The 72,089-nt window shown below is 40.0% G+C and overlaps 2 protein-coding genes across 2 annotated transcripts in view; both read left to right on the forward strand.

Moving 5' to 3' along the window:
• LOC127529955 (mucin-5AC-like) overlaps window positions 1–640 on the forward strand; it is a gene marked incomplete at its 5' end in the record, with an annotated part of 967 nt that extends 327 nt beyond the window's left edge. The window contains 2 exons of the mRNA XM_051935371.1: window positions 1–537; window positions 620–640. The exon at window positions 1–537 is cut by the window's left edge and continues 327 nt beyond it. Of these exons, the coding sequence (XP_051791331.1) occupies window positions 1–537; window positions 620–640 (558 nt within the window). The remainder of the gene's footprint in view (window positions 538–619) is intronic.
• Window positions 641–6,364: 5,724 nt separating this feature from the next.
• LOC114663080 (pneumococcal serine-rich repeat protein-like) lies at window positions 6,365–43,288 on the forward strand (the record flags this gene model as incomplete). The annotated part of the gene is made up of 20 exons (XM_028816846.2): window positions 6,365–22,190; window positions 24,552–24,652; window positions 25,460–25,527; window positions 26,697–26,866; window positions 27,318–27,350; window positions 27,578–27,678; window positions 27,842–27,909; window positions 28,546–28,715; window positions 29,164–29,196; window positions 29,423–29,523; window positions 29,682–29,749; window positions 30,386–30,555; window positions 31,244–31,386; window positions 32,784–32,842; window positions 33,204–33,379; window positions 33,885–34,081; window positions 36,430–36,497; window positions 37,129–37,292; window positions 37,578–37,690; window positions 42,468–43,288. Coding segments are annotated over 20 exons (17,916 nt in total), but the record flags the coding sequence as incomplete, so codon positions are not given.
• Between the last annotated feature and the right edge of the window lie 28,801 nt (window positions 43,289–72,089).

A 72,089-nucleotide genomic window follows, 5' to 3' on the forward strand; every position in this document is an offset into this window, starting at 1 on the left:
ACAACTGCACAAACCACTGTCACATCAACATCGGTGTCAACTGAATCAACGTCATCCCCATCTACTACCGTGGCAGGTGCTTCAACAACAACACTAACACAACCATCTTCATCAACCATTACGTCAGTAGGTACGTCACCATCTACAACAGCTTCAATTACAACTCCAACCCCTGTGCCGACAGAGAGCACACTGCAAAGTACAATCAGTTCGTCTACCACTGAATCCACTACAGTGCCAAGTACAAGTTCATCAGCTTCACCCAGTACATCTGCTTCTGTTGAAAGTACTGTCTCCTCTACAACAGTAACAACTGTTTTGATACCATCACCAAGCAGTACCAGTTCAAGCACTTTAATAGCAACTCCGACAACATCAACTTCATTAACCTCGACTGTTGCACCAAAGACATCTCTAGCACCATCAACCTCCACTTCAGCAACATCTTCTACAAACACAGCTGTACCAACTACAAGCTCTTCTTCTTTGCCAACAACGTCAACACCTACAACACCAATTTCAACAGCAAGCTCCAGTGTATCTACAACTGCACAAACCACTGTCACATCAACATCGGTGTCAACTGAATCAACGTCATCCCCATCTACTACCGTGGCAGGTGCTTCAACAACAACACTAACACAACCATCTTCATCAACCATTACGTCAGTAGGTACGTCACCATCTACAACAGCTTCAAGTACAACTCCAACCCCTGTGCCGACAGAGAGCACAGTGCAAAGTACAATCAGTTCGTCTACCACTGAATCCACTACAGTGCCAAGTACAAGTTCATCAGCTTCACCCAGTACATCTGCTTCTGTTGAAAGTACTGTCTCCTCTTCAACAGTAACAACTGTTTTGATACCATCACCAAGCAGTACCAGTTCAAGCACTTTAATAGCAACTCCGACAACATCAGCTTCATTAACCTCGACTGTTGCACCAAAGACATCTCTAGCACCATCAACCTCCACTTCAGCAACATCTTCTACAAACACAGCTGTACCAACTACAAGCTCTTCTTCTTTGCCAACAACGTCAACATCTACAACACCCATTTCAACAGCAAGCTCCAGTGTATCTACAACTGCACAAACCACTGTCACATCAACATCGGTGTCAACTGAATCAACGTCATCCCCATCTACTACCGTGGCAGGTGCTTCAACAACAACACTAACACAACCATCTTCATCAACCATTACGTCAGTAGGTACGTCACCATCTACAACAGCTTCAAGTACAACTCCAACCCCTGTGCCGACAGAGAGCACAGTGCAAAGTACAATCAGTTCGTCTACCACTGAATCCACTACAGTGCCAAGTACAAGTACATCAGCTTCACCCAGTACATCTGCTTCTGTTGAAAGTACTGTCTCCTCTTCAACAGTAACAACTGTTTTGATACCATCACCAAGCAGTACCAGTTCAAGCACTTTAATAGCAACTCCGACAACATCAACTTCATTAACCTCGACTGTTGCACCAAAGACATCTCTAGCACCATCAACCTCCACTTCAGCAACATCTTCTACAAACACAGCTGTACCAACTACAAGCTCTTCTTCTTTGCCAACAACGTCAACATCTACAACACCAATTTCAACAGCAAGCTCCAGTGTATCTACAACTGCACAAACCACTGTCACATCAACATCGGTGTCAACTGAATCAACGTCATCCCCATCTACTACCGTGGCAGGTGCTTCAACAACAACACTAACACAACCATCTTCATCAACCATTACGTCAGTAGGTACGTCACCATCTACAACAGCTTCAAGTACAACTCCAACCCCTGTGCCGACAGAGAGCACACTGCAAAGTACAATAAGTTCGTCTACCACTGAATCCACTACAGTGCCAAGTACAAGTTCATCAGCTTCACCCAGTACATCTGCTTCTGTTGAAAGTACTGTCTCCTCTTCAACAGTAACAACTGTTTTGATACCATCACCAAGCAGTACCAGTTCAAGCACTTTAATAGCAACTCCGACAACATCAACTTCATTAACCTCGACTGTTGCACCAAAGACATCTCTAGCACCATCAACCTCCACTTCAGCAACATCTTCTACAAACACAGCTGTACCAACTACAAGCTCTTCTTCTTTGCCAACAACGTCAACATCTACAACACCAATTTCAACAGCAAGCTCCAGTGTATCTACAACTGCACAAACCACTGTCACATCAACATCGGTGTCAACTGAATCAACGTCATCCCCATCTACTACCGTGGCAGGTGCTTCAACAACAACACTAACACAACCATCTTCATCAACCATTACGTCAGTAGGTACGTCACCATCTACAACAGCTTCAAGTACAACTCCAACCCCTGTGCCGACAGAGAGCACACTGCAAAGTACAATCAGTTCGTCTACCACTGAATCCACTACAGTGCCAAGTACAAGTTCATCAGCTTCACCCAGTACATCTGCTTCTGTTGAAAGTACTGTCTCCTCTTCAACAGTAACAACTGTTTTGATACCATCACCAAGCAGTACCAGTTCAAGCACTTTAATAGCAACTCCGACAACATCAGCTTCATTAACCTCGACTGTTGCACCAAAGACATCTCTAGCACCATCAACCTCCACTTCAGCAACATCTTCTACAAACACAGCTGTACCAACTACAAGCTCTTCTTCTTTGCCAACAACGTCAACACCTACAACACCAATTTCAACAGCAAGCTCCAGTGTATCTACAACTGCACAAACCACTGTCACATCAACATCGGTGTCAACTGAAACAACGTCATCCCCATCTACTACCGTGGCAGGTGCTTCAACAACAACACTAACACAACCATCTTCATCAACCATTACGTCAGTAGGTACGTCACCATCTACAACAGCTTCAAGTACAACTCCAACCCCTGTGCCGACAGAGAGCACACTGGAAAGTACAATAAGTTCGTCTACCACTGAATCCACTACAGTGCCAAGTACAAGTTCATCAGCTTCACCCAGTACATCTGCTTCTGTTGAAAGTACTGTCTCCTCTTCAACAGTAACAACTGTTTTGATACCATCACCAAGCAGTACCAGTTCAAGCACTTTAATAGCAACTCCGACAACATCAACTTCATTAACCTCGACTGTTGCACCAAAGACATCTCTAGCACCATCAACCTCCACTTCAGCAACATCTTCTACAAACACAGCTGTACCAACTACAAGCTCTTCTTCTTTGCCAACAACGTCAACATCTACAACACCAATTTCAACAGCAAGCTCCAGTGTATCTACAACTGCACAACCACTGTCACATCAACATCGGTGTCAACTGAATCAACGTCATCCCCATCTACTACCGTGGCAGGTGCTTCAACAACAACACTAACACAACCATCTTCATCAACCATTACGTCAGTAGGTACGTCACCATCTACAACAGCTTCAAGTACAACTCCAACCCCTGTGCCGACAGAGAGCACAGTGCAAAGTACAATTAGATCGTCTACCACTGAATCCACTACAGTGCCAAGTACAAGTACATCAGCTTCACCCAGTACATCTGCTTCTGTTGAAAGTACTGTCTCCTCTTCAACAGTAACAACTGTTTTGATACCATCACCAAGCAGTACCAGTTCAAGCACTTTAATAGCAACTCCGACAACATCAACTTCATTAACCTCGACTGTTGCACCAAAGACATCTCTAGCACCATCAACCTCCACTTCAGCAACATCTTCTACAAACACAGCTGTACCAACTACAAGCTCTTCTTCTTTGCTAACAACGTCAACATCTACAACACCCATTTCAACAGCAAGCTCCAGTGTATCTACAACTGCACAAACCACTGTCACATCAACATCGGTGTCAACTGAATCAACGTCATCCCCATCTACTACCGTGGCAGGTGCTTCAACAACAACACTAACACAACCACCTTCATCAACCATTACGTCAGTAGGTACGTCACCATCTACAACAGCTTCAAGTACAACTCCAACCCCTGTGCCGACAGAGAGCACAGTGCAAAGTACAATTAGTTCGTTTACCACTGAATCCACTACAGTGCCAAGTACAAGTTCATCAGCTTCACCCAGTACATCTGCTTCTGTTGAAAGTACTGTCTCCTCTTCAACAGTAACAACTGTTTTGATACCATCACCAAGCAGTAACAGTTCAAGCACTTTAATAGCAACTCCGACAACATCAACTTCATTAACCTCGACTGTTGCACCAAAGACATCTCTAGCACCATCAACCTCCACTTCAGCAACATCTTCTACAAACACAGCTGTACCAACTACAAGCTCTTCTTCTTTGCCAACAACGTCAACATCTACAACACCAATTTCAACAGCAAGCTCCAGTGTATCTACAACTGCACAAACCACTGTCACATCAACATCGGTGTCAACTGAATCAACGTCATCCCCATCTACTACCGTGGCAGGTGCTTCAACAACAACACTAACACAACCATCTTCATCAACCATTACGTCAGTAGGTACGTCACCATCTACAACAGCTTCAAGTACAACTCCAACCCCTGTGCCGACAGAGAGCACAGTGCAAAGTACAATTAGATCGTCTACCACTGAATCCACTACAGTGCCAAGTACAAGTACATCAGCTTCACCCAGTACATCTGCTTCTGTTGAAAGTACTGTCTCCTCTACAACAGTAACAACTGTTTTGATACCATCACCAAGCAGTACCAGTTCAAGCACTTTAATAGCAACTCCGACAACATCAACTTCATTAACCTCGACTGTTGCACCAAAGACATCTCTAGCACCATCAACCTCCACTTCAGCAACATCTTCTACAAACACAGCTGTACCAACTACAAGCTCTTCTTCTTTGCTAACAACGTCAACATCTACAACACCCATTTCAACAGCAAGCTCCAGTGCATCTACAACTGCACAAACCACTGTCACATCAACATCGGTGTCAACTGAATCAACGTCATCCCCATCTACTACCGTGGCAGGTGCTTCAACAACAACACTAACACAACCACCTTCATCAACCATTACGTCAGTAGGTACGTCACCATCTACAACAGCTTCAAGTACAACTCCAACCCCTGTGCCGACAGAGAGCACACTGCAAAGTACAATCAGTTCGTCTACCACTGAATCCACTACAGTGCCAAGTACAAGTTCATCAGCTTCACCCAGTACATCTGCTTCTGTTGAAAGTACTGTCTCCTCTTCAACAGTAACAACTGTTTTGATACCATCACCAAGCAGTACCAGTTCAAGCACTTTAATAGCAACTCCGACAACATCAGCTTCATTAATCTCGACTGTTGCACCAAAGACATCTCTAGCACCATCAACCTCCACTTCAGCAACATCTTCTACAAACACAGCTGTACCAACTACAAGCTCTTCTTCTTTGCTAACAACGTCAACATCTACAACACCCATTTCAACAGCAAGCTCCAGTGCATCTACAACTGCACAAACCACTGTCACATCAACATCGGTGTCAACTGAATCAACGTCATCCCCATCTACTACCGTGGCAGGTGCTTCAACAACAACACTAACACAACCACCTTCATCAACCATTACGTCAGTAGGTACGTCACCATCTACAACAGCTTCAAGTACAACTCCAACCCCTGTGCCGACAGAGAGCACAGTGCAAAGTACAATCAGTTCGTCTACCACTGAATCCACTACAGTGCCAAGTACAAGTACATCAGCTTCACCCAGTACATCTGCTTCTGTTGAAAGTACTGTCTCCTCTTCAACAGTAACAACTGTTTTGATACCATCACCAAGCAGTACCAGTTCAAGCACTTTAATAGCAACTCCGACAACATCAACTTCATTAACCTCGACTGTTGCACCAAAGACATCTCTAGCACCATCAACCTCCACTTCAGCAACATCTTCTACAAACACAGCTGTACCAACTACAAGCTCTTCTTCTTTGCCAACAACGTCAACATCTACAACACCAATTTCAACAGCAAGCTCCAGTGTATCTACAACTGCACAAACCACTGTCACATCAACATCGGTGTCAACTGAATCAACGTCATCCCATCTACTACCGTGGCAGGTGCTTCAATAACAACACTAACACAACCATCTTCATCAACCATTACGTCAGTAGGTACGTCACCATCTACATCAGCTTCAAGTACAACTCCAACCCCTGTGCCGACAGAGAGCACAGTGCAAAGTACAATTAGATCGTCTACCACTGAATCCACTACAGTGCCAAGTACAAGTACATCAGCGTCACCCAGTACATCTGCTTCTGTTGAAAGTACTGTCTCCTCTACAACAGTAACAACTGTTTTGATACCATCACCAAGCAGTACCAGTTCAAGCACTTTAATAGCATCTCCGACAACATCAACTTCATTAACCTCGACTGTTGCACCAAAGACATCTCTAGCACCATCAACCTCCACTTCAGCAATATTTTCTACAAACACAGCTGTACCAACTACAAGCTCTTCTTCTTTGCTAACAACGTCAACATCTACAACACCCATTTCAACAGCAAGCTCCAGTGCATCTACAACTGCACAAACCACTGTCTCATCAACATCGGTGTCAACTGAATCAACGTCATCCCCATCTACTACCGTGGCAGGTGCTTCAACAACAACACTAACACAACCACCTTCATCAACCATTACGTCAGTAGGTACGTCACCATCTACAACAGCTTCAAGTACAACTCCAACCCCTGTGCCGACAGAGAGCACAGTGCAAAGTACAATCAGTTCGTTTACCACTGAATCCACTACAGTGCCAAGTACAAGTTCATCAGCTTCACCCAGTACATCTGCTTCTGTTGAAAGTACTGTCTCCTCTTCAACAGTAACAACTGTTTTGATACCATCACCAAGCAGTACCAGTTCAAGCACTTTAATAGCAACTCCGACAACATCAACTTCATTAACCTCGACTGTTGCACCAAACACATCTCTAACACCATCAACCTCCACTTCAGCAACATCTTCTACAAACACAGCTGTACCAACTACAAGCTCTTCTTCTTTGCCAACAACGTCAACATCTACAACACCAATTTCAACAGCAAGCTCCAGTGTATCTACAACTGCACAAACCACTGTCACATCAACATCGGTGTCAACTGAATCAACGTCATCCCCATCTACTACCGTGGCAGGTGCTTCAATAACAACACTAACACAACCATCTTCATCAACCATTACGTCAGTAGGTACGTCACCATCTACAACAGCTTCAAGTACAACTCCAACCCCTGTGCCGACAGAGAGCACACTGGAAAGTACAATAAGTTCGTCTACCACTGAATCCACTACAGTGCCAAGTACAAGTTCATCAGCTTCACCCAGTACATCTGCTTCTGTTGAAAGTACTGTCTCCTCTTCAACAGTAACAACTGTTTTGATACCATCACCAAGCAGTACCAGTTCAAGCACTTTAATAGCAACTCCGACAACATCAGCTTCATTAATCTCGACTGTTGCACCAAAGACATCTCTAGCACCATCAACCTCCACTTCAGCAACATCTTCTGCAAACACAGCTGTACCAACTACAAGCTCTTCTTCTTTGCTAACAACGTCAACATCTACAACACCCATTTCAACAGCAAGCTCCAGTGCATCTACAACTGAACAAACCACTGTCATATCAACATCGGTGTCAACTGAATCAACGTCATCCCCATCTACTACCGTGGCAGGTGCTTCAACAACAACACTAACACAACCACCTTCATCAACCATTACGTCAGTAGGTACGTCACCATCTACAACAGCTTCAAGTACAACTCCAACCCCTGTGCCGACAGAGAGCACAGTGCAAAGTACAATCAGTTCGTTTACCACTGAATCCACTACAGTGCCAAGTACAAGTTCATCAGCTTCACCCAGTACATCTGCTTCTGTTGAAAGTACTGTCTCCTCTTCAACAGTAACAACTGTTTTGATACCATCACCAAGCAGTACCAGTTCAAGCACTTTAATAGCAACTCCGACAACATCAACTTCATTAACCTCGACTGTTGCACCAAAGACATCTCTAGCACCATCAACCTCCACTTCAGCAACATCTTCTACAAACACAGCTGTACCAACTACAAGCTCTTCTTCTTTGCCAACAACGTCAACATCTACAACACCAATTTCAACAGCAAGCTCCAGTGTATCTACAACTGCACAAACCACTGTCACATCAACATCGGTGTCAACTGAATCAACGTCATCCCCATCTACTACCGTGGCAGGTGCTTCAACAACAACACTAACACAACCATCTTCATCAACCATTACGTCAGTAGGTACGTCACCATCTACAACAGCTTCAAGTACAACTCCAACCCGTGTTCCGACAGAGAGCACAGTGCAAAGTACAATTAGATCGTCTACCACTGAATCCACTACAGTGCCAAGTACAAGTACAAGTACATCAGCTTCACCCAGTACATCTGCTTCTGTTGAAAGTACTGTCTCCTCTACAACAGTAACAACTGTTTTGATACCATCACCAAGCAGTACCAGTTCAAGCACTTTAATAGCAACTCCGACAACATCAACTTCATTAATCTCGACTGTTGCACCAAAGACATCTCTAGCACCATCAACCTCCACTTCAGCAACATCTTCTACAAACACAGCTGTACCAAGTACAAGCTCTTCTTCTTTGCTAACAACGTCAACATCTACAACACCCATTTCAACAGCAAGCTCCAGTGCATCTACAACTGCACAAACCACTGTCACATCAACATCGGTGTCAACTGAATCAACGTCATCCCCATCTACTACCGTGGCAGGTGCTTCAACAACAACACTAACACAACCACCTTCATCAACCATTACGTCAGTAGGTACGTCACCATCTACAACAGCTTCAAGTACAACTCCAACCCCTGTGCCGACAGAGAGCACAGTGCAAAGTACAATAAGTTCGTTTACCACTGAATCCACTACAGTGCCAAGTACAAGTTCATCAGCTTTACCCAGTACATCTGCTTCTGTTGAAAGTACTGTCTCCTCTTCAACAGTAACAACTGTTTTGATACCATCACCAAGCAGTACCAGTTCAAGCACTTTAATAGCAACTCTGACAACATCAACTTCATTAACCTCGACTGTTGCACCAAAGACATCTCTAGCACCATCAACCTCCACTTCAGCAACATCTTCTACAAACACAGCTGTACCAACTACAAGCTCTTCTTCTTTGCCAACAACGTCAACATCTACAACACCAATTTCAACAGCAAGCTCCAGTGTATCTACAACTGCACAAACCACTGTCACATCAACATCGGTGTCAACTGAATCAACGTCATCCCCATCTACTACCGTGGCAGGTGCTTCAATAACAACACTAACACAACCATCTTCATCAACCATTACGTCAGTAGGTACGTCACCATCTACAACAGCTTCAAGTACAACTCCAACCCCTGTGCCGACAGAGAGCACAGTGCAAAGTACAATTAGATCGTCTACCACTGAATCCACTACAGTGCCAAGTACAAGTACATCAGCTTCACCCAGTACATCTGCTTCTGTTGAAAGTACTGTCTCCTCTACAACAGTAACAACTGTTTTGATACCATCACCAAGCAGTACCAGTTCAAGCACTTTAATATCAACTCCGACAACATCAACTTCATTAACCTCGACTGTTGCACCAAAGACATCTCTAGCACCATCAACCTCCACTTCAGCAACATCTTCTACAAACACAGCTGTACCAACTACAAGCTCTTCTTCTTTGCCGACAACGTCAACATCTACAACACCGATTTCAACAGTAAGCTCCAGTGTATCTACAACTGCACAAACCACTGTCACATCAACATCGGTGTCAACTGAATCAACGTCATCCCCATCTAGTACCGTGGCAGGTGCTTCAACAACAACACTAACACAACCATCTTCATCAACCATTACGTCAGTAGGTACGTCACCATCTACAACAGCTTCAAGTACAACTCCAACCCCTGTGCCGACAGAGAGCACACTGCAAAGTACAATAAGTTCGTCTACCACTGAATCCACTACAGTGCCAAGTACAAGTTCATCAGCTTCACCCAGTACATCTGCTTCTGTTGAAAGTACTGTCTCCTCTTCAACAGTAACAACTGTTTTGATACCATCACCAAGCAGTACCAGTTCAAGCACTTTAATAGCAACTCCGACAACATCAGCTTCATTAATCTCGACTGTTGCACCAAAGACATCTCTAGCACCATCAACCTCCACTTCAGCAATATTTTCTACAAACACAGCTGTACCAACTACAAGCTCTTCTTCTTTGCTAACAACGTCAACATCTACAACACCCATTTCAACAGCAAGCTCCAGTGCATCTACAACTGCACAAACCACTGTCACATCAACATCGGTGTCAACTGAATCAACGTCATCCCCATCTACTACCGTGGCAGGTGCTTCAACAACAACACTAACACAACCACCTTCATCAACCATTACGTCAGTAGGTACGTCACCATCTACAACAGCTTCAAGTACAACTCCAACCCCTGTGCCGACAGAGAGCACAGTGCAAAGTACAATCAGTTCGTTTACCACTGAATCCACTACAGTGCCAAGTACAAGTTCATCAGCTTCACCCAGTACATCTGCTTCTGTTGAAAGTACTGTCTCCTCTTCAACAGTAACAACTGTTTTGATACCATCACCAAGCAGTACCAGTTCAAGCACTTTAATAGCAACTCCGACAACATCAACTTCATTAACCTCGACTGTTGCACCAAACACATCTCTAACACCATCAACCTCCACTTCAGCAACATCTTCTACAAACACAGCTGTACCAACTACAAGCTCTTCTTCTTTGCCAACAACGTCAACATCTACAACACCAATTTCAACAGCAAGCTCCAGTGTATCTACAACTGCACAAACCACTGTCACATCAACATCGGTGTCAACTGAATCAACGTCATCCCCATCTACTACCGTGGCAGGTGCTTCAATAACAACACTAACACAACCATCTTCATCAACCATTACGTCAGTAGGTACGTCACCATCTACAACAGCTTCAAGTACAACTCCAACCCCTGTGGCGACAGAGAGCACAGTGCAAAGTACAATTAGATCGTCTACCACTGAATCCACTACAGTGCCAAGTACAAGTACATCAGCTTCACCCAGTACATCTGCTTCTGTTGAAAGTACTGTCTCCTCTACAACAGTAACAACTGTTTTGATACCATCACCAAGCAGTACCAGTTCAAGCACTTTAATAGCAACTCCGACAACATCAACTTCATTAACCTCGACTGTTGCACCAAAGACATCTCTAGCACCATCAACCTCCACTTCAGAAATATCATCTACAAAGGCAGCTGTGCAAAGTACAAGCACTATTTCTCTGCCAACTACGTCAACATCTACAACACCCATTTCAATAGCAAGCTCCAGTGCATCTACAACTGCACAAACCACTGTCACATCAACATCGGTGTCAACTGAATCAACGTCATCCCCATCTACTACCGTGGCAGGTGCTTCAACAACAACACTAACACAACCATCTTCATCAACCATTACGTCAGTAGGTACGTCACCATCTACAACAGCTTCAAGTACAACTCCAACCCCTGTGCCGACAGAGAGCACACTGCAAAGTACAATCAGTTTGTCTACCACTGAATCCACTACAGTGCCAAGTACAAGTTCATCAGCTTCACCCAGTACATCTGCTTCTGTTGAAAGTACTGTCTCCTCTTCAACAGTAACAACTGTTTTGATACCATCACCAAGCAGTACCAGTTCAAGCACTTTAATAGCAACTCCGACAACAGCAGCTTCATTAATCTCGACTGTTGCACCAAAGACATCTCTAGCACCATCAACCTCCACTTCAGCAACATCTTCTACAAACACAGCTGTACCAACTACAAGCTCTTCTTCTTTCCTAACAACGTCAACATCTACAGCACCCATTTCAACAGCAAGCTCCAGTGCATCTACAACTGCACAAACCACTGTCACATCAACATCGGTGTCAACTGAATCAACGTCATCCCCATCTACTACCGTGGCAGGTGCTTCAACAACAACACTAACACAACCACCTTCATCAACCATTACATCAGTAGGTACGTCACCATCTATAACAGCTTCAAGTACAACTCCAACCCCTGTGCCGACAGAGAACACAGTGCAAAGTACAATCAGTTCGTCTACCACTGAGTCCACTACAGTGCCAAGTACAAGTTCATCAGCTTCACCCAGTACATCTGCTTCTGTTGAAAGTACTGTCTACTCTACAACAGTAACAACTGTTTTGATACCATCACCAAGCAGGACCAGTTCAAGCACTTTAATTGCAACTCCGACAACATCAGCTTCATTAACCTCGACTGTTGCACCAAAGGCATCTCTAGCACCATCAACCTCCACTTCAGCAACATCTTCTACAAACACAGCTGTACCAACTACAAGCTCTTCTTCTTTGCTAACAACGTCAACATCTACAACACCAATTTCAACAGCAAGCTCCAGTGTATCTACAACTGCACAAACCACTGTCACATCAACATCGGTGTCAACTGAATCAACGTCATCCCCATCTACTACCGTGGCAGGTGCTTCAGCAACACTAACACAACCATCTTCATCAACCATTACGTCAGTAGGTACGTCACCATCTACAACAGCTTCAAGTACAACTCTAACCCCTGTGCCGACAGAGACCACACTGCAAAGTACAATCAGTTCGTCTACCACTGAATCCACTACAGTGCCAAATACAAGTTCATCAGCTTCACCCAGTACATCTGCTTCTGTTGAAAGTACTGTCTCCTCTTCAACAGTAACAACTGTTTTGATACCATCACCAAGCAGTACCAGTTCAAGCACTTTAATAGCAACTCCGACAACATCAACTTCATTAACCTCGACTGTTGCACCAAAGACATCTCTAGCACCATCAACCTACACTTCAGCAACATCTTCTACAAACACAGCTGTACCAACTACAAGCTCTTCTTCTTTGCCAACAACGTCAACATCTACAACACCAATTTCAACAGCAAGCTCCAGTGTATCTACAACTGCACAAACCACTGTCACATCAACATCGGTGTCAACTGAATCAACGTCATCCCCATCTACTACCGTGGCAGGTGCTTCAACAACAACACTAACACAACCATCTTCATCAACCGTTACGTCAGTAGGTACGTCACCATCTACAACAGCTTCAAGTACAACTCCAACCCCTGTGCCGACAGAGAGCACAGTGCAAAGTACAATTAGATCGTCTACCACTGAATCCACTACAGTGCCAAGTACAAGTACATCAGCTTCACCCAGTACATCTGCTTCTGTTGAAAGTACTGTCTCCTCTACAACAGTAACAACTGTTTTGATAGCATCACCAAGCAGTACCAGTTCAAGCACTTTAATTGCAACTCCGACAACATCACCTTCATTAACCTCGACTGTTGCACCAAAGACATCTCTAGCACCATCAACCTCCACTTCAGCAACATCTTCTACAAACACAGCTGTACCAACTACAAGCTCTTCTTCTTTGCCAACAACGTCAACATCTACAACACCAATTTCAACAGCAAGCTCCAGTGTATCTACAACTGCACAAACCACTGTCACATCAACATCGGTGTCAACTGAATCAACGTCATCCCCATCTACTACCATGGCAGGTGCTTCAACAACAACACTAACACAACCATCTTCATCAACCATTACGTCAGTAGGTACGTCACCATCTACAACAGCTTCAAGTACAACTCCAACCCCTGTGCCGACAGAGAGCACAGTGCAAAGTACAATCAGTTCGTCTACCACTGAATCCACTACAGTGCCAAGTACAAGTTCATCAGCTTCACCCAGTACATCTGCTTCTGTTGAAAGTACTGTCTCCTCTTCAACAGTAACAACTGTTTTGATACCATCACCAAGCAGTACCAGTTCAAGCACTTTAATAGCAACTCCGACAACATCAACTTCATTAACCTCGACTGTTGCACCAAAGACATCTCTAGCACCATCAACCTCCACTTCAGCAACATCTTCTACAAACACAGCTGTGCAAAGTACAAGCTCTTCTTCTTTGCCAACAACGTCAACATCTACAACACCAATTTCAACAGCAAGCTCCAGTGTATCTACAACTGCACAAACCACTGTCACATCAACATCGGTGTCAACTGAATCAACGTCATCCCCATCTACTACCGTGGCAGGTGCTTCAACAACAACACTAACACAACCATCTTCATCAACCATTACGTCAGTAGGTACGTCACCATCTACAACAGCTTCAAGTACAACTCCAACCCCTGTGCCGACAGAGAGCACAGTGCAAAGTACAATCAGTTCGTCTACCACTGAATCCACTACAGTGCCAAGTACAAGTTCATCAGCTTCACCCAGTACATCTGCTTCTGTTGAAAGTACTGTCTCCTCTTCAACAGTAACAACTGTTTTGATACCATCACCAAGCAGTACCAGTTCAAGCACTTTAATTACAACTCCGACAACATCAGCTTCATTAATCTCGACTGTTGCACCAAAGACATCTCTAGCAAGATCAACCTCCACTTCGGCAATATCATCTACAAACACAGCTGTACCAAGTACAAGCTCTTCTTCTTTGCCAACAACGTCAACATCTACAACACCAATTTCAACAGCAAGCTCCAGTGTATCTACAACTGCACAAACCACTGTAACATCAACATCGGTGTCAACTGAATCAACGTCATCCCCATCTACTACCGTGGCAGGTGCTTCAACAACAGCACTAACACAACCACCTTCATCAACCATTACGTCAGTAGGTACGTCACCATCTACAACAGCTTCAAGTACAACTCCAACCCCTGTGCCGACAGAGAGCACAGTGCAAAGTACAATCAGTTCGTCTACCACTGAATCCACTACAGTGCCAAGTACAAGTACATCAGCTTCACCCAGTACATCTGCTTCTCTTGAAAGTACTGTCTCCTCTTCAACAGTTACAACTGTTTTGATACCATCACCAAGCAGTACCAGTTCAAGCACTTTAATAGCAACTCCGACAACATCAGCTTCATTAATCTCGACTGTTGCACCAAAGACATCTGTAGCACCATCAACCTCCACTTCAGCAATATCATCTACAAAGGCAGCTGTGCAAAGTACAAGCACTATTTCTCTGCCAACTACGTCAACATCTATAACACCCATTTCAATAGCAAGCTCCAGTGTATCTACAACTGCACAAACCACTGTCACATCAACATCGGTGTCAACTGAATCAACGTCATCCCCATCTACTACCGTGGCAGGTGCTTCAACAACAACACTAACACAACCACCTTCATTAACCATTACGTCAGTAGGTACGTCACCATCTGCAACAGCTTCAACTACTACTACAACCCCTGTGCTGACAGAGAGCACAGTGCAAAGTACAATCATTTTGTCTACCGCTGAATCCACTACAGTGCCAAGTACAAATTCATCAGCTTCACCCAGTACATCTGCTTCTGTTGAAAGTACTGTCTCCTCTTCAACAGTAACAACTGTTTTGATACCATCACCAAGCAGTACCAGTTCAAGCACTTTAATAGCAACTCCGACAACATCAGCTTCATTTATCTCGACTGTTGCACCAAAGACATCTCTAGCACCATCAATCTCCACTTCAGCAATATCGTCTACAAAGGCAGCTGTGCAAAGTACAAGCACTATTTCTCTGCCAACTACGTCAACATCTACAACACCCATTTCAATAGCAAGCTTCAGTGCATCTACAACTGCACAAACCACTGTCACCTCAACATCGGTGTCAACTGAATCAACATCATCCCCATCTACTACCGTGGCAGGTGCTTCAGCAACAACACTAACACAACCAGTTTCATCAACCATTACGTCAGTAGGTACGTCACCATCTACAACAGCTACAAGTACAAATCCAACCCCTGTGCTGACAGAGAGCACAGTGCAAAGTACAATCAGTTCGTCTACCACTGAATCCACTGCAGTGTCAAGTACGAGTACATCAGCTTCACCCAGTACTTCTGCTTCTGTTGAAAGTACTGTCTCCTCTACAACAGTAACAACTGTTTTGATACCATCACCAAGCAGTACAAGTTCAAGCACTTTAATAGCAACTCCGACAACATCAACTTCATTAACCTCGACTGTTGCACCAAAGACATCTCTAGCACCATCAACCTCCACTTCAGCAACATCTTCTACAAACACAGCTGTACCAAGTACCAGCTCTTCTTCTTTGCCAACTACGTCAACATCTACAACACCCATTTCAACAGCAAGCTCCAGTGCATCTACAACTGCACAAACCACTGTCACATCAACATCGGTGTCCACTGACTCAACGTCATCCCCATCTACTACCGTGGCAGGTGCTTCAACAACAACACTAACACAACCACCTTCATCAACCATTACGTCAGTAGGTACGTCACCATCTGCAACAGCTTCAACTACTACTACAACCCCTGTGCTGACAGAGAGCACAGTGCAAAGTACAATCATTTTGTCTACCGCTGAATCCACTACAGTGCCAAGTACAAGTTCATCAGCTTCACCCAGTACATCTGGTTCTGTTGAAAGTACTGTCTCCTCTTCAACAGTAACAACTGTTTTGATACCATCACCAAGCAGTACCAGTTCAAGCACTTTAATAGCAACTCCGACAACATCAACTTCATTAACCTCGACTGTTGCACCAAAGACATCTCTAGCACCATCAACCTCCACTTCAGCAACATCTTCTACAAACACAGCTGTACCAAGTACAAGCTCTTCTTCTTTGCCAACAACGTCAACATCTACAACACCCATTTCAACAGCAAGCTCCAGTGCATCTACAACTGCACAAACCACTGTCACATCAACATCGGTGTCAACTGAATCAACGTCATCCACATCTACTACCGTGGCAGGTGCTTCAACAACAACACTAACACAACCACCTTCATCAACCATTACGTCAGTAGGTACGTCACCATCTACAGCAGCTTCAAGTACAACTCCAACCCCTGTGCCGACAGAGAGCACAGTGCAAAGTACAATCAGTTCGTCTACCACTGAATCCACTACAGTGCCAAGTACAAGTTCATCAGCTTCACCCAGTACATCTGCTTTTTTTGAAAGTACTGTCTCCTCTTCAACAGTAACAACTGTTTTGATACCATCACCAAGCAGTACCAGTTCAAGCACTTTAATAGCAACTCCGACAACATCAACTTCATTAACCTCGACTGTTGCACCAAAGACATCTCTAGCACCATCAACCTCCACTTCAGCAACATCTTCTACAAACACAGCTGTACCAAGTACAAGCTCTTCTTCTTTTCCAACAACGTCAACATCAACAACACCCATTTCAACAGCAAGCTCCAGTGCATCTACAACTGCACAAACCACTGTCACATCAACATTGGTGTCAACTGAATCAACGTCATCCCCGTCTACTACCGTGGCAGGTGCTTCAACAACAACACTAACACAACCACCTTCATCAACCATTACGTCAGTAGGTACGTCACCATCTACAGCAGCTTCAAGTACAACTCCAACCCCTGTGCCGACAGAGAGCACAGTGCAAAGTACAATCAGTTCGTCTACCACTGAATCCACTACAGTGCCAAGTACAAGTTCATCAGCTTCACCCAGTACATCTGCTTCTGTTGAAAGTACTGTGTCCTCTACAACAGTAACAACTGTTTTGATACCTTCACCAAGCAGTACCAGTTCAAGCACTTTAATAGCAACTCCGACAACATCAACTTCATTAACCTCGACTGTTGCACCAAAGACATCTCTAGCACCATCAACCTCCACTTCAGCAATATCGCCTACAGAGGCAGCTGTGCAAAGTACAAGCACTATTTCTCTGCCAACTACGTCAATATCTACATCACCCATTTCAATAGCAAGCTCCAGTGCATCTACAACTGCACAAACCACTGTCACATCAACATCGGTGTCAACTGAATCAACGTCATCCCCATCTACTACCGTGGCAGGTGCTTCAACAACAACACTAACACAACCATCTTCATCAACCATTACGTCAGTAGGTACGTCACCATCTACAACAGCTTCAACTACTACTACAACCCTTGTGCTGACAGAGAGCACAGTGCAAAGTACAATCAGTTCGTCTACCACTGAATCCACTACAGTGCCAAGTACAAGTTCATCAGCTTCACCCAGTACTTCTGCTTCTGTTGAAAGTACTGTCTCCTCTACAACAGTAACAACTGTTTTGATACCATCACCAAGCAGTACCAGTTCAAGCACTTTAATAGCAACTCCGACAACATCAACTTCATTAACCTCGACTGTTGCACCAAAGACATCTCTAGCACCATCAACCTCCACTTCAGCAACATCTTCTACAAACACAGCTGTACCAAGTACAAGCTCTTCTTCTTTGCCAACTACGTCAACATCTACAACACCCATTTCAACATCAAGCTCCAGTGCATCTACAACTGCACAAACCACTGTCACATCAACATCGGTGTCCACTGACTCAACGTCATCCCCATCTACTACCGTGGCAGGTGCTTCAACATCAACACTAACACAACCACCTTCATCAACCATTACGTCAGTAGGTACGTCACCATCTGCAACAGCTTCAACTACTACTACAACCCCTGTGCTGACAGAGAGCACAGTGCAAAGTACAATCAGTTCGTCTACCACTGAATCCACTACAGTGCCAAGTACAAGTCCATCAGCTTCAACCAGTAGATCTGCTTCTGTTGAAAGTACTGTGTCCTCTACAACAGTAACAACTGTTTTGATACCTTCACCAAGCAGTACCAGTTCAAGCACTTTAATAGCAACTCCGACAACATCAGCTTCATTAATCTCAACTGTTGCACCAAGGACATCTCTAGCACCATCAACCTCCACTTCAGCAATATCGTCTACAAAGGCAGCTGTGCAAAGTACAAGCAGTATTTCACTGCCAACTACATCAATATCTACATCACCCATTTCAATAGCAAGCTCCAGTGCATCTACAACTGCACAAACCACTGTCACATCAACATCGGTGTCAACTGAATCAACGTCATCCCCATCTACTATCGTGGCAAGTGCTTCAACAACAACACTAACACAACCACCTTCATCAACCATTACGTCAGTAGGTACGTCACCATCTACAACAGCTTCAAGTACAACTCCCACCCCTGTGCCGACAGAGAGCACAGTGCAAAGTACAATCAGTTCGTCTACCATTGAATCCACTACAGTGCCAAGTACAAGTACATCAGCTTCACCCAGTACATCTGCTTCTTTTGAAAGTACTGTCTCCTCTTCAACAGTAACAACTGTTTTGATACCATCACCAAGCAGTACCAGTTCAAGCACTTTAATAGCAACTCCGACAACATCAACTTCATTAACCTCGACTGTTGCACCAAAGACATCTCTAGCACCATCAACCTCCACTTCAGCAACATCTTCTACAAACACAGCTGTACCAAGTACAAGCTCTTCTTCTTTGCCAACAACGTCAACATCTACAACACCCATTTCAACAGCAAGCTCCAGTGCATCTACAACTGCACAAACCACTGTCACATCAACATCGGTGTCAACTGAATCAACGTCATCCCCATCTACTACCGTGGCAGGTGCTTCAACAACAACACTAACACAACCACCTTCATCAACCATTACGTCAGTAGGTACGTCACCATCTACAGCAGCTTCAAGTACAACTCCAACCCCTGTGCCGACAGAGAGCACAGTGCAAAGTACAATCAGTTCGTCTACCACTGAATCCACTACAGTGCCAAGTACAAGTTCATCAGCTTCACCCAGTACATCTGCTTCTGTTGAAAGTACTGTGTCCTCTACAACAGTAACAACTGTTTTGATACCTTCACCAAGCAGTACCAGTTCAAGCACTTTAATATCAACTCCGACAACATCAACTTCATTAACCTCGACTGTTGCACCAAAGACATCTCTAGCACCATCAACCTCCACTTCAGCAATATCGCCTACAGAGGCAGCTGTGCAAAGTACAAGCACTATTTCTCTGCCAGCTACGTCAATAACTACAACACCCATTTCAATAGCAAGCTCCAGTGAATCTACAACTGCACAAACCACTGTCACATCAACATCGGTGTCAACTGAATCAACGTCATCCCTATCTACTACCGTGGCAGGTGCTTCAGCAACAACACTAACACAACCATCTTCATCAACCATTACGTCAGTAGGTACGTCACCATCTACAACAGCTTCAACTACTACTACAACCCCTGTGCTGACAGAGAGCACAGTGCAAAGTACAATCAGTTCGTCTACCACTGAATCCACTGCAGTGCCAAGTACAAGTACATCAGCTTCACCCAGTACTTCTGCTTCTGTTGAAAGTACTGTCTCCTCTACAACAGTAACAACTGTTTTGATACCATCACCAAGCAGTACCAGTTCCAGCACTTTAATAGCAACTCCGACAACATCAACTTCATTAACCTCGACTGTTGCACCAAAGACATCTCTAGCACCATCAACCTCCACTTCAGCAATATCGCCTACAGAGGCAGCTGTGCAAAGTACAAGCACTATTTCTCTGCCAACTACGTCAACATCTACAACACCCATTTCAATAGCAAGCTCCAGTGAATCTACAACTGCACAAGCCACTGTCACATCAACATCGGTGTCAACTGAATCAACGTCATCCCCATCTAGTACCGTGGCAGGTGCTTCAGCAACAACACTAACACAACCATCTTCATCAAACATTACGTCAGTAGGTGCGTCACCATCTACAACAGCTTCAACTACTACTACAACCCCTGTGCTGACAGAGAGCACAGTGCAAAGTACAATCAGTTCATCTACCACTGAATCCACTGCAGTGCCAAGTACAAGTACATCAGCTTCACCCAGTACTTCTGCTTCTGTTGAAAGTACTGTCTCCTCTACAACAGTAACAACTGTTTTGATACCATCACCAAGCAGTACCAGTTCAAGCACTTTAATAGCAACTCCGACAACATCAACTTCATTAACCTCGACTGTTGCACCGAAGACATCTCTAGCACCATCAACCTCCACTTCAGCAATATCGTCTACAGAATCAGCTGTGCAAAGTACAAGCACTATTTCTCTGCCAACTTCGTCAACATCTACAACACCCATTTCAATAGCAAGCTCCAGTGCATCTACAACTGCACAAACCACTGTCACATCATCATCGGTGTCAACTGAATCAACGTCATCCCGATCTACTACCGTGGCAGGTGGTTCAACAACAATATTAACACAACCACCTTCATCAACCATTACGTCAGTAGGTACATCACCATCTACAACAGCTTCAAGTGCAACTCCAACCTCTGTGCCGACTGAGAGCACAGTGCAAAGTACAATCAGTTCTTCTACCACTGAATCCACTATAGTGCCAAGTACAAATACATCAGCTTCACCCAGTACTTCTGCTTCTGTTGAAAGTACTGTCTCCTCTACAACAGTAACAACTGTTTTGATACCATCACCAAGTAGTTCCAGTTCAAGCACTTTAATTGCATCTCCGACAACATCAGCTTCATTAGCCTCGACTGTTGCACCAAAGACATCTCTAGCACCAGCAACCTCCACTTCAGCAATATCGTCTACAGAGGTAGCTGTGCAAAGTACAAGCACTATTTCTCGGCCAACTATTTCAACATCTACAACACCCATTTCAATAGCAAGCTCCAGTGTATCTACAACTGCACAAATCACTGTCTCGTCAACATCGGTGTCAACTGAATCAACGTCATCCCCATCTACTACCGTGGCAGTTGCTTCAACAACAACACTAACACAACCACCTTCATCAACCATTACGTCAGTAGGTACGTCACCATCTACAACATCTTCAAGTACAACTCCAACCCCTGTACTGACAGAGAGCACAGTGCAAAGTACAATCAGTCCGTCTACCACTGAATCCATTGCAGTGCCAAGTACAAGTACATCAGCTTCACCCAGTACTTCTGCTTCTGTTGAAACTACTGTCTCCTCTACAACAGTAACAACTGTTTTGATTCCATCACCAAGCAGTACCAGTTCAGGCACTTCAACATTAGCTCTGGTAACATCAGTTTCATCATCCTCGACTGCTGCAACACAGACATCTCAAGTACCATCAACCTCCACTTCAGGAACATCTTCTACAGATACAGCTGTGCTAAGTACAAGCTCTTATTCTTTTCCAACTGCCTTAACATCTGTCTTTTGTATGTATTTTGCTCAAGTATCTGGTTTCTCTAATGGGTCCTTTTTGTTGCCAGCTACGATTAATTGGTGAAATGCAATTCAGTCATTTTTGGGTTCCATTAATTACATGCACAAGAGTTTTGTTTACTATTAACAAGCTGGGTTAGGACCACAAATTGGGCTGTGCTAAATATAGAAATTTTTGAAGAGCTCATCTTCTACATGCAAGCCTTGGTCTAAGTTTTTTTACCATACCCATAAATATTCTCCAAGTGACACCTCAGAGAATAACTTTCACAGTGTATGGTTTTTGCCTTTCATGACATTAGGTGCTTCTTACAATACATTTTATGAGAGCAGTGTTACAAGAAATAGAGAAACAATGATATTAGTGGTTTAGTGGAACAGAGTATCCATTTAGCTTCGAATGATCAGTGGGTAGTCTTTCATTCCACTGAAGTGCTGAGGAGTGAGCAACTTGCAGTCAATTCAGCAGGGGTCTTTTAGAATATTGGAGAACAATATCGCAGAATGCAAGACGAGAGGGAGATATTCCCAGATTTCTGGTGATATAAGAGATAAAATTAGTATCAGAAATCACAATGTATTAATTCAAAACATACTTGATAAATATGAATATTCTGTTTTTGTTATTAATTAAAACAAATAGGTAGTCTTTGCTGCTGCCTCATCATTCCATGGCTTATTTATTGTTACAGTCATTGTCCATATGATGCTTACACAATTTTCTATGGCTCTAAAATGTTCCTTTGGATAATCAGTGTTTGTTTCTGATCCTGAAAATGTGCATGATATGTTAATGTCTCATTAAAAGATCGATGCTGCTGGGATATATTTTGGGATTGACAGGGATTGTATAATGTAAAAATCAGGTTATTAAAACAGAATAATGGATAGACTAATTTAAAAAATTATATCTTTGCAATTTTCCAACTTACTCATGATTTGTTGGGGTTACAGTGAATTTCAGACTCATTCTTATGGAAAATGGCTGCATTAAAGTGCATTAGTTTGTGTATATGTTACCGGCAATGTGTAGAAACCGGCATTCTATAGTATACCTAGGCAATGTATACAATGCCCGAAATAGGACGTCAAATTATGAAATACATCGCATTTCATACATTTCCAAGGCATTCTATACAATACAATACCTAAACGGCAAACCGGCAGAGTGTAGAATAAGCTTATTCTCGCCAGAACATTTCGTCAGTGGCGCCTGGATCTTTGTTCGTCCGTGTGGAAGCACGTGTGCTTGCTGTGCCGCAGCAGAGACTGTTCCATATATTGTGGTGGGTGAAGTACCACTACAGAAGCTGACCCATATTGTGCTGTGTGAAGATGGGAGAAGAGAATGTAGTGTACGGGCAAGAATCACGACATGCTGACATGTGACAACAGTTCTACAAAGAATTATCCCAAATGCGAGCCAACGCTGCTAAAATTTGTGTTTTTCTAACGGAAGCCACTTACGAGAAGTTAGTGAATGATGTAACAAAGGCTAAAACGGCTACTAAGAAGGAACCACGGGACTATTGGATGCTGAAATGCTACGATGTGATGATGGTTGAGAACAAAAGCAAGTTGATTTATCCTGTTAAAGAAGGCATCAGTGCTATCCAGTTTTACGTCAGAGATTCTGAATTATTTGACGTACTTCACGATGCTCATTTGGCCATTGGCCATGGAGGACGAGACAGAATGTTGAAAGAGCTTGCACCCAAATACAAGAACATTACCCGTCATGACATTGAACTGTATATTCACGTTTGTGAGCCATGCCAGAAGAAACAAAAAGGTGTAAAAAAAGGATTTGTGAGGTGTACGTGCGAGACTAAGTGCCAAAACAACAAATGCCTTTGCGTAAAAAAGAAAATTAAGTGCAATTCAAAATGCCATTCTAGCCTTCCTTGCTGCAACAAATACTAGGCTAAGTAATGACACTTCTGATTCTTTTGTTCTCCCAGTAAGCATATCCTGTAGTTCATTTTGTATTTCTTCTTTCATTTTTAGACATTTTGTTATTAAAGACCTTTCCAATCTGAACATTTCACACTTGGCGTAAAATAATACTTGTCATTCTTTATAATGCCTAGGCATTTTATGCAATGCCTAGGAAAAGTATGTAACAACGCAGATATTTCATACCTTGCCTAAAAACAACAGGCATTGTATACATTACCTAGGTATTCTATACAATACCTGCTTGTCATACATTGCCAGTAACATATATAATAAATAAAACAAAAGCAACCAAAAAGATAAAATAAGTGATTAGCATACCTTCTAATTGCAATTTTTTTTTCCTTTCCCAGGATTCTTGTACTTCACAATCAACTTTACCCTGGCCAATTTGACTTTTACTCCAGCTATGTCTTCATCAAACAACTCAATGTCTAACAATGTGACTTCTTTGGTAGGATGATAATATGTTTTATACATCTTGACATTCTGCCTCTGCTATCAGTAGTCATCTTATGTGAAACCCTATGATAGCAAACAACTTCTCCTGGTTTATTAAGTCCCCTGAAAAGCTCTCTAACAGCCAATTGTTTAGTTATCCTCCTAAGAGACCCTGCCTTCAGATCAGTCTATGACCTTTTACTCCATTTGTATTAACATTTATGTTACAAAACCTAGGCCTTCATGTCACTGTCCCTCATGCAGCTATTGGTCTATGTAACTGTCCAGCATAAACGGGACTTTTTAACAGGATTGTAGGTTTTTTTTCTCTGCCTGTACAAGTTATCACTTACCACTTTATTTTATGATTTAAACATTAGACAGATAAATGGTGTCTTTTTAGAGATTTTCTATGCCATAAAATGGTACATCATCCATGCTTCCTTACAACAATGATGTGACTTAGGTGACTACCATTATTGTTTAAACAATTGCAGTTCTTCATTGCTAATCACGCCACTGCCTTTATAGCTTATGCAACAGTCCAGTTCTGCGTTTGTGCACTGCTCCTGCATTTACAGCACTCCTATATGGGCCTTACTGACAGTATAAAAAATGTCAATTACAACATGGAGGAATGTTTTATTAGGAATATATCCATACATCAGTGTTATTAAGTCAACAAGACATAATAAAACAACCTGAAAGTCTCTTCTCTTCATGTAACAGAAAAACAACTAGAAAGGATTTCACTGTCATTTACAGTTTTTTGTGATCCAAATGCTTTCAGTAACATGAATGTTTTTGTCTTCGTTTGTAGGTAGCCCAAGCTTTACTTCAAAGTAGCATTGCAGCCACCTTTTCTGATTGTTATCCCGCTGCCCTCAGGTATGATTTTCTCCAATGCCATTTCAAACTAAGAGAAGTGGGAATTCAGGCCATGGTGTGTAGGAGGGTGCAACATTGGCTCAAGCAAAGAAAGCAAAGTGATGTGGTGAGGGGAGCCTTAGCAGAATTAGGCTTCTGCTCTTAATAATATTTGTAAAAGACGTAGACAAAAATGTAATGAATTAGCTGGTTAAGTGTGATGATACCAAACTTGGTGGAATGACAGATAATGAAGAATTAGCTAAATTGTTACAGGGGATCGTGGAGAGCAGATGGGCATGGGCAGGTTTGTGGCAGGTGAAATTTAATGTAGGTAAATATAAAGTGTTATACATATGAAGTAGAAATGCTACATGCTAATGCTAATGGAAGTCTGAAACTTCAAAGTACCCATTATGAGAAGCACCTAGGAGTCACAGTAGACTCAACACTGTCCATATGAAGACAGTGGTACAGAAGTGATCAGGAAGGCTAATAGGAGGTTAGGTTACATATCATGAGGTGTGGAGTGCAAACAAAGAGAGGCTCTAAATAAGTTATGTTCCACACTAATGAGGCCTCACCTGCGGTACTGTGTAGCAGTTTTGGCCCCCACATTACAAAAAGGACATAGCAATGCTAGAGAAAGTCCAAAGAAGAGCAAATAAGCTGATTCCTGGGACTGAGTAGTATGAGCTGTGAGGAGAGACTGAAGGAGTTAAACCTTTTTAGTTTAAGCAAATAGAGATTGAGAAGGAACAATACTGATGAGTTTAAAATTCTGAAAGGAATAAGTGCAGTAGATCCAAGTTGTTAGTTTAAAATAAATTAGGCAACAGAAACATGGGAACATTGTTGGAAACTTGTTAAGGGCAGATTTTACACACATACTAGGAAGTTTTTCTTTCTGCAAAGAAGCATAGACTCATGGAAAAGCAAATACCAGGTAGTGGTGAAGAGGAGAACTTTAGGGACCTTCAAACCCTGACTTGATGTTAATTTGGACAATCTAGATGGATAGAATAGAGAGCTTTTTAGATTGAATGTTCTCATCACAGTTTTCTAATGTGCTAATCAAACTGACAATCTTAGGATATTGACCTAAAATAATATGACACTTCTAAAGGCAATTATTTTATATTACACTGTGCAGTGACCACAGATGACTAAATTTGTTTATTTTATTATAGCTCTGACCTAGTGAGTGGCACAGATGTGAACCTCAGCTGCACTTTTAAGAATGACACCTCAAAGCCACCTTTGGACAGAGTGACTGTGTACCGGGAACTGAAACAGCAAACTAACAACGGCACATCCTTGGGACCCTATGCCATGAGCAGCAATAGCCTCTATGTGAATGGTAATTTGTTCTTTAAACAATGACATAAATAATGCAACCCATTAGAATCAAGGGGGTGACCATGTGAAATGACGACTTAGGGAGACTTAGCCACTTCTTTCAAGATCCATTGGTAGCCAAAGCAGGAGGTGACATTAAGCTCAGATTCCCTATGTCCATGATGTGTTCATTTAGTGATGGTAGTGAATTAGGGTTGTCAGTGTTGAATTAAAGATACTACCAAATGGATTCTGTGGGAAAAGTTGCTGAGAAAAAGTTATTTTAATTATACAGACTTTTGGGTCTGTTTGTTGTTGTTTTTTTTACATGTATTCATCAGTTTTTAAATGTATTTTTTAAAATTCTTTCTTTTAAAGACATGCAACAAGAATATATTAATAATTACTGTGCTTATCTATATGTACACTAATTATGTATGTGTGCACTGATTTTCATTTTGTTTCTGTTGAAGGATACCAAGAAGTTACACCTGTGCCTCCAGTCGGTGAGTGACTCATAAGGAAATTAAAATGCTTCCAAAATATGAGATAAATCTAGCAACATGTGCATACTTAATACACCAATATGGTGGCTACAAAAATTAAAGTGATCTTGTATCCTTGAAATTAAAGACACAAGAAATATAAATATCAGCAAGTCACCTCCTTAAATTCAAATTTGTGATTCTGATTTCATGTCTGATGCAATAATATTTTCTCTTATTATTTATAGAAATGATACAGTTCTTTGTTAACTTCACCCTCAGCAACCTGACTTTCTCACCAAATTTCACGTCTTTGAATAACACTATAACCAAGGGGGTCACTTCCCTGGTAAGTCATTACGTTTATTGCTTAGAATACCTCCATAGGGGAAATGCTTCTTCTTCTGTACCATCATTCATTAAGAAAAAAATTTAATATGAAGTTTTCATATTAAAAAAGGCTGTTCAAAGGCTGTTTTCTGTAATAAGAAAAAAATATTTGTTTCCTCCAGGTGTCCCAAGCTCTGCAGGTGACCAGTATTGCTCCAACATTCTCTGGATGTAGTCCAGTTTCTTTTAGGTATTGTCTATTTCCCCTAACATTTAAACAGAAATCTTGAAGTGTAACGGATGTCCAACCAGACATGTTCATTACATCAAAGTACAATGCTTTTAAACAATCATCATGTGTTCCAAGTCCTGATAGTATAATTAGGGGGGTAAGAGTGGGTGCAGGAAACAAATGAGAAGGATTCTGCATCTCAAATTGGAATACTAGAAATGTATGAGTTTACCAATTGTATTTTCCTGTCTGGTGCCATCTTATATATATATATGAGCCTAAGTTTCTCCTGGTGAAGATATTTCACACATAGATAGCACCTACCATTATCTAACTCAGATATGTAGTCCTTTATGTAGAAAGGGGATTTGATTATTTTTTGCTTTAATAATTGGTGACACTGGTTGATGTCCATGTATTTTTGCTTTAGCTGAAGAGATTTCATTAAAAATGGGCATTTTCCAAAATAATGCCTGAAAGCTACTAAAAACTGTCTCTGATATAATGTTCCTAATGCTGGGAAATGGTTTGTATTATTATTCTTATTATGTTGCATTTATGCAATGTTTCCAAATGAATTTATCAAATTATTAATTTGCAGAATCCTTTTGATATATTCATATATTTGATTCACATTCCTTGCATTTTATTCAGCAAAACTCTTGTTGGTGGCACAGACGTGAACCTCACTTGCACCGTTAGGAACAATACCTCACAGCCACCTTTCAACAAAGTGACCGTGTACAGGGAACTGACACAACTCACTAAGAATGGCACCTCCTTGGGATCCTACAGTATGACTAAGGACAGTCTCTACGTGAATGGTAATTTGTTCTTTATACAATGACATAAATAATACAACCCATTAGAATCAAGGGGGTGACCATGTGAAATGGCGACTTAGGGAGACTTAGCCACTTCTTTCAAGATCCATTGGTAGCCAAAGCAGGGTGTGACATTAAGCTCAGATTCCCTATGTCCATGATGTGTTCATTTAGTGATGGAAGTGAATTAGGGTTGTCAGTGTTGAATTAAAGATACTACCAAAAGGATTCTGAGGGAAAAGTCACTGAGAAAAAGCTATTTTAATTATACAGACTTTTGGGTCTGTTTGTTGTTTTTTTTACATGTATTCATTAGTTTTTAAATTTATTTTTTAAAATTCTTTCTTTTAAAGACATGCAACAAGAATATATTAATAATTACTGTGCTTATCTATATGTACACTAATTATGTATGTGTGCACTGATTGTCATTTTGTTTCTGTTGAAGGATACCAAGAAGTTACACCTGTGCCTCCAGTCGGTGAGTGACTCATAAGGAAATTAAAATGCTTCCAAAATATGAGACAAATCTAGCAACATGTGCATACTTAATGCACCAATATGGTGGCTACAAAAATTAAAGTGATCTTGTATCCTTGAAATTAAAGACACAAGAAATACAATATCAGCAAGTCACCTCCTTAAATTCAAATTTGTGATTCTGATTTCATGTCTGATGCAATAATATTTTCTCTTATTATTTATAGAAATGATACAGTTCTCTGTTAACTTCACCCTCAGCAACCTGACTTTCTCACCAAATTTCACATCTTTGAATAACACTATAACCAAGGGGGTCACTTCCCTGGTAAGTCATTACGTTTATTGCTTAGAATACCTCCAAAGAGAAATGCTTCTTCTTCTGTACCATCATTCATTAAGAAAAAAAATTAATATGAAGTACTAATTAATCTGACTCAAAAAGGCTGTTTTCTGTAATAAGAAAAAAATGTTTGTTCCCTCCAGGTTTCCCAAGCTCTGCAGGTGACCAGTATTGCTCCAACATTCTCTGGATGTAGTCCAGTTTCTTTTAGGTATTGTCTATTTCCCCTAACATTTAAACAGAAACCTTGAAGTGTTACGGATGTCCAACCAGACATGTTCATTACATCAAAGTACAATGCTTTTAAGCAATCATCATGTGTTCCAAGTCCTGATAGTATAATTAGGGGGGTAAGAGTGGGTGCAGGAAACAAATGAGAAGGATTCTGCATCTCAAATTGGAATACTAGGAATGTATGGGTTTACCAATTGTATTTTCCTGTCTGGTGCCATCTTATATATATATATGAGCCTAAGTTTCTCCTGGTGAAGATATTTCACACATAGATAGCACCTACCATTATCTAACTCAGATATGTAGTCCTTTATGTAGAAAGGGGATTTGATTATTTTTTGCTTTAATAATTGGTGATACTCGTTGATGTCCATGTATTTTTGCTTTAGCTGAAGAGATTTCATTAAAAATGGGCATTTTCCAAAATAATGCCTGAAAGCTACTAAAAACTGTCTCTGATATAATGTTCCTAATGCTGGGAAATGGTTTGTATTATTATTCTTATTATGTTGCATTTATGCAATGTTTCCAAATGAATTTATCAAATTATTAATTTGCAGAATCCTTTTGATATATTCATATATTTGATTCACATTCCTTGCATTTTATTCAGCAAAACTCTTGTTGGTGGCACAGACGTGAACCTCACTTGCACCGTTAGGAACAACACCTCACAGTCGCCTTTCAACAAAGTGACCGTGTACAGGGAACTGACACAACTCACTAAGAATGGCACCTCCTTGGGATCCTACAGTATGACTAAGGACAGTCTCTACGTGAATGGTAATTTGAATGTTCCATTAAAAGGGATGTGAATTGCCCAAGATAAGCAGGTCATTATAAGCCACTTCATGTGAATGATGTTGATAGGATGGTTCAGACTCATCCAATCCACAGAAGAATATGTCCAATATTAAAATGTGAGAGGGGACTCACTTTGTTAAAATGAAGTAATCAAAATGATGAGAGAACTGTGTAGATAGATAGAAGTGAATAAGGTAATTAAAACAAGACCCTACACAATAAATAGTGACAACATGCACTTGTGCCTTGGGTAACAAACATGGATATGACTGGTGGTTTGGTTTGCTAAAGATGACATTCAATTCTTGGCTGACCTAGTGTTCTGATTCACTGGTTGTCAACAGTAATTTGTGAATTACAGTAACAAACAAGCTCATTGATGTGAAATGGGTGATATTATTTTGGTGGTGGTGCAGAAAGAAGTAGCATATGATGTAAAGAGGTGAGGATAATGCAAGTTGAATAAGAGCAATGTACTTTATCTTCTTTCATTTCCAAACTTGTATATCCACTGCTTATGCTATATAGTAATATGTCACTCATTAATACAGTACACAATATATTAGCTTTGTAACTTGTTTTCAATAACTCTAGAGGAAAGCAAGACTTGAAATACAGTATGTTGTCAGCCACCTGTGAATAATGCTCTTTCTTTTCCTCTTTTTAGGATATCACGAAGCTACTGTCGCTAGTGGTAACACAATACAGATCCCACTCAATTTTACAATTATAAACTTAAAGTTTACCTCAGATTTGGCCAAATCTAATTCCCCACTCTATCAATATATGGCAACGTTAATTGTGACATTGGTATGTATTACATAATCCACTGAATTTTTACATTTCTTTTTTGTTTTTTAAACTTGTTTGATTACCTGATAATCTTTTTTTTTCCATTTTTCAGATTTTGCACAGGTTTTGTTCTGGTGGCATAGCTAATTTACAGTTAAATATATTATTCAAATCATTTCTTTATTCCTTTGTTTTATAATATCACTTCCACTTGTTTTGCATAGCATTTTTAGATAGTGGCCTTGCCCACAGCTCAAGTAAAAATCAATTCTGTGCTAAACTCATCCTATCACTGCCTTATCATATATCACCTTTGCTCTTCCCAGTCCATTCTAAATTCCTTCTGGTGCATAATGTGGTCACAGGCCATATTGGGTAAATCTTTAAATATACTTAGCATTTGCAATCAGAGCTACTTGAAACAGTGAGCAGTGGTTTAGAGCCAGAATGTTTTTTTTTGCATGTCTTGTACTATAATATGAATAGCATGTTGTTCTGGAAGAAAGCAACATGTCTGGCCATGCATTCAACATTATATTCATTTAATCCAGCTCATTTCAAAATAAATAGAATTCTGAATATTGATGTAGATGAAAATATTGTATAACAAAACCAGATCTACTCATCTTTATCCTACGTAACTCTGTGAGAACTGTCCCCCATTTATATGAAAATCCACTCCTTCCTGTCCACTAATATGTTGTCAGTTATATTATACCAAGACTGGTTTGTGCCATCAAGAATCATGAGTCCATGTTGTGTCTGACTGAGTAAGGTTTATTCCAAAGTGTGTTTGAAAGCTATAAAAAAGCTGTAAAAGCAGCACAATGTGTCAAGCATTGTCAGAAGCAAGTGGAATAAGTTCAGGCTTTAACAGGACTCGTGTGTACAAGTCTGTGAGTTTGATGCTCTAAGAGGCTCACTTTCTGTGCACAGTGAGGGGCTTGGCTATTGATAGTGTGTCAGATGCAGGTAGGATACTGTCTCTGTGTACAAGAAATAATCTGTTTAAGAGAAGAAGAAAAGCCATAGCAGATTTGGGTGAAAACATGATGAAATATAATAAATGACCCATCAACTCTGAATGACCTTTACTCCTGTACTGTGCAATTTTAGGCAGCTCCTTCTTTTTATATTGTAAAATGTAGTTACATTATACCATATCATTTAGGTGTGTACGCAAGTACTAAATTAAAATGAATAAATGAAAACAAAACTTTGTGTTATTAACAAAATTGGACCAGCATACTGAATTAAAAACTGAATATTTTCATGGAGTATTAGTTTCAGATGGAGTGCCTTTAATTTGTCTAACATTAAATAATGCCAGTGGTGTATTGATTATGGAAATATCAAAAGAATACTTTATTTATTTAGTATGCTACTGATGTTTAACTTGTTCATCCTTCTTGCAGATTAATGACGTTTTTAAAGATAATTCCTTAAACAGCAATTGTTACCTAGTGGATTTCAGGTATTTATTATTCCTTTTAAATGGTTTTGCTTTGGCACTGCAAACAAAGAAACAATATAATAATATTTAGAAAAATTAACTTTTTAAATTATGTCCAGCAACACAAAAAAGAAGCAGTACTATCTCAGAGGATTGTTTACTGGCACTTTCCCTTTGAGTACTCATTTCTCTCGATTAACTTCACAGCCTTTGTTCTCAAAGCCTCTCGTTTATAGAGCAGTTGGTATACAGACCTGTATTAGGCTAATTATCTCATTATATAACTGAGACTGATTGAGAGAAGGTCAACTATTCTGTTATGTTTATATTATTTTACAGTTAAACTTGACATTATTAATGCGTAACATATCTTTATTTGCAGGGCAGCTAAAAAAGGAGATTTTACTACAGTGGATATGCAATGTCAGTTTGTTGATTTTATTGCTGTTCGATCGGCGCAAGACTTCAGTGGATTATATGATGTTTTAAAAAATGCAACACAAAATCTTAACAACCTGGGGCCTTTCCAGCTTGACCAGAATAGTCTGTTTGTCAGTGGTGAGTAGAGTTGAAAAAAAAAAAATACATGTCTACACAGGAAGGAGTCCTTATATACTGTATCTTAAATAGACCCATGGATCTGGTGAAGTAGAAGGAGGTAGAAGCAATCTATTATTGCCACTATTATGTTTTTCAATAGATGACAATACTGCAAGTAAACTCAGCTCCTCACAAATCCACATTTAATCTCCAAGCCTTTGTTATAAATTAATAAAAGAGTGTGTTTAATGTTGTTTAAATTAAAACAATGAATTTGTCTTATTTACTGATTGATATTTTATCTACAAAATTGCTTCCAGTGCTTAAGCCACCACTAGTCAGTTATGTATTTCAGAAAAAAATCCCTTTCTGTCATTAGAATTAAACAGTTTAGTCAGAAGGTGATAAGGTATGTAATTTATATTTGATTCAATTAAATATGATTGAAAGAAATGTGCATCAATGCTGTCAGATAAAGGTTTTTTTTTCTACAGAAAAATATACTTCTTTTCCCCCATTCCAGACTATACTCAAACATATCCAACTACATCTCCAGTCGTCATCACGACCTCCACCACCACCACTGTTCCAGCAGTTACCAGTCCTGGAGACCAAGGCTATGAACTTGACTTCACTATTGTGAATAAAAATTTTACTTCAGATCTTAATGACCCTTCTTCCGCCTTATACAAAGAGCTCACAAACAATGTCAGTTCAATGGTAAGATATTTCAAGTGCTATACTGGCCATGGATTTTTCACTCTTATTGTTTGATTTTGGAATTTCATAAATAATGCACAAGGACAATATTAGCTGTGTATGGCCTACAGAAGTATCCTCTGTTAACTACACTAAATGCTTGTGTGCTGAGCTCAACCTTGAAATGTAAGTAAAAGATGAAGTTGATGTTAGTTTCACTCATTGGTAGTCTCCCTTTTGCTGACCCTAATTAATTATTTATTAGTTATTTGCAGAGTTTACATGAAAGACTTATTTTCATTACCACTCACACATTCAGTGCATTGATGCATTGAAACACTCTAAAGTTACAATTATGTCATTTCAGATATCACAAACCTTCAAATTTTCAAAATCTTATTCTGCTAGATAACATTTTCTTGTGAACAAAGCACTGAATTGTAATTTATTCCTTACTGTTGACTCACAGTCTTAGTCCTGTGCATGTTACTTAACCTGTGAGTGTTCCAATTACAGAAGGAATTGTACAACACGTTTGTGTTTTGTAAGTTGCTTTGGATAAAATATTGCCTCAAGTACTAAGTGTAATTTAAATGTAAAAATAGGTCCATTAACCCATCAACTTCCAAATCCTTTGAAAACCAGTCTAGTAGGCAGAAGACATACAGTTTTGCTATCATACCATTTGAGATTACAACTAAAATAGTCTGATTTAGTGTAAGTTGTCTTAATTTGGCATTTTCATAAAAAATGTAATAATTTACTTCATGAGGTAGAAGTGCATAATTAACAAGAATAAGCGTATCACATATTTGAAATAATAAAATTTGTGCTTCAGTTTAAATGTGCAATGTCTAAATATTCTTGATTGTAATATAATTTGTCATTTTTCAGCCTCTGTCATACAGGCCTAGATCCATAGTTAAGAAATAAAAATAAAAAATAACATTATATTCATAATCACTTGCATTGAAATAATCTAAAATGATTCCCCACAGGCTTATGTTTGAAGTCTGTCACTTGTAACCTTCTGGTAATGTCCCTTAGAGGGCTAGGATCACCAGTAAAAAATCAAATATCAAAAATATTATCATGTTGATGATCAGCAGCCTTAAAATAGGATAAAACAACACTCTACATGCCTATATTACTGATTGCCATTTCTTTGAAGTTTTGTGAAAAGGAGTAACTTTGACCCCTTGTATCCCATTGGAGGTGATCCCCTGAGGTCAGTTGATATAGCATGTACAACTTCAAGCCCTTCTGGTCACTTTTTGCTGAAGACACCTGTTAGTTTACTTTTTATCCAAAAATGGTGTAAAAATGAGAATTGTTTTCAGATCTTAAGGGTCAAAAATAGAAATGAACCCCCAAAAGCTTCATGTCTTGCATAACTGGACATCAAAATGAGTTGAACTGTTTATCACATGCAGGGTTTTTTTTCATATAAGTGAGTCAGAAGGCACTGGACAGAAAAAAACAAAGTGATTTGAAAGCGTTCATAAGTAGTTCTTAGGAACATAAAAATAACAGCACAACATACTCCGACCCTTTTAGCTCAATTCAGAGCTGCCCAAAGACAAAGGTGATTTTGGCAGCATCTGGCATAATACAGAAGAGAGACTTAAAATTATTTTTATTTAAATCAGTTTAATAATACAGGTCTTTATGATAATTGCTTAATGGGTTAATGAAAAATTATTACATAATAGGCACTTTTGAAGGAAGTTTAAAATCAGAAATGGGTCAGATGCATTTTCTGACAGAAGAGATAGTTGAGTCTTCTTGTACTGTACCTTGGCAGTTTCAGCTGAACCCACACTGGTCCATCACATGCCAGAATTAAAAAATGAAAGAGTGATAGTGTGTGAGTCTTGTCTTTCATCCAGGATCCAAGACTACTTTCAGTGCCACAACACTGTCTCTTGGAAGCACTTCCGGATTAGGCGGAAGTCCCATGACTTAGGGACCATTAATCCCTTCAGCACCCCCTGGCAGCACCCATGGAACCCAACAGGGCTGCTCCGTGGGACTACATTCCCATCATGCCCTGTTCTTATCCTTAGAAGTACTGTAACCCAGGGATGCTGCCATCTAGTGCTTTGGGGGACTAAATAACTCTAGTAGTTGCCTCCCTTGGCCTTCCTTTTTTGTGTTCCTGTATAAGCTATATCAAAATGATTAGTTTAATAACCACCACATTTTTAATTTTACCCCATAAGTTTGTAGACCTTACCAATCAACACTTTATTTCAAACGATCTATCTATCTATCATTGTATTGTTCTAAATACAATATGAAATATGGTAAGCAATTAACTAAATACAGTACAATCAAATATTAATAACTTTTTGTGCTCCTAATTACAGCTCTCGCAAGTGTACAAAAACAGTTCAGTGGCTAAGAACTTCAGATACTGCAAGGTGACAGGCTTAAGGTGAGAATTACATTTTTTCCTCATGCTTTATATGTGTGTGAAGTTCATTTGAAGTTATTTTCAGCCTGAAGTTAAATATCAGTTTAATAATTTTTATTTTTGTCCCTAAACTGTTATATGCATGCACCATCTTACTTTGGTATATACTTAAATGAGTTAAAATACAAAAGACAATGTTTTATTCAATGTGTATGTGAAGGAAAATAATAACATGGCTGAGAACATTCTATTGTTGACATGTAACTTAAATATACAGTTAAGCTATGGGCCCAGCACAATGGTCTTTACATGTATTTCTGTTAGGATTTGCCTTTTAACTATTAGTGTGTTAATTGTAATTGAAGCAAGATACAAATGCTGTTCACTTTATTGGGTTTTAGGTAGACGCCTTGACTTGACTTTCTTTGTGGTCACTATCCCTCTGCATGACTTGCCTCTAAATATACCTTGTGAATCTCCAGTTTTTCAACATTATTTTGTAATCTTATCTCCCATTGCAAGTTCATTTACTCTATAACATCTTACAAAACTGTCTGAAAATCTCAGTTTGTACTTTATACTACAGAAAAATGTGACATTCCCAGCATACGCACAGTAACAATGGAATGTGACTTTCCTGTTTTTGTTATAGAATAGGATCGGTGAAAGTATCCTGCAATTGTGTGTTTAATTCATCGAATACAACAGCAGCCATTAACAGCGTGACTCTTCAGAACATCTTTTCAAAAGCAACTAATGACACCACATTACTGGGAGGAATTTATGAGCTTAAGAAAGGAAGTGTAGTTATATCAGGTAAGATTATGCTACAGATCTGAAATTATGTAACAATCGTGTAGAATGTTATGTTCTAATGGGTTATAAGCCATACACAGGTCATGATGTAGTAACCACTTGAGCAAACACTTCTAGCATATACAGTAGTCCTTTCATTTTTTAAATCCCTACCTATATGTTTAAGTCATCTTTGTTTGTTTTCCTTTTGTTTTTATAGTAAACATTAAAATAATAATGTGACCGTATAATATTAACTGAGCTGTAAACTCTTCTACAACTATGATCTTTTTTCTTTTCCCTCAGATCCAATAGTTTATCCTTCATCCAATAAATGGAATCTTTCATACTGGGCCATCATTCTCATAGTCCTGGGAATATTCCTGCTTTTATTGTTGCTGTTCCTCTGTTGCTTACTGGTAAGATCTTGTTTTCTTGTTAATGATATTTACTTAGCAAGCATGCCAAATTAACATATTAAAACTTAGCAGACTCAAAAACATAAAAATATAATAATAATGCAAAATGTATTTTGTTGCTGTATTTTCCATACAGAGCTTTTGATAGGCCCATTGCAATCTTGAATATGAAAAGTCTTTGTGTGTCTCACAGCTCTAAAACACTTGCTTTGACCCAGTCCCAGTTACTAAAACACAGCGCAAAGGACTTTGTATTGTAGTTATCAGTGTCTCTATATTAGCCGGGTTTAATTAAGGGTATGGGCTCTGTGATTAGCTGGCAAAGCACACTGTGCAAAGCTGGTTCTTACCTCATGCTGGAGGATTCGTAATTGCCTCTACAATTGCATTAAGAAGATTTAAATGATGGTGGCAATTGATTAATATGTAAAAAATAAGATGTAAATCAGTGTAATTACTTTTGAAATTATTGGGACAAGGTTTCCACAATTCCCTTGTAATCTTTATATTAAAAAATGTGGGTACACAAAACAGATGGATGATAGTGTGTTGAGAAAAGCTGATGCTAACATAGTGAAAAAGGGTAAAAAGCCTGAAAAAAGACCCACAAACCAGACCAAGGTCTTCATTAGCCTTCCTAGACTGTTTCTAGACCTTATAGAGGCTGATCACAAACTCCACAGGCAGGCTTCGGCCTGCACAGGTCCAAAACATGGAAATGGTTTATCACATTTAAAAAATGATTTATATTTTGAAAATGCATGAAAATGCCCTTCAAAGTTAAAAGTAAACTTCTGGTATGAGAAACATGGCAAACAATTTTATATATATATTTATAAAAAAATAATGTATTTCTATAAATAAAAAAAAAGCACAAAAATAAGGTAAAAAGGGAGAAAGACAAAAGCATATGCCCAAAAAGGCAATACTTGTCCAAATCAATATTCATTAATCAAAATCCTGAAACAATAAGCAAATTAATGAAAATAACCAAAACAATCCAAATAACAATACTTGCTAAAAATACACTTCGTACCAGTCAATTAACCTCTACTGGAACCAACTCTACCCCCAAAATATAAAGAGAGAGGTTGGTCCTAGAAACAGTAAAATTTGGCTGCCTTTTGGGGATCCATCTGCAGAACACAAGGAGCATCTATATATAATTCACTAAGCCGCCAGCAAATAAGACACCCATGGCGCACGCAGGACGGAGCCATGCCCACCAACTCTAAGACCATTGGATACGATGACAACTCGCAGAGCCACGCCCACCAACTCGGACGCAGCAACTCACAAAACACGGTGTCATTCGCGTTTGTCACTGCTACAGTCCACATGCACCTCTAAGCCACGTTCACTTTTCATTATTCTTTTCGGTTACGACGCACGGCCGCGTCCACCGTCGCCAACTGTTTTACACGCCATGGTCTTAGAGTTGGTGGGCGGGTCTCTGTGAGTTGCTCTTGCGAGCGAGTGCATGACCAGGCGGTGTGTATGCTTCGAGAACGAGGGTGGACGTGGCAGGACCATCTAAGAAGAGGCATGTTTATCGCGGATGTGAATCGCTGTATGCAGCGTGTAAAACATGGGATACGCACGATAAATAAACCACTCTTAGCCTGCCAATGCTAAGATGATGGGATACGCCGACAACTCACAGAGCCATGCCCACCAACTCTAAGACCATGGGAAGAGAACGCCTGCCCGCCCGCCTGACTGTTACCAGCGTTTAAAACCATCGCAGCTTTTAACTCACACACTGCAACAACTCACCAAACGTGTGAAACCATCACAGCGTTTAACTCACAAACTGCAACAACTCACCAAACAAGGATGCCCTGTCTCTCGAGGCATTCACACTGCCGGAAGACAACCATGGGATACGCAAAAAATAGCCATGTCAGTCAACTCACAAAGCCCAGCCCACCAACTCGAGCACGCGTCTACCCACGCTCTCAAGGCATTCACAGTGCCTGCTCATGTGCCCGGACGCAACAACTCACCAACTAGCTTTCGTCTCTGATACAGTACACATGCACCACTGAGCCACGTTGACTTTTCATTATTCTTTTTGGTTTCAGCTGCATTTCCATATATAATCCACCAAGTCGCCCGACCATGGGATACAAACGACAGAGCACCGCCCAACAACTCGAACTGATAGAGAGACACGCCCACCAACTCTAAGAGCATGGGACGTGAACGCCTGCCCGCCTGACTGTTACCAGCGTTCGCTGCAATGTACTGGAGTGTAAAACCATCACAACTATCAGACGCTGTCTATATCTATGAAGATATATAGATACTCATTATTCCCCGGCACGCGTCCACCCACGCTCTCAAGGCATTCACAGTGCCTGCTCATGTGCCCGGACGCAACAACTCACCACACACAAATTTTGCTTAATTTGACTCAACATGGGAAACCTCACCCTGCCCAGACACGGAGAGGATTGACAGATTAATAGCTGTTTCTCGATTCTGTGCGTGGTGTTGCATGGCCGTACTTAGTTGGTGGCGCGATTAGTCTGGTTAATTCCGAAAACGAATTAGACTCCCTACTGCTAAATAGTTACGCGATAGCCAAGCGGTCGGCGTCCAACTTCTTAGAGGGACAAGTGGCTTTCAGCCACGTGAGATTGAGCATTAACAGGTATGTGATGCCCGTGGATGTCCGGTACTGCACGCGTGCTACACTGAATGGATCAACGTGTGTCTACCCGGCGCCGACAGGCGTGGGTAAGCCGTTGAACCCCATTCGTAATGGGGACCGGGGCTTGCAATTGTTCCCCACGAACGAGGAATACCCAGCAATCCCCCCACCCCTCCCCGCTACTACCATGGTTGGGTGACTTGGTGGATTATATATAGAATAGCAGCCGGAACTGCAAAGAACAATGAAAGGACAATGTGGCTCAGAGGTGCACAGACGACAGCGACTCAGGTGAGGAGTTGGGGGCGGGCACATGAGCAGACAGTGCGTACTGAACGACGATTGTATGTTGGTTCGTAGCGTGCATTGTTGCAATATTACTTTTTTTGGTGGTTTATTAAATTGCGGATTTTGCAAATGTTCAATTTTGTCCCTCTGCTTAGAAAACATTTAAAAAGCGGCGTGATTATGCGCGGGTTGGTATGCAGTGTGTAAAACAGTTTGTTTGTCGCGGATAATTTGCCTTTTACTTTTACACGAAGACAATTTCCTGTTAGATTGGCCTTTGCAATGACAATTAATAAGGCACGGGGCCAAACTTTCAAAACGATATGCATGTATCTGCCAAAACCAGTTTTCAGTCACGGACAATAATTGTATGTTGCTTTCTCCAGAGTTCCATCTTTTTATTCACTTACTGTTGTATCCTCAAACCCACCCCTTTTAGACAACTGTGTCTTTCCGGAAGTGTTCAGCCATCAATAAATAATTAGGCGGCATATGCCTGCAGGAACACGTGCAGCGAGCGAGCGAGCAAGCCAGAGAGAGAGAGAGAGAGAGAGACCGACACACACACACACACACATACAGGAGCGTGAGAGAGAGAGAGGGCTGGACCCATAAGAATAATAATACTTCATTACATTGATATAGCGGTGTTCTCAGTATTCAAAGCGTTATCCACACAGGGAGGAACCGGGAAGCGAACCCACAATCTTCTACAGTCTCCTTACTGCAAAGCAGCAGCACTACCACTGCGCCACAAGGGTCAACAACGAAGACTTGCTACACCTTAATGAACAAGTACTGACACTTATCCCTACCGACGAAGTAACTTTCACCAGCGTGGCCTCCATCGTCACAGACGATCCTGCTTTCAGTCACAGACAGTTGTATGTTGCTCTCTCCAGAGGTCTATCTTTTCATTCACTCACACTCGTATCCTCAAACCCACCCCATTTGGACAACTGTGTCGTTCAGGAAATGTTCACCCATCAATACATAATTATGCGGCGTATGCTACGCCGCGGGTTGGCTAGTAAGAAAATAATAGGCTAAATAACATTTGAACATAACAGTATTAATTAAAATTACATAAAAACCAAAAATCTGAAAAATAATTTAAAAATGACAAATATGAGAAAAAAGGAATGTATGTAAATAATTAACCCTGGCTGGAAAATAACACAGCATCACTTACCAGAAGCTGGCACATTAAAAACCACATGCCTGCCTCACAGTGCTGCCTTTTAACAACCTAAAACTCTCTTCTGTAATAATTTGAATTTGCTTGCCAAAAATCTCATAGATGTTTTAAGGACACATTCAATTGATTAATCACTATAAATTTGATTTTAGAATAAAATCACCTAGAATTTTGATCCAAAGGATGGTATAAACCTGCAGATCAGGCTAACCTGAGCTTTCCTCATATCCAATGACAATATGAATAGAAGAAGGGTAAAGGGGATGGACAATTGATCATATTTAAAGAGAAAGGATGCTTTCTTTGATCTAAATAAGTGAAGCTTAACTAGATGACTGAAGGTCTGAAGTAGGACTGGTGGTCCACAAATGATTTTAACCAAAGTTTTATGAATGGGCAACAGCTCCCCATGACCCTTGATGCATGGGTTAGAAAATGGATTGATGGACAGAACAATAGCATGGGCAGATTGATATGACAGAAGCTGCCCTGTCATATCCAGTGGTTTCCAGCAAGCTATGTTCTACTGTAGATTGACGTGCCAAATAAAATAAATGATAGAGTAGTAAGTAGTATGCCTTTGACTACAAAATGAACTAAAACATACTCTACTTTGATGTCCACTTTTCTCCTAGCTTGCGATGTTAAGAAAACGCAGACATAAAGGCTTTTATGACATAATGCAAACTCCCTATGGCCAGTACTACTCTCATCTGAAATGAGCTGCTGCTACTGCCTGATCCCAGTAAGAGTGAAGTGATGATATGAGGCTTCAGGAAAACGAAGGATGAAAACTGAATCATAATATCTGAAGTAAATTATTATACACATCTATATTTATTTTGTGCAATATGATTTTTCTTTTCTGTTTGGAAACACTGAATATTTCTGTGAAGAACTTACAGAACTTACTTTTCATTGAACTGCCAATTTAATCAACTTAAAGTTTATTTGACTAGAAAAAATGTATCCTTTTAAAGGGTACTGGATGAGCATAAACTTTTATTAGTGTGCTGGGCCACAGAGAAAGATTAATAACACAGTTAAATCAGAGTTATGTAAGAATGTAAGATTGTCCTCATTTCTTCTCACTGATTGTTGAGTATTATTATTTGTATAGTGGTATTAATTTTAAGCGACCAAACACAGTGAGTTACTTTAGCAAAAGTGTCCCCCTCCCAAATGATTAGAAACTTGAACAGAACCACAGTGTTCCTGTAATAAAGGGTGGATGAGGGCTAATAATTCAGCAGAAAAAATCAAAATGAAACAAAAAAGTGAGTTAAAACTTTTAATTGTGCTACTTTCTTCACATTTACTAATAAATGTCCCTTACTGCTTTATTATGTAACTTATGAAATTTAGAATTAATGTATGCATTTGATGAGTAACTATTGTAAATCTGTATTTGTAATTTATTATTATTATTATTATAAATAAATTCTATTTTTGAAAATTTTTCCTGTTCTGCTCTATATTTTTATATAGTGCTTTTAACACTGTGTCAACTTGGAGTCCTGCACATAACTAATACAGAATATCAACTGAATACAAAAAGAAAATAGCAAATCTAAAGCTTCCGTCTGTCTGGAATGGGCTGCAGCTCTTCATCTACTTAATACCAAACTAGGTGGAAGGGTAGATGATGGCGAATCAGCTAAACTGTTACTTACAGGGAGACTTGGGCAACATATAGTCTTGGGCAGATTTGAGGCAGGTGAAGTTTAATGTAAGTAAATGTAAAGTATTACACAAAGGAAGTAAACATGTTAGATTTGAATACACAATGGGGGTCTAAAACTTGAAAGTTCACCTTATGACAAAGACCCAGGAGTCATAGTGGACTTACCACTACCAACATCCAGACAAGTAAACAAGTGATAAAGAAAACTAATAGGATGTTAGGTTATATATCACGATGCATGAATTACAACTCAAGGAAGGTTATGCTTAAGTTATATAACACACCAGTGAGGCCTCACCTTGAGTACATTGCACAGTTTTGGTCTTCATATTACAATAATGAAAAAACATTGCCAGAAAAAGTTTAGAGAAGAGTGACTAGGCTGATTCTGGAACAAAGAGGTATGAACTGTCTTGAGAAATGGAAAGAGATGAACATTTTAGTTTAAGTAAATGGAAGTTAAGGGGAGACAATACTGACGAGATTAAAATTACGAAAGACATTAGTACAATAGATCACAGTTGTTACTTTAAAATAAATTTGGCAACAAGAACACAGAGACATGATTGAAAACTTGTTAATGGCAGATTTCACACAAATTCTACATGCAAAGAACAATAGACACATGGTATAAATTACGAAGTAGTATAGTGGAAAGTAGGTGTTTTGGGACCTTCAAAACTCAACTTGATGTTATATTATAACATCACATTATATAGACATTCTAGATGACTATGATGGATGGACTTATTAGACTGCATGGCCTGTTCTCATTAAAATTTTTCTAATGTTCGTTCTGCTCCTTCCTTTGTTTTATATTTTATGCTAGTAATTAAATAGGGAAAACCCTGACCCTTCTTTTTGGGTCTCTTTTTCCTCCTATGTGTGACTGTTAGGTAATACCTATTTTTTTTTTGCAACAGCCACCATTTTCAGACTTCCAGGTGCCTTTTTGTCATTCTGTTTTTCACTTAGCGATTTTCAGCATTTACTTTTCCAGTTTAGGATTTTTTTTGTCTAGTGTTTAGTATGCCTTGCTGTGTTTCCCTGCATTTTGTGTTTTGACCTTTTTGCCTATTATTAGATCCTGAATTTGTCATCTTCTTGTAGTTCATTTGTTGATTCCTGCTTCATGTCCCCAGAGTGAAATCCGGCTTTAGATGGTCAGCTGGCTCAGCGTGGTAACATAGCCCTTACTTGTGTAGAATCAGACTTACAAATTTTAAGCAATGAATTATAGTACCCAATTTTGCTAAAAAATAGTAGTGATGACATTTTCAAGATCAAAAATGAGCAGGGGTATAAAGAATGCACGAACACTATGGCCTTAAACTACTAACCGGGTTCCTTACATAGGTGTGCCCAAGCTCCGCAGGCTTTCCAAAGCTTGGAAAATTCATTTCCCTCAATAACGTAACGTATAAGTGGTGACTGGACAGTTTATGCCCTAAGTTACTGTTACAATGTTTTTGTTACAACTCCCTTGACAAAACACCTTTCCTTACTTAGGAATAATATGTGACATTGAAGATTAATATTATTTGAAAGCATTTTTTTTTGCAATTTGGACACATTTCAGTTTCAAGCAATAAGGGAAAGTCAGAAAACTTTGCCAGCATTGCTTCTCTTTAATGTTTGCTCAGTTGATGCCTTCTTTTTCTTTGTCAACATTGACATCGACATTACCCACATGCCTTGTTTTTTAAATGTCTGATCATACTTATGTTATGATTCATTTTTATAAACTTGTTTGCCAATATGCTGGTATGCTTATAACTTTTATGTTATTTATAGGCCATTATTTGCAATTACTCATTTATTTAAATAAAAAAATTATACCTTTTTAAACTAAAATTGGGGTTGTGGTTAAATAAAAATGCAATTAAGGTTACCTGTAACAGGACCTTGACTTCTTGTCATTTCCAAAGGGGTGAGTTGCCTAAAATGACAATAAAAAAACATAATCTGAATAACAGAGAAATGTCAACCCCTTAGTACTGGCTTAAAATAAAACCTCTGGTAAATTAAGTAGACTGAAAAGAATGGAAAATATGGAAACCCTGTTGTGTCATTCCATCACACTGATTAAACAGTTTGAGGAATAAAGGCTAAACACTGAATACATTCATGCCAGAGTGACCTCCTGCAAGCCAAATAAGATCCCAGTGAATTACAGGCCACACACACCAGTAAGAGCTGAATAATCGCGTCCTAAAAGTCATTTGTTCAAGAGAGATGAAGCTGGTAGACCTAGCAAAATAGAGCTGTAGTGATATCTGCGGACCTGGGAAAACCGCTGAGTGATCTTTTATCTCTTTGAAGTGAGAATCTCGAAGCCTTTTTGGCAACAATTCTGATGTGTTTTGGGTGCTATAGAGGGTGACCACCCAGTGAAAAAAATGTTTACTCAGTCACAGTTTAAGAGACTATGCAGAGAATCCAAATACTTGAGCCTAAGGATCTGATTAACACTTTCATCTGATCGGATCAACACATACATAGTGATGAAATATATCAAATGAATAATCACTCAAAAGCAGTTACAAATAAAGACACTCCATGAAGTTGTACACATCACTTAAATGCAAATACTGATTCTTATGTTTGAAGGCATATAATTACATGTTCCTTTGCCAGATTCATCTTTAATGAACCAAAATCCACTTAATAATTTTCTCTTGTTATAAAATGAAACTTTAATCTCTGTGTTAAATCTGTAATATTAGGCTATATGCTGCTGTTAAATGTCTCATTTAATTTTTTTAGAATATGTTTCAAGGCTATGGACAATCCCTGATTGTAAAGAAAGGTTACTTCAAGCCAACGTGGTCTGTGTTTTAGCAGCATTAAGATGACGATTTTCATGTCTACATATGCAACACACTAACACCTCTAAGCCTGAACTTAAACAAATCATCTGAGAGCAAAGATAAACAGGGTAAAATATTTTATTCAGCAAGAAAACATAAATGCTGTTATGGCCTCTTTTGTTATGTGGCTTCTTGCAGGAGAGTTAAAGGTAACTCAGTAGTGGATGTAGGATGTTGTGAAGCTGGAAAGTAAACCAACAAAGACAGTGCATTGCTTTCAAAAACAACAAGCCTTGGATTATTAAGGAACTAAAAGGTCTCTTGAATAAGAAAAAGAGGGTATTATTATTATTATTGGACTTCTGTGCTCGTCACGGATTGTCCATAACGAACACCATGTTCAAGCATAGGGGTGTTCATATGTGCACTTGGCACCAGGACACCCTAGGCCTGAGTTCGATGATCGACTTTGTGGTCGTGTCGTCTGACTTGCGGCCACATGTCTTGGACACTCGGGTGAAGAGAGGGGCGGAGCTGTCAACTGATCACCACCTGGTGGTGAGTTGGCTTCGATGGTGGGGGAGGATGCCGGTCAGGCGTGGTAGGCCCAAACGTGTTGTGAGGGTCTGCTGGGAACGTCTGGCAGAGCCCCCTGTCAGAAGTAGCTTCAACTCCCACCTCCGGCAGAACTTCGACCATGTCCCGAGGGAGGTGGGGGACATCGAGTCCGAATGGGCCATGTTCCGTGCCTCTATTGTTGAGGCGGCTGACCGGAGCTGTGGCCGTAAGGTGGTCGGTGCCTGTCGTGGCGGCAATCCCCGAACCCGTTGGTGGACACCGGTGGTGAAGGATGCCGTTAAGCTGAAGAAGGAGTCCTACAGGACCCTTTTGTCCTGTGGGACCCTGGAGGCAGCTGATAGGTACCGGCAGGCCAAGCGGAATGCGGCTTTGGTGGTTGCTGAGGCAAAAACTCGGGCGTGGGAGGAGTTTGGGGAGGCCATGGAGAACGACTTTCGGACGGCTTCGAGGAGATTCTGGTCCACCATCCGCCGTCTCAGGAAGGGGAAGCAGTGCAGTGTCAACACTGTATATGGTGGGGATGGTGCGCTGCTGACCTCGACTCGGGACGTTGTGGGTCGGTGGGGGGAGTACTTCGAAGACCTCCTCAATCCCATTAACATGCCTTCCAATGAGGAAGCAGAGCCTGGGGACTCAGAGGTGGGCTCCCCCATCTCTGGGACTGAGGTCACCGAGGTGGTCAAAAAACTCCTTGGTGGCAGGGCCCCGGGGGTGGATGAGATACGCCCGGAGTTCCTCAAGGCTCTGGATGTTGTAGGACTGTCTTGGTTGACACGCCTCTGCAACATCGCATGGACATCAGGGACAGTGCCTCTGGATTGGCAGACTGGGGTGGTGGTCCCCCTCTTTAAGAAGGGGGACCGGAGGGTGTGTTCCAACTACAGAGGGATCACACTCCTCAGCCTCCCTGGAAAAGTCTATTCAGGGGTCCTGGAGAGGAGGGTCCGTCGGATAGTCGAGCCTCGGATTCAGGAGGAACAGTGTGGTTTTCGTCCTGGTCGCGGAACAGTGGACCAGCTCTATACCCTTAGCAGGGTCCTGGAGGGTGCATGGGAGTTTGCCCAACCAGTCTACATGTGTTTTGTGGACTTGGAAAAGGCATTCGACCGTGTCCCTCGGGGAATCCTGTGGGGGGTACTCCGAGAGTATGGGGTACCGGCCCCCCTGATAAGGGCTGTTCGGTCCCTGTACGATCGGTGCCAGAGCTTGGTCCGCATTGCCGGCAGTAAGTCGAACCCGTTTCCAGTGAGAGTTGGACTCCGCCAGGGCTGCCCTTTGTCACCGATTCTGTTCATAACTTTTATGGACAGAATTTCTAGGCGCAGCCAGGGCGTTGAGGGGGTCCGGTTTGGTGGGCTCAGGATTGGGTCACTGCTTTTTGCAGATGATGTTGTCCTGTTTGCTTCATCAGGCCGTGATCTTCAGCTCTCTCTGGATCGGTTCGCAGCCGAGTGTGAAGCGGCTGGAATGAGAATCAGCACCTCCAAATCCGAGACCATGGTCCTCAGCCGGAAAAGGGTGGAGTGCCCTCTCAGGGTTGGTAGCGAGATCCTGACCCAAGTGGAGGAGTTCAAGTATCTCGGGATCTTGTTCACGAGTGAGGGAAGAATGGAGCGTGAGATCGACAGGCGGATCGGTGCGGCATCCGCAGTAATGCGGGCGCTGCATCGGTCTGTCGTGGTGAAAAAGGAGCTGAGCCGCAAGGCGAAGCTCTCAATTTACCAGTCGATCTATGTTCCTACCCTCACCTATGGTCATGAACTATGGGTAGTGACCGAAAGAATGAGATCGCGAATACAAGCGGCTGAAATGAGTTTCCTCCGCAGGGTGTCTGGGCTTTCCCTTAAAGATAGGGTGAGAAGCTCAGTCATCCGGGAGGGGCTCAGAGTAGAGCCGCTGCTCCTCCGCATCGAGAGGAGTCAGATGAGGTGGCTCGGGCATCTGATCAGGATGCCTCCTGGACGCCTCCCTGGTGAGGTGTTCCGGGCACGTCCAACCGGGAGGAGGCCCCAGGGAAGACCCAGGACACGTTGGAGGGACTATGTCTCTCGACTGGCCTGGGAACGCCTTGGGATTCTCCCAGAAGAGCTAGAAGAAGTGGCCGGGGAGAGGGAAGTCTGGGCATCTCTGCTCAAGCTGCTGCCCCCGCGACCCGACCTCGGATAAGCGGGAGACAATGGATGGATGGATGGATGGGCATTCAAATTTGGTGACAAAGAGGCTCTGAAGGATGTACAGCATGTACTAAAGAAAATGCTGAGTAAAGGAAAGGCAGCTTACAAAGCTAAAATAAAAAACAAACTCACTCAGACATGAAGGATGTTTGGAATGGACTAGACATAATTACTGGACTCAACAAATCTAGGGCTCAAATGCTGGAAGTGGATGTGGATAAAACGAACACCCTGAACCAATTCTTCAATAGATTTTCACCCCCAGTTCCATCCTTTTCCTTTGAGCAGTCTCCCCACACCATTCCTACTACATTAACAATTCCTACCACATCAACTGGAATGGCCAGTGACAAGTCCACCTCTGACCATCACGGTGGACAGTCCATAACTGAAAACCAAGTAAGGAGACGACTGAGGAAGCTACACATGGGAAAAGCTGCAGGACCAGATGGAGTCAGTCCTAGAATTATTAAGGCTTAATTCCACCATGTGTTAAGACCAAAGTGCATGTGTATATTTATTGATTTATTTTTATTTATCTTTATATTTATGTATTTATTTATTTAAAGAGATTCTGTAAAGATACATTTCCCACTGGGGACAAATAAAGTTCTATCTATCTATCTATCTATCTATCTATCTATCTATCTATCTATCTATCTATCTATCTATCTATCTATCTATCTTCTGATTATTCAGAGAGGTACAGGGTCAAAATCTCTATGAAGTCTAGGCAAAAACACAATCACATTCAAAATTGTGTATGAAAATGCTAGGATTGGTGCTAGAACAAATTTTTCATTGGTGATGTGTTAGTACAATGTAAATAAAGCCCACAGTACTTTTGATTTACAACAAATATGCTGGACAGTGCATAGACAACAGAGACAAGTGCAAGCAGAACTTCAGCACAATCAATGACTCAGGTCCACAATGTGGAGTGGTTGTGTTGATCAAACATATGCAGGGTGGGAAAGGCACACATGCAGGAAAACAACACACAGCACTGCACAGCTGGAAATCATAAGAACGAAATAAATACGTTCAGCCTGCTACATGCCACTAATGGGGATGAGGATACTAAAATAACACTTTTAATACACTGGTGACTTAATATTTAGTGCTGTGAAGAAATGGTTGAAATACATTTACAATCACCATGGACACCCAATAAAAGATGAATTAAGATGTCCAAAATATTTATTAGTTCCTTTCAAAATGAACACCTAACATGAAGGTGTGGTCTACAACAAATAATAAACATAATATTAGCTATAAGAAATAGTTATATCTTAGCTTATTATTGTTTATATGACAGTTAGCAATAGAATTCTGGTAGGAAGCAGTTTCACTGAAAACCCAGCAGATGGCATTCTATGTACAAAAACACCAACAATACGAAGGAAAATAATGTAACATAATATGAAATATAATATAAAATTATATAACATGTCATATGATATTAAATTAATTTGAAATTATATGAAATATATAACTCACCTACAGATATAGGTCAATCTTTAAATATACAGTATGTTTGAATAAATTTTAATACTAAAAACACTGAAAATGATCCTAGCATTAAACAACATGTGTGTAACTTCCAAAATGGTGCCTGTTTGAAAGTACTTTTAACGCCCCACCCAATACTTTACAAATGCTTAAATAAGGTCAGTAGGAACAAGACAGAATACATGCGTATAAATGAGAGGGAGGTCAGTGGAATGGTGAGGATGCAGGGAGTAGAGTTGGTGAAGGTGGATGAGTTTAAATACTTGGGATCAACAGTACAGAGTAATGGGGATTGTGGAAGAGAGGTGAAAAAGAGAGTGCAGGAAGGGTGGAATGGGTGGATAAAAGTGTCAGGAGTAATTTGTGACAGAGGAGTATCAGCAAGAGTGAAAGGGAAGGTCTAAAGGGCAGTACTGAGACCAGCTATGTTATATGGGTTGGAGACGGTGGCACTGACCAGAAAGCAGGAGACAGAGCTGGAGGTAGCAGAGTTAAAGATACTAATATTTGCACTGGGTGTGACGAGGATGGACAGGCTTAGAAATGAGTACATTAGAGGGTCAGCTCAAGTTGGACAGTTGGGAGACAAAGTCAGAGAAGCGAGATTGCATTGGTTTGGACATGTGCAGAGGAGAGATGCTGGGTATATTGGGAAAAGGATGCTAAGGATAGAGCTGCCAGGGAAGAGGAAAAGAGGAAGGTCTAAGAGGAGGTTTATGGATGTGGTGAGAGAGGACATGCAGGTGATGGGTGTAACAGAGCAAGATGCAGAAGACAGAAAGTTATGGAAGAAGATGATCTGCTGTGGCAACCCCTAATGAAAGCAGCCAAAAGAAGAAGAAGAAGACTTTACAAATGCTTAAATGCTATGAATTCAGCTATGCAAATGTACTCTATTACATATAGAATTTTAAGGAGATATAACTTAAACTAGACTTACTTTATTGAAACATACACACTTGCACATTTAAAGAATAGATAGAACAGAATTGTCTGTTCTGCTACTGAAACACTACAAAAGTAACTACAAAGTAAAAAAACAAATAACAACTGGTTAAGTTTCAACTTAGTAAAGGCCAATCACAAACTCTGATACTACTGGGGTATTACTATAGGCAAAAGAAGAAAGAGCACTAAAAGGTTACAATATTTATCTATTGTCCTTTTAACATTTAGTTACCAAATACTGTTAATAAAATGCTGCTGATCTTGAACTTCCTGAGGTTCAAACAAATACAAAGGCTGATGTTAAAGCACTGAACTTACCATAAGAAGACTTGATGAGTCTAAAAGTAGACTAACACACAAGAAAACTAAGCAGAATGCAGGAAATAGAAAGTAAATCAACGCAAAAAATAATGATCTGTGTTTGTTTCAGTGTAAAACACAACTTTAGATCTATCCAAACCAGTTGTTGCAAAGGTTATTCTCTCATTTTTATTTAAAATGAGCAGCACTGTAGTTGAAAAGGCTGGAAAACTCACCAGTCACATGTGAGTGACTAACTGTAGAAAATCTTCCATTAAAAATTTTGCTTTTAAATGCAAACTTGGCCTTTTTTTTCTCTGCTTCCCTTCTAAAATGTATCCATGTACAGTATTTAAATTCACATTCTCAATATGTTGTTGTGCTGAGCAGAATTTTATAACTCTTTAAAGGGTTGTCATGGAAAAGGTTTGGAAACTACTAAGCTATTCTGTCATGGGACAAATTCAGAATTAATACTGCTGTACAACAACAAATAGAGGACAAAGTCAAATAAATTTCATCTAAAAGGTAAAGAACAAGGTGTGATTAGTGTAATGATTTTTCCTGACCTTAAATAAAATACTGAACTTGTTGCAATACCTAGGTGAAGTGTTTCAAGACAGACGCTAGATGGCACATGTGCACTAAATATCTGCATAAGGAAATCACAATGATACCCAGTGTATTTAAGCACCATTGTAGGACTAGTAAAACATTAGAGTAGGGTTGTCAGATTAGAAAATTAGAAATATGGGACACTCTTAAAATCTCTCTATATTACTATATACAGTACTGTGCAAAAGTTTTAGGCAGGTGTGAAAAAATGCTGTAAACAAAAATGCTTTCAGAAATATAAATAATGATTGTTTATTGTTATCAATTTACAAAATGCAAAGTGAGCGAACAAAAGAAAAATCTAAATCAAATCAATATTTGGTGTTACTACCTTTTGCCTTCAAACCAGCATCAATTCTTATAGGTTCACTTGCACAAAGTCAGGGATTTTGTAGGATTATAGTCAGGTGTATGTTCAACCAATTATACCAAACAGGTGCTAATGATCATCAATGTCACACGTAGGTTGAAACACAGTCATTAACTGAAACAGAAACAGCTATGTAGGAGGCTTAAAACTGGGTGAGGAACAGCCAAACTCTGCTACCAAGGTGAGGTTGTGGAAGACAGTGTCATGTCATGGCAAGATTGAGCACAGCCACAAGACACAAGGTAGTTATACTGCATCAGTAAGGTCTCTCCCAGACAAAGATTTCAAAGCATACTAGGGTTTCAAGATGTGCTCTTCAAGCTCTTTTGAAGAAGCACAAAGAAACGGGCAACGTTGAGGATCGTAGACGCAGTGGTCGGCCAAGGAAACTTAGTGCAGCAGATGAAAGACACATCAAGCTTATTACCCTTCAAAATCGGAATATGTCCAGCAGTGCCATCAGCTCAGAACTGGCAGAAACCAGTGGGACCCAGGTACACCCATCTACTGTCCGGAGAAGTCTGGCCAGAAGTGGTCTTCATGGAAAAATTGCAGCCAAAAAGCCATACCTCCGACGTGGAAACAAGGCCAAGCGACTCAAGTATGCACGAAAACATAGGAACCGGGGTGTAGAAAAATGGCAGCAGGTGCTCTGGACTGATGAGTCAAAATTTGAAATATTTGGCTGAAGCAGAAGGCAGTTTGTTCATCAAAGGGCTGGAGAGCGGTACAATAATGAGTGTCTGCAGGCAACAGTGAAGCATGGTGGAGGTTCCTTGAACGTTTGGGGCTGCATTTCTGCAAATGGAGTTGGAGATTTGGTCAGGATTAATGGTGTTCTCAATGCTGAGAAATACAGGCAGATACTTATCCATCATGCAGTACCATCAGGGAGGCGTATGATTGGCCCCAAATTTATTCTGCAGCAGGACAACGGCCCCAAACATACAGCCAAAGTCATTAAGAACTATCTTCAGCGTAAAGAAGAACAAGAAGTCCTGGAAGTGATGGTATGACCCCCACAGAGCTCTGATCTCAACATCATCGAATGTGTCTGGAATTACATGAAGAGACAGAAGGATGTGAGGAAGCCTACATCCACAGAAGATCTGTGGTTAGTTCTCCAAGATGTTTGGAACAACCTACCAGCCGAATTCCTTCAAAAATTGTGTGCAAGTGTACCTAGAGGAATTGAATCTGTTTTGAAGGCAAAGGGTGGTCACACCAAATATTGATTTGATTTAGATTTCTCTTTTGTTCATTCACTGCATTTTGTTGATTGATGAAAATAAATGATTAACACTTCCATTTTTGAAAGCATTCTTTGTTTACAGCATTTTTTCACACCTGCCTAAAACTTTTGCATAGTACTGTATATAAATTTATTCATGCCCCCTACACTCCCAGACCAATCTATATATATATAAAATCCCTATGTGCGTCCAGGTGTCCGTGTGTGGGTGTCTTCTGATGAAGTGTGCATGCGCGGGGCATGGTGCGACGCGCGATATTACTGTCAGAGAAAGTTAGAGGCGTTTTACGGAAATACAAACCAGTATTACTGCGAGAGGAAATTAAAGGTACACAATACAGTGACGCATATTACAGCCACATACAAGCCAGTATTACTGTCAGAGGAGATTAAAGGCATATTACCGACGCGCACGCCTCTATTACCTCCAGAGAAAATTAAAGGTATATTACGGACGTACAAGCCAGCGGACGTACAAGACGGTATCCTTCAATAAGGGCGCGCACAAAAAGGCGAGCCCTTATTCGCCGCGCTCAATTGAGGTCGCCCTTTTGAAGCTCACCTTTTTGTGCGCGCCCTTATTGAATAGAGCCGTACAAGACAGTATTACTGTCACAGAAAATTAAAGACACACAATACACGGCGGCAGCCCACGAAGAACAGTCAGCTAAGCAAGTATACATCAACAAAAGAAAGGCTGAAAGAAAGAAAAATACGACCAACAAAAAGAATGAGGTCAAAGTCCCTTGCCATTTAATATACAGTAATCCCTCGTTATATCGCGCTTCGCCTTTCGCGGCTTCACTCCATTGCGGATTTTATATGTAAGCGTATTTAAATATATATCGCGGATTTTTCGCTGCTTCGCGGGTTTCTGCGGACAATGGGTCTTTTAATTTCTGGTACATGCTTCCTCAGTTGGTTTGCCCAGTTGATTTCATACAAGGGACGCTATTGACAGATGGCTGAGAAGCTACCCAGCTTACATTTCTCTTTCTCTTGCGCTGACTTTCTCTGATCCTGACGTAGGGGGATTGAGCAGGGGGGCTGTTCCCACACCTAGACGATACGGACGCTAGTCTAAAAATGCTGAAAGATTATCTTCACGTTGCTATCTTTTGTGCAGCTGCTTCCTGAAACGACATGCTGCACCGTGCTTCGCATACTTAAAAGCTCGAAGGGCACGTATTGATTTTTGCTTGCTTGTTTTTCTCTGTCTCTCTCTCTCTCTTTCTGTGCTCTTGACGGAGGGGGTGTGAGCTGCCGCCTTCAACAGCTTTGTGCCGCGGTGCTTTGCATACTTAAAAGCCAAACAGCCCTATTGATTTTCCTCTGCCTTTATGACAGTCTCTGCTCCTGACTCCTTTGAAGAGGAAGATATGTTTGCATTCTTTTAATTGTGAGACGGAACTGTCATCTCTGTCTTGTCATGGAGCACAGTTTAAACTTTTGAAAAAGAGACAAATGTTTGTTTGCAGTGTTTGAAAAACGTTCCTGTCTCTCTACAACCTCCTGTGTTTCTGCGCAAATCTGTGACCCAAGCATGACAATATAAAAATAACCATATTAACATATGGTTTCTACTTCGCGGATTTTCTTATTTCGTGGGTGGCTCTGGAACGCAACCCCCGCGATGGAGGAGGGATTACTGTAGACTGTTCCTACTAATGTTTATGCACTACTGTTCTAGCGCCCGTTATTGTAACAGGCTAAATGACTAGTATATTATATAAAAGTAGACATAAGTTAAAAACATAAAGCAGGGATTTTAATGGGTTATGAGGAAAACAAAAGTAAAATCATTTGAAAATTATTTAATACAAGCTAAAAAAAATTCTGTAAAAGTGAAATCATTTGAAAATATTTATTTAATACAGACAACAGAGAAATATTATTATTATTTAATATAGGCAGTTAGAAAAAAAGTGGGCCGTGGCAAGTAGCAACAACACACTTTGTTGACACTGTATGTTGCAATGCTGATATAAAACTGCACAGCAGCGCAGCTGGAGTGCAAAATGGTAAGAGTGTCGCTGTCCTCAGCCAACCATAGCAACTGAACAAGTTGCAAACAGGCAGTAAACATTAGTTTCCTCATTACATTTGGGTTATTTTCATCAAGAGAATCTGAGAAAAGAAAGTATAATTACTTATAACGTTACAACTAAGTACAGTAAGAAGGTAGTAAAAATATATTTTTATTTCGAAATTTGAAAATGAGCTGAATACGATACATTTTGGCGTCCTTAAAAGGTCAGTACGGGACAGGGACAAGATTATCAAATTTGGGACATGTGCCATATATAAGGGTCGTCTGGCAACCCTACATTAGAGGGCTCGTCATTGGATGTTGAAATGTTGCTGGTGCCCTCAATGCTCCAACGAGACAACTCAATATTGCCATTGCTCACATAAACTTTCTTTTATAAATTTTCTTTTCTGTCAATTAATCATTTGTAAACTTATCAATGAAACAAGGTTTTATTTGCAGTGGGAGACATTTAAATTAAAAATAGGTGAGGTAATCTTCAGTAAGAATTTCTTAAATCAAGATGAACTCTAAGCTTTGAATTACTTGGTTGCTCAATTTATGAGAGGATTTAATGTATGTTCTGTAACAAAGGTGTAACACAAAATTATCAGTGCAAAATGTTCTGAATAATCCTTCCATCCATGAAATTCCCAAACCCGTTTATTCATAGCAGCATCACTCTGCATCACTAAAAATTAAACTTTCTTAAGATGAAGATTTCATTCTGCATTTTTAGGCGGGAGTTATAAAATTCTTAGAGTTCACTAACAACCTAATTAAATAATAGGAGCTGAACAGAGAGAACTTTCTGCCACTTAGGTTTAGGTTTAGGTTTCTTTATTTAGTCATGTTTACACAAGAAAACATGAAATTTGCCTTCTCAGTTTCATCTAATAACAGACAGAATGAAATAAAACAGACAAATAGAAATAAGAAAGGTTAAGGTAAGGCAGTTAGATAATACATATTTACACCAAAAAAAAAAAGGTTACAGGATATATATCAAAAGTCGTATGGCACTAGGAAGAAAGGAGTTTCTGGAGCGATTTGTGTGGGTTTTCAAAGCAACTATCCTTCCTGATTTACTGAAGTTTAGTTCTACAAGTAATGGATGTCTGTCATCAGTTGAGATGATTTCCAGTTTCTTTAGCATTGCCCTTTGACACACACTAGTCAAATCATCTACATCAGCCCCAATAACTTTAGCTGGAGCTTCGAGTTTTGGTTTGTCAGAATTTTAAACCAAGCAATTAAACTGAAAGTGATCACAGACTGAATCATACTGCGATAGAAGGACAACATGAGGTCCTTGTCTACTTTAAATAGTTTGAGTTTTTGGAGAAGAAATAAGCGCTGGTTGCATTTAGAAAATAATTTTTTTGTATTTGTATTCCAGTTAAGATTGTTATCTAGGTAAGTTCCTAAGTATTTATATTCATTCACTATTTCTACCTCCTCTCCTAGAACTACAATAGGTGAACATACAGATTTCTGTCTCTTAAAATCAAATATCATTTCTTTGGTCTTTTTTACATTCAGAGTGAGAGAGTTTTTATTGCACCAGTTTACCATACAGTCCACTTGATTTAGATAGTGGCATTCATCCTCCCCAGAAATGCGTCCTATGATCATGGTGTCATCCGCATACTTGATAATGGAGCAGTGGTCATTGTTCTGTCTCAGGTCACTTGTGTACAAAGTAAACAGTAATGGTGATAAGACACACCCCTAAGGACTTCCTGTGTTTGAATAAATGACCATTGAAAAAGTGTCCTGAACTTTAACTGTCTGTGAACGATTTAAAAGAAAGTTCTGAATCCATAGTGTAATAAATGGGTTTACATTCATACTGTTCAATTTCCCAATCAGTATATGTGGCTGTATAGTATTGAACGCTGAAGAAAAATCCAAAAATAGTGCTCTGACATATGATCCAGGCTGATCAAGAAAGGTGTAGATTTGATGTAAGAAAACAAGCAGAGCATCTTTCTTGGTCTCAATTTGATAATTTAATTTAACTAAAACCAAAAAAGATTTTTAACTATTAACTATTTTTTTTGTTATTTTCATTCTGCTTGATGTGGAGAAAAAATACTGATAATTTTATCTACTGATATATTTTATATACTAATACTGATAATACTAATGAAATAATTTAAATGATATTAGAATACCCATGCAACATAACAAAATGTGAAAAAAGTGAAGGCGTCTGAATAATTTCTGAAGGCACTGTATATGGCATAGTGACAAATCCTACACCCTGCGGTTTAGTTTGTGGAGAAAAACTGGGTAGATTTTCTGTGGTGATATATATAAAAACATTAAAATGTGGAAGTAAAAAAAAATGCTCGATAAAGAAATGCAAGTTAACACATTCAACATAACATTAAGCAATGTGTAAAACTTGCCACTTATATGCAAGTCACGTAGGAATTCTTTCATTACAAATTTTGCTTGTAAATGTAAACTTGGATTTTTTTCCCTGCTTCCCTTCTAAAATCTGTCCATGTAGGTAAATTTGCACGCCAATTATATTGTTGTCTTTTAAGTATTGTCATGGAAAAGGTTCGGAACCTACTGAGCTACCCTATCATGAGACAAATGTATAATTAACTTTGCAGGACAACAACAAATACAGGAGATAAAATCAGAAAAACTTCAGCTGAAAGGTGAAGGAGGTATGATTAGTGTCGTGAGTATTCACAAATCAAAGACTGAACTTGTTGCAATCCACAAGTGAGGTTTTTAATGACAGCCACTAGATGGAGTATGTATACTAGATAACTAAGGAAACAGCAATGGCACCTATGGAAACACCAATGTAGGACTAGAAAACCTTAATTCAAGTTTATTGTCATGTGCACAGTAAGGAAACACTTTTCCCTGTACAATGAAATTCTTTCTTTGCTGTCCACACCAAATGACAAAAACAACGTATAAAGATAAACATAAATAATAAGTAGCAGATAGATAATAAGTAACAGAGGCAGCATAAAGTATAAAAACAGAATAGAAGTATAAAGTGTAATGTGCAGGTAGGTGTGTGATGGACAAGTCAAATACAGTTGTGTGAGGTAGATAGAATGAGGTGAACCATGGTTATAAAACTCCAGTCAGTTATTTAGGAGTCTAGTTGCCTTGAGAAAGAAAGAGTTCTTTAGCCTGGAAGTCCTGCATTTCATACTTCTATACCTCCTGCCTGAGGGTAGAAGTGTGAACAGTTCGTTTTGGGGGTGGGTGGGGTCCCTGAGGATCGAGGCAGTTCTCCTTTGGACTCTGCAGTTGTAGATGCTCTGCAGAGGGGGCAGTGGGGTCCTGGTGATCTTCTCAGCAGTCTTTACCACTCTCTGCAGGTGTTTGCGGTCCATAGCAGTAGTGTTGCCGTACCACACGGTGATGCAGCTGGTCAAGATGCTCTCAACAATGCAGCTGTAAAAGTTGCCGAGGATCTTAGTCGACATACCAAACTTCCTCAGCCTCCTCAGAAAGTACAGACCCTGCTGCTTAGTGGGCTTGGTCATCAGATGTTGAGATGTTGCTGTTGCCCAGAATACTGCAAAGGGGTAAATCAATATTGCTATCGTTAACATACTGTAAATGGTCCTTTATCAGTGCTGAGTAGTTCCAGTTTGTTTATTTATTATTTTTATTAGTTTTGTTTATGTTTTGTTTTAACTGTTGTATTTGTATTACTGTATATTGCTGTTCAGCGCTCTGTGACCATATGTCTGTGAAGGGCACTATATAAATAAACTACTACTACTACTACTTTATAAACTGTGTTTTCTGTCAATTAATAATTTGTGAACGTATCAATGAAACAAGGTTTTATTGACAGTGGCAGTGGTGTAATCTTCTGTAGGAAATTCTTAAAACAAGAGGAACTCCAAGCTTCCAATTACCTGGTTACTATGTTTATGGGAGGACTTTCTGTACGTAGCACAGGTATACCACAAAATTATCTATGGATAAAAATGCTCCAATTAATTCTTCTGTACATCCATTTCCTAAATCTGATTATCCAGAGCAGTGTCACGAGACACTCTGAATCACAAAAAATTAAACTTCTTCAAAATCCATCCATTATCCAACCCGCTGAATCCGAACACAGGGTCACGGGGGTCTGCTGGAGCCAATCCCAGCCAACACAGGGCACAAGGCAGGAACCAATCCCAGGCAGGGTGCCAACACACACAGGACACACACAAACACACCCAGCACACACTAGGGCCAATTTAGAATCGCCAATCCACCTAACCTGCATGTCTTTGGACTGTGGGAGGAAACCGGAGTGCCCGGAGGAAACCCACGCAGACACGGGGAGAACATGCAAACTCCATGCAGGGAGGACCCGGGAAGCGAACCCAGGTCCCCAGGTCTCCCAACTGCGAGGCAGCAGCGCTACCCACTGCACCACCGTGCCGCCACTTCTTCAAAATGAAGATGTCTAATCTGCATTTGTTTAACATTTTATTGATTTTATTAAAATCAAATACATTCCATACAAGCAAGTCAAAATTAATCTGCATTTTTTAAGTAGGAGTCATAAATTCTAAGAGTCCACTACAAAGTTAATTAAATAACAGATAGAACTTTCTGCCATATCTGAATGCAGAAGAGCTATGATCTCAATTTGATCACTTAATTTAACTGGGACCAAAAAAGATTTTTTTTGCTAATTGATCATTATTTTGTTTCATTTCACTAACCTCAGCTGAAATTACACTGCCTACTCTTTTAATTAGTCTTGCACATTTACTCTAAAAATGAGTTGAATTTCCACAGTATGCACACGTGTCTTAAAACTTGTTATGTTTTTATTTTCTTAGTTTGTTGCCTTCTCTTCAAATACATGAAGCTTAGTGGAGCTTTTTAAATGCCAGAAATAAGTCTACATTTCTTTATACACTTGTACAAAGAGCTCTGAATGTTTCTGAACATCCTCTTCAATGATGTGTGACTATGCTATGCAGTATATGCTCAAGTTCAGAATGAACCCTAAAAGCCATGGGACCTGTCATAAAAAAGGTTCATGATTATGTACTACCAGAGTGGAAACTGCAGAAGAAAAAATGAAAAATAGAATCAGGAGATGACAATGAAAGCTTGTGTCTAGGACACAATAATCAACAACACCCAATGCACAGACCAAAAGTCAAAAGCCACATATAGTCCTAACTTCCTAACGATTTTTTTTTGGCTAGAACCATGAAAAAGTTGCTAAAATCCAAACTCTTGGATGCTAGGAGAAGTGTGCCACCATCTCATCTGCAGACTAGGTGATGACTTCGTGCAACACAACTCCTTTACATCTTGTAATGTACATAGAGCAATATTATTAAGAAGAATATGGCTGCAGTTATGACAAAATACTCATAGGCAGTACCCCTGGTAACAAAACAGTAATGCAAAAATAAAGAAAATTGAAAAGGTAAATGCTAAACACGTACAGAATGACATTTATAAAATTTAAAAACCCTAAATCAAAAACAGGAAATCTCCATTTTGTTTAAGTTTGATCCTGAAATGCAACCAAAATTAATGGCTGATGAGGAGAACTGAACAACAAGCAAGGAAATGTAACCAGAAAAAACTATTAGAACGATCGGCAAACCAAAAACGTAACCAAAAAATCGTATTACCTTTACCATTATAACCTATTTTTGTTATCACCCTTCACTGTGTGCAGGTCTAGTGCACTGTGAACAACTCTTGTTGTGGAAAAGATTCCTTCTCTCTTGGAATAAAACACGCAGTTTGTGGATGGGCAATCAGAATGTAGACTTTATTGTGTAACGGCCGACCCCTTTACCCAGCCGGCAGCTGCACCTCCAAGACCTGTGGCCTGGATAATTTACTGAGACTGAATCTAACTATCAAGCCGTACTTCTAACCAATTAAACTTTTCCCCACAATCGACGGTGTAAATATAAGTACAAAAAAGCAGGATGTAAAATTAAACGGATTAAATGTATTAAATGAAACAACAAGACATGCAAAAAATAGAAAACAGATATAAATATAAATATCCCTCCACCCCAGCAACAACAAGACACCACCAAATATAAATACAACAAAAACCCTCCCTTGCCCCTTTAACATATAAACACACAACACGAATAACAAAAATTGAATGATATACGGAAATGACTGTCCTGAATGCGGTTAACTGAATTAGCGAAAAATGAGTCGTTTGATTTTTCCCGGACAAAATGGAGCAGCCTCACTGTGAATCCTCGGTGCGTGGTGGATGATTAATTCTGACCCCGGGGTCTCTCGTGAGGAGGTCCTTGAAGCAAGTCCGGCGGATAGAAAAACAAACTGGATGGAAATGCACGATGTGGAATATAACAGGTACAGATGGCTCGTGGTCGTGAATGTGAAAAATCTCCTTCTCTCCTCTCCTTCCTTCTCCTCCTGCTGGCTTAAATAGTCCTGTGACGGCAGTAATTGATTAATCGTGAACAGGTGTTTTCCAGGTTTGCGGCTGTGGTCTCCTTCCATCATCCGTCCCCCTTTTTGGGGACGGCATTAACTGATACACATACAAACAGCAAACGGGACAATGAAACGAGACGCACTCAGAACTGACATTTACAACACTAACTATGTGGCCCCACTACAATTGTATAAACGCAGATTTCTTATCATAATTTCTTATTATAAGATTTCCTCACTCTGTATATTTTTCTCATCATTACCTGACTGCAACATTCCTGTGTTTATGCCTAGTCACCAATATTTTATGATTCCTAATAAACATTGATAACTTTGGATATCATTCATTGATAAGTTTGGATATCATTGCCCCATTATCGGCCACCAGTACCTTGATCCAAAGGGCATATTGGCCACCTGGCTGAAGAAGTGACCCCATCTTCTATTTACCTGTCGCATTCCTGCCCTCTGACTTTTAAATTTTACAAATGAATATTTGTGCTTAATGGGTGCCAAAAATCTCCTGAAGGACATGATTACCCTTCCACCATTATCTTATGACCTAAGAAATATCGCTGACTTCTGACCACAGGAGTGTCCATCTCTTATTTACTTGGCTCATTCCAAAACGTCGCTTTTGTAACTATTGGTGGCCTTCCAGATTACTTTAGAGAAAATATATGGGCTTTAACCTCCACTCACTCACTACATGCTGAAGCAACCTGTTGCAATATATTATTTCATTTTTTAATTGAACTAAGACTTTCATTACTTATAGTTTCAATTTCTATACTCTCAGTTAAAATACAAGTATAGATTATACTAATTGCTAAATACAGAACTAGTAAACATAAAAAATACAGAATTGTTAAAACACGCAGAGAAACTATGGTAAAGGTAAAACTATGATTAAATATAAATGGAAACTAACAAATCTGTCCATTAGTTAATTGATGAACTATGGCCAATTGATAAAAGAGAAGATTAAAATTATACAAGAGGGTCAAAAACAGGGTTACAGTGCTGGAGACCTTGGCCAACTGGCAGCCTACCACCTGCTGGGTTTTCAATAGTGGAGGCTGTGCTGGCCATCCAATGAGAGAATCTTTCAATTTGATGATTTCAATGCTAATTTATCCAAAATGACTTATCCATATGCAGTTGGCAGTAGAGCAGTAGCACCAAGTGAGGGTTAGTAACAGAAGGTTAGTAATGGTTTATAAATATTAAATTACTTGTATTCTTGTAGAAATGACTAACAAATTGAAATTCAGGATATTATGTACTGAAGTAAGTTCTCACCCAGACGAATATCCTGAAAAAGACTCCAGTTTATTTTCTGAACTTTATGCATCACATTGTTCCAAAAAATACACAAAAAAGCAAGAACATAAGTCAATAGAAAAATCGTTGGGAATTAAACATGAAAACAAACAGCACCATCTGCTTGCATGAACTAACACTAGGCAATATATTACATTCCTCCTCCATGAATAACATAATCCTTTAGATAGGCTGGCTTGTGAGTTATTCTTTTAGGATGTTCCAGTTCAACCTCTGATGGGCCCTCTGTAAGAGTAACCTTAGCTGGCACCTCCTGAAACTGATCAGGTGTCATAGGATTATCCCCAGCTGATTGTTAGGGCATGGCTGGCAGTGTGTTATAGAGCTCCTCATGATTTTCCAAGGTGCTCTCTTTCTACTGATACATTGAATTAGCTACTCGCCCTCTAAGCTGGCAGGTGTGTCTCATAATGATTCGGCTGTGGCATAATTTCCAGCATACACACTATCCCCTACTTTAAACTATCTTATTGGACTGCATGTTACTTTACAGCACTAAAAATCCTGTTTCCTTTGCAAATTTGACACTAGATGCGGTTGAAGACAATATAAGCATCTTTTAGGTTTCCTGTTCATCAACGTTTTGGCAGGACTGTACTTAGTACTGGAACAAGGAGTTTACATACTGTTGCAGCAGAAACTTTGATAGTCCAGGACGCCAGTGATTTGATATGAGACACAGATAGCTACCCATTGTTCTATTAGTTCATCCATTTTAGGCCACCACACATAGCTCCTGACAAAAGCTTTCATACTTACCATACCAGGGTAACCTTCATGTAGAGCGGCAAGTACTAATGTTTGTGCCTTCTGTGGAATTATTGTTTCCGCATAAAGGCCCCTGTATGAAGACAGCTCATGCTGACACCTTTTAAACGGCTTGAAGTCCTCCCCTAATTTTTTTTCAGCAACCCCCTCCACACTCAATAAAGCACATGGGCCAACATTGGATCTGCTGCCCGGGGGTCTGGAGATAAATTCCAGCATTAGAACTTCCAATATTGGAGGTAAACGGCTTAATGCATCTGCATTAGTAATTTCTTTAATTGAGCGATATTGACGTTCATAGTCACATGCATTTAACAGTAATGATTACCTGAGCATGCAAGGTGAAATTATTTACGGTGCAAGCCAATTTCTTTTAAACAACCCCAATGATGGTTTTGGTCTGTGATGATCATGAAACTTCTACCAAACAGGTATTCATGAATTTTTTTTACTCCTGCAACAATAGCTAATGCTGCTTTTTCAATTTGTGCATATATTCTCTCTGTGTTGGTTATAGTCCTTGAGTAATATACATGCGAAGACTGCTTATTGTGTGACTCAGAACAGCTCCTATTCTACAGGGGGAAGCGTCATAGGTGAGATTAAGTGGAGCATTTCCAGACAGCATTTTTATCCAGTAGTCTGTGAAGTGGCTCTGCCACAGTGGCTTTATCTTTTAGAAATGAATGATAAAAGTTTAGCAGTCCCAGAAATTCTTGCAGCTCCTGTTTAATACTTGGTGTTGGAGCTTCATGGTTTCCTTAATGTATGTGACAGTTGGATGAATTCCTTCAGCATAAAATCTGAACCCTAGGAACTCTACACCTCGCATGCCAAACACACATTTATATTTTTTTACCCTCAAACCCACATTGGCAAATCATTGTAGTACTAAATGCAGCTAAGGCATGCACAGTGTCTACTCCGAATAAAATATCATCAAAATAAGGAACCATTAGGCAAAATATTAGACAGTATGCACAGATAATCAGCAGCTCTAGTCAATTAGACAGTATGCACAGATAATCAGCAGCTCTAGTTAGGGTATGCTAAACTGAAGTAGTGAGTCTTCAGCCGGGATTTAAAAGATGACACTTAAGGGGCATCTCTTATAGTAGCAGGCAGACCATTTCACACCTTCAGGGCCCTGTAACTAAAAGCACAATCTCCCACTGCTATGTTATTAATCCTTGGAATCTTAAGTAGGCTGGCATCTTGATATCTCAATGTGTGCTCTGCTTTGTAAGTAATGATAAATTCAAATAAGTAAGCAGGGCCTTGGCCATTTAAGGCTTACATTTTAAAAGGAGGATTCTGAAATTTGCCCTAAGCTTAACCGAGTGCCAGCTGGAGTTAAGTGTTTGTTATTTTCTGGTTCGTGTAATAATTCTTGAAGCAGTCTTTTGAATCTACTGAAACATGCATAAAGAACAATCAGAATGGGAAATGAACAATGCATTACAGTAGTCAGTCCTAATAGAAACAAATGCATGAATGAATTTATCAGTAAAAATAGTAGAAAAACAATTAAAAAGTGTCAGAAACCCAGGGATCTTTAGAATGAAAGAATACATGCAAAGATTTATTTGAGACTCAGACAATCTTTAAACCATTGCACTGATGACATAATTCATGAAACTTCTGGGACCACACTCCTTGGCAACCACAGATGTGAGATGGCTACCATTTCTCAAAATAGCAGCAACCGCAAGGAAACACGTTTACAGAACTGTTTCAACAATATTCATATGAAACAACAATATTCACATGAAAACCAAAAAAATTGAACATTGGGAAAAAATAAACATAAGACTGAGAAGGAATCATGACAAATTTACCTAAATGTGTGGCTTGGTAAGTATGGCTTCAGTATTGTCCAAGCCGCATTGTGTATCTACTCATTGGGCCTTACGCAATGTCCAAAGAATCAAACAGAGTGTGGTTCCTTTCCAAAGCTCTACAGATATCACAAGAAGGAAAATGTAATTAAATTAGTTTAGGTCCACTTTTGCTATCAACAGAGGATTTTGTTGGCCAAGAAAGGTTCAATGTTATAGCATGTGGACGTGAAAGAATTACAGAAAAATGAAGAAAATTGTTTGTAAATGTTAATATAAATATTAACGCATGTGACCCAGACACTGTTATTTGTTTTTTACAGTAAAAATATTTGTAAATTACAGTGGTGACTTTTTTATACACTGACAAGCTCTGGTGCTTTTGTGAATGTATTTTTGCATTGGTGTCCTCTAAGTTTTCTTGGAATTGTCCACAAATGTTTGTTTAATTGGCTTTTTAAAAGTGGTTCAGTGAATGAGCCCAGCAGTGGATTGATCCCCTCCATGGTTCTGCTTGGTGCTAGAACAAACAACAGCTACTTTTGGGTGCGCAATGAAACAATTGAATAGATTCCACATAATTTAAGAAATCAAATGTACATTGACAAATATGTGGAAAATGAGATATTTTACAGTTTTAGAGACTTGATTGGCCAGATTTTTGCCCTCATGAAATATTAATTTGACAGACAAAATATTATGAAAGGCATGCAGTACAACATATAGACACTAGAGGACACAGTTGTTCTCTTAACTGTACATTTATATTTGAAAGTCAAAAACCTTATGTGGTGCTCTTAATTGTGAGTCTGAGTCCAATGATCTATGTTTTAGAAGTAGAATTGTCAGTAAAGGAATTTTCGTCTTTAATAATCCATTAAAATGTCTGTTTACAGAGTTCCCTCGTCTACTTTCAACATTTGTCATTCGTACTTTCTTTTCATGACTCTTTTTCCCTAAAGCATTCTTGAGGCATACAGAATTACAGATAGGGATTTCTTTCTCTGTCTTATCACATATAAAGTCTAGTGGGTTGCTATGAACTGGACAGTACTTCCTGTTTTGTTGGTGTTAATGGGTGTGTCTTGTGGAGCACAGTGCAGGTCCTAGGTGACTTTGGATTATTATAGAAGTAACTAAAACTCAGCCCTAATGTAAGGATCTTCCTGTGATTTATGAGCACTAAGTCTTCCATTAGGTCAGATTATCTCAGGGCACAACATGAGCTACCACAGCTATGCTGATGACACACAGCTGTATTTATCAATAGCGCCTGATGACCCCGAATCTCTTGATTCACTAACACAATGTCTGACCTGTATTTCAAAATGGATGAATAGTAACATTCTCAAGTTAAATAAAGAGAAAACTGAAATCTTGGTAATTGGCAATAATGGATACAATGAGGCTATTAGAAATAAACTGGAAGCATTAGGATTAAAAGTCAAAACGGAGGTAAAAAGCTTAGGGGTAAATGTTGACTGTAATCTAAATTTTAAATTGCATATTAATCAGATCACTAGGACAGCATTTTTTCACTTAAGAAACACAGCAAAAGCTAGACCTCTTATATCATTGAAAGATGCTGAGAAATTAGTTCATGAGTTTGTTTTCAGTCAACTAGATTACTGTAACGCACTCCTCTCAGGACTACCCAAAAAAGACATAAATCGTTTGCAACTAGTGCAGAATGCAGCTGCTAGAATCCTTACCAGGAAAAGAAAATCCGAGCACATCTCTCCAGTTTTGATGTCACTACACTGGTTACCTGTGTCATTCAGGATTGACTTTAAAATTTTGCTTATGGTTTATAAAGCCTTAAATAATCTCGTCCCATCCTATATATCGGAATGTCTGACATCTTATATTCCAAATCGCAACCTCAGATCCTCAATTGAGTGTCTCCTTAGAATTCCAAGAGCAAAACTTAAAAGAAGTGGTGAGGCGGCCTTCTGCTGTTATGCACCTAAAATCTGGAATAGCCTGCCGGTAGGAATTCGCCAGGCTAATGCAGTGGAGCACTTTAAAAAACTGCTGAAAACACATTACTTTAACATGGCCTTCTCATAACTTCACTGTAATTTAATCCTGATACTCTGTATATCCAATTCATTATAATAACCATTCATGGTGGCTCTAAAATCTGTACTAACCCCTATTCTCTCTTCTGTTTCCTTTTCCGGTGTCCTTTTGGTGGTGGCTTGCGCCACCACCATCTACTCTAAGTACCATGATGTTCCAAAAATGATGGATGGATTAAAAGCCAGAAGTGTGTATGACCATCAGCATCAAGTGACTCCGTGAGAACCCTAACTACAAAGAGGACTATTTCATTTATGTTAGGTAGAGTGCCCAGAGGGGACTGGGTGGTCTCGTGGCCTGGAACCCCTACAGATTTTATTTTTTTCTCCAGCTTTCTGGAGTTTTTTTTTTGTTTTTTCTGTCCACCCTGGCCATCGGACCTTACTCCTTTTCTATGTTAACTAATGTTGCCTTATTTTAATTTCTTATTTTGTCTTTTATTTTTCTTTTCTTCATTATGTAAAGCACTTTGAGCTACTTTTTGTATGAAAATGTGCTATATAAATAAATGTTGTTGTTGTTGTTGTAAGTCAACTGCCATGGAATTGAATACAAAATGAAAGCCGCAGTGCACCATCCATCCATCCATCTTCCAACCCGCTGAATCCGAACACAGGGTCACGGGGGTCTGCTGGAGCCAATCCCAGCCAACACAGGGCGCAAGCAGTGCAGGATTTACGTATAAGCTACACAAGCTATAGCTTAGGGCCCCCGCCTTCTTGGGGGCCCCCAAAACAAATTGTCCGAGTGAGCAATTGTCATATATACTTAAATATACTACAACATTATTTGTCCCAATCAGGCCCAGCCTTAGGCAAAGGCAAAGTAGGCGACCGCCTAGGGCCCCGGTGTCCGGGGGGCCCCGGATCGACTCCTTGGTCTAATTTTCACGCATTTCACAGAGCTTCCAGGGGGGCTCCACCCCCCTCAGGGGGCCCCTGGACCCCCCTTTCGCCTAGGGCCCAATAATACCTAAGACCGGGCCTGGGCGCAAGGCAAGAATCAATCCCGGGCAGGGTACCAGCCCACCGCGGGAACAACACACACACACCAAGCATACACTAGGGCCAATTTAGAATCACCAATGCACCTAACCTGCATGTCTTTGGACTGTGGTAGGAAACCGGAGCACATGGAGGAAACCCACGCAGACACAGGGAGAACATACAAACTCCACGCATGGAGGACCCGGGAAGCAAACCCGGGTCTCCTTACTGCAAGGCAGCAGCGCTACCACTGCGCCACCGTGCTGCCCACCGCAGTGCACACTTCATATAATTTATTGAGTACTGAGAAAAGCGCTATAAATGTAATGAATTATTATTATTATTATTATTATTATTAATGTTGAGACTGAAGTTCTGAACACAACAGTAAATGAAATTGATTTGCTTTTGACTCACTTAGTCACCACCAAACTGGATATGTCTGAGAACAAATCAGTTATAACTTAAGAAAGTACAGGATTCCATTCACTGAAAAATGATATTGATTTTTTCTTTTCACACATTAAGTTGTTTCTTGTAGTATTAGGGTATTGTACCATGTTAGCCAAGTTGCCTGAAGAAGGGGCCTAAACTGCCTCGCAAGCTTTGCATATTATAATCTGTTCAGTTAGCCAATAAAACGTGTCATTTTGCTTGATTTCTCATTGCAAGTTGTTTTTAAAACAATGCATGAATGTAGTCAGCTGATCTAATTTATTTCAGGAGGTCATTCCAAAGTCTGGGAGCTATTCAGCTGAAGGCCCTGTCACCCATAGAGTGCAGGTTAGTGTGGGGCAAGGTTATTATACTTTTGCCTTTTTATATTAGTTTTTATTTCTATATTTTTTCTGATCTTACTTGGAAATTCAGTTTAGTTTTAGATTTCCTTCATCGTGTATTTTTAGTTTTAATTTAGTTTTTATTTTACAAAGACATTTCTATTTTATTTTTATATATATTGCAGTAGTTTCAATTTTAGTTTTAGTAATTATAGTATGGTTAAACAGCTACTATGGAGTTGAGTTTTTGTGTCACAATGAGACAGAATTGTACACTTAACGGGTTTGCATATAATATGAGTTTAATGTTAGTGGAAGCTTACTACACTACACAACACACTTTACTATTTGGTTCTGTTTTTGTCTGATAAAAACAAGCATAATCAAAACCAGGTACTGAATATAAGAAATTTACACAATTTTATAATTTTTAAAATATTTTCTATGTCATTTGTGCTGAACAAGTGCATGTGGGCTGACTGTTGGCACTTTTTTCCTTTTCCTTTTATTGCCCAGAATAGGCCAATTTGTAATGAAATTAAGGTGAATTTTAAGGTGTGAGGGTTTTTTACTCTAAATGTCTACTCTAATATGTCACACAACATATCCTGCTCCGACAAAGTGCTTATAATGAATGCCTTCAACATTACATTCAAATATCTCAAATACTGGGCTTTGTTATTTTCTACCAGCCATATTGATCTCTGATTCCATCTCAGGCACAAACAATTTATAGACAGAATTTTGCCATTTGCAGGTCTGAAAAGATATAAAAATTAGAAACACAGAATCTACTTTGTTCTGACAGGTGTGACTATGAAAATCACAGTAGTGTAAAGGTTAGGGGCAATGAGACTTGAACATCCCATCATAAGAACAGTAAACCCATAATGAGCAGAGCAAGAGCAGGTAATAAGAGTATGAATGGGCACAAAATGACAGAGACAGCATCCGAGATTAAGAACAATATATATATTATCTAAACCTGTTTATCCAGAGCAGGATCACAGGAAACATTGGAGCCTACCCTAGCAAGTTTGGATGTTAAGGCAGGAAAAATCCCTGGTATGCAATATGTGGCTGATGTTAAGAACAAAAACAATGCGATATTTCAACCATCTATTTAGAGAGAGAGAAACATTGAAAAAATGGGGACAGATATTTTAAAACATAATTCTGCTACTGGATTATTTTCATAATATCAGGTATTTTGAGCTGTGAATATTAACTAAAAAAGATAAATTAATAAATATAGCATAAATACAAAAACACCTTAGTATGTTTAGCTTTTCATCATTTGGCAGACTCTCTTTGCCTACCTACCTGTAGTTCAGTAGAGACATTGCCAGCTCGGGAGTTTTACAAGGCTTGTATCGTTTCATTGTTAAACAACGTTTTTAAAGCAAAAGTGATTGGTCAGTAACAATATGCTGATCATCTATGATGACCTTGTCAGTCTCTCGAGTGCCGTTTTATTTTCAAAAATCAGGAGTGGTCCCCCTAGACTTTCTCGTGTACTCAGATATGGGGATGGATATTTGAGGAGCAAACTGCAAGACAATGATTATATTATGTACATTAAAGAACCATCAACAACAAATCAAATCAAATTAATAATATATTGAACAATTATTATAAAAGTAAAGTTGAATAAATCGGAATGTGTTCAGGTAAAGTACCACTTTCAGTTGATGGATTTGACCTAAAAGTTAATACAGATCTACAATTGTGGTGTAACAAACA

The sequence above is a fragment of the Erpetoichthys calabaricus genome, chromosome 12 (assembly GCF_900747795.2).
Source record: "Erpetoichthys calabaricus chromosome 12, fErpCal1.3, whole genome shotgun sequence".
Taxonomy (NCBI): Eukaryota; Metazoa; Chordata; class Cladistia; order Polypteriformes; family Polypteridae; genus Erpetoichthys; species Erpetoichthys calabaricus.